The sequence below is a fragment of the Zingiber officinale genome, chromosome 5A, assembly GCF_018446385.1.
Source record: "Zingiber officinale cultivar Zhangliang chromosome 5A, Zo_v1.1, whole genome shotgun sequence".
NCBI classification, from domain to species: Eukaryota; Viridiplantae; Streptophyta; class Magnoliopsida; order Zingiberales; family Zingiberaceae; genus Zingiber; species Zingiber officinale.
This window is the reverse complement of record NC_055994.1, coordinates 130,333,507-130,405,595: the sequence shown is the minus strand read 5'-3', so window position 1 is coordinate 130,405,595 and position 72,089 is coordinate 130,333,507. Positions and strand designations below refer to the sequence as shown.

The 72,089-nt window shown below is 37.1% G+C and overlaps 1 protein-coding gene across 9 annotated transcripts; it reads left to right on the top strand.

The window, feature by feature from the left end:
* The first annotated feature begins 49,998 nt into the window (after positions 1-49,998).
* On the top strand, positions 49,999-71,595 carry LOC121981790. 9 transcript variants are annotated; one of them, XR_006111933.1, is made up of 20 exons: positions 50,001-50,514; positions 51,740-51,937; positions 52,511-52,594; positions 54,203-54,262; positions 55,297-55,341; positions 55,878-56,077; positions 56,226-56,714; positions 56,845-56,956; positions 57,046-57,240; positions 57,314-57,430; positions 57,950-58,012; positions 58,108-58,182; positions 59,738-59,788; positions 61,083-61,160; positions 63,624-63,758; positions 67,983-68,090; positions 68,245-68,310; positions 70,484-70,736; positions 71,200-71,274; positions 71,373-71,595. XR_006111933.1 is itself a non-coding variant. In XM_042534510.1 (18 exons), the coding sequence occupies exons 1-18, from the start codon at positions 50,179-50,181 to the stop codon at positions 70,550-70,552; spliced, it is 2,448 nt and encodes an 815-aa protein (XP_042390444.1). In that variant the 5' UTR covers positions 50,001-50,178; the 3' UTR covers positions 70,553-71,003. The 9 variants fall into 9 exon arrangements, 7 of the variants coding, with proteins under 7 accessions (XP_042390446.1, XP_042390444.1, XP_042390442.1 ...); XM_042534510.1 differs by lacking the exons at positions 71,200-71,274; positions 71,373-71,595 and having other exon boundaries at positions 57,341-57,424; positions 70,484-71,003; XM_042534508.1 differs by lacking the exons at positions 71,200-71,274; positions 71,373-71,595 and having other exon boundaries at positions 57,314-57,424; positions 70,484-71,003.
* The last annotated feature ends 494 nt before the right edge of the window (positions 71,596-72,089 follow it).

Below are 72,089 nucleotides of genomic sequence, written 5' to 3'. Positions count from 1 at the left end.
GATCAGGTTCATGTTCACTTGGGATCAAGTCCAAAAACTCTCCCAAAACATGAATCTTTTAGGTTGCCTCACAACCCTCCCACTACGACGAGGCACTGTCTGTAATCGTGTATCATTTGTGATACGTGTTGCAGTTTCTTGTAATATTTCATCTTGTACAGTTGGTAATAGATTAGACGTGTCCTTTATTATTTCCTTAAGAACAAATTTACTTATGGGCTTGAGGTTCATTACATAGTCTTGTTCTAAAAATCGGACATTGGTGTTTACAATGACCTTCTGATTTTTAAGGACTACTAAACTCCTTTCGTTTCTCTAGAATAACCCATAAACAAGTGAACTTTTGTCCAACTTCTCAGTGTCTCCCTTCAGCACATGTGCTGGCCTACCCCAAATCCGAATATGCTTCAGATTAGTCTTTCGCTTATTCTGCAATTCTATAGGAGTAGTGAGTTCTGACTTAGAAGGTACTATGTTTACTTTCGTTATAAGAGTGTATCCTTAAAACGAATTTGGTAATTTTCTGAATAACTCATCATCAATCTACTCATTTTCATAAGAGTCTTATACCTTCTTTCTTCTACACCATTCTGTTGTGGTGTACCAGGTGCAGTTTAGTTGGGATTGAGTCCCGACTTATGATAAATGACTCCTAAACTCTCCTAAGAGGCGCTCGCCACTACGATCTCACCGTAGTGTCTTGATACTTTTACCTTGACGTTACTCCACATCAGCCTAGTACTCTTTGAACTTATCAAAGCAATTAGACTTGCGGCACATCAAGTAGTTGTCTATAAAATAGACAAAATATTCAAAACCACCTCTTACCTGGATAGTCATAGATCCACACAAATCAAAATGAACCAATTCCAACACATCTTTGGCTCTTTACCCCTTAGAAAAAAAAACTTCTTGGTTATTTTTCCTTCCAAGTAAGACTCGCAGGTTGGAAAGATTTCCACTACCAATGAACCCAAAAGTTCTTCGGCTATTATCTTTTGAATCCTACTCAAGTTAATATAACCTAACCTTAAATGCCAAAGATATGATTGGTTCATTTCTGAAGGTTGCTTTCTCTTAAAGTTAGAAGATGTGTTATTAATTTCCATTTGTTGCATCGTGGGAGTTATTAGATTATAAATTGTCAAGCAACGTACCAAAATAGATATCTTCCCTCTTTTTCTTGATAACAACTTTGTTATCAAAAGAGATAGGATATTGTTGGAGCAATATCCCTTAGGTCAAGGTTGATCTGGTTGACCAAGCTTGAGTCTTGGTCATGATTTTGATGTTTGCCAATACATGCAGACAACACATGAATAATGCAAGTGCAGTTGTTCATGTGGGGAGATTGTTGATGCAATTCTCCACTGATCAGGGCTTGATCAGGTTTGGTTGTAGAAGAGTCAAGTAGGTCAAGGTTGACCAGATACTTGACTGGGAAGTCCTAACTGGGATGTTAGGCAGAAGGAAATCCTGGTGAGTGAAGTCAGGTGAAAGACCTAGTGAGTAAAGATAGGTGAAAGTCCTGGTGAGTGAAGCCAGACAGAAGAAAATCCTAGTGAGTGAAGCTAGGTGAAAGTCCTGGTGAGTGAAGCCAGGAAGAAGAAAATCCTAGTGAGTGAAGCTAGGTGAAAGTCCTGGTGAGTGAAGCCAGACAGAAGAAAATCCTAGTGAGTAAAACTAGGTGAAAGTCCTGGTGAGTGAAGCCAGACAGAAGAAAATCCTAGTGAGTGAAGCTAGGTGAAAGACCTGGTGAGTGAAGCCAGACAGAAGAGAAGTCCTAGTGAGTGAAACTAGGCAGAAAGGAAGTCCTGGTGAGTGAAGCCAGGCACGGGGAAATCCAGAAGGGTCAAGGTTGACCAGACATCTGCTGAAAGCCCAAGTAGGTCAAAGGGATTAACCGGATACTTGGCACGAGGAAGAAAAGTCCAAGTAGGTCAAGGGAGTGACCAGATACTTGGCATGATGAGAAAAAGTCCAAGTGGGTCAAAGGGATTGATTGGACACTTGGTGAGGGAGTTCTAGTAGGTCAAGGGTGACCGGATGCTAGGCACGATGAACCAACAGGTCATGGTTGACCGGATGTTGATTTAGGAGGCTTTAGACTTGATTTTAGGGAGAGATCATGAGCTGGATCGATCAGGCGATCGATTGGCTCATGCCCAATCGATCGCCCGATCGATTGGGCGAGTCTTCGCGACAACCTCCTCCCAATCGATCAGTGGATCGATTGGGACAAGTGCCCGATTCTTCACACTTCTTCTCCACTCTACCGCTAGTTCTTGAAGAGTTCTTGGAGCAAGGTTTGCTAGTGATCCAAGATCAAGAGGCGGGCAACAATAAGAAGTTAGGGTTAGGGTTTTCACTACATAACGTGTAAGCTTTTGCTTGTATTTTGTTTCCCTTTCCTTCTTCTTGTATTGAGAGTGTTGTAGGGCTTCTCCGCCTTTGGTAGTTACCATAAAGGAGTGTTTATTAGTGGAGGTGTGTGTGTGTGCGTGGATCCTTGGACTAGTCACCTCTTGTGAGGTGGATACCAAGTAAAATCCATTTGTTAGCATTGTTGTAGTTGTTTCTTTGTATTTCCGCTGCACATCTCTAAAGAAACAAGCAACGAAGCACACAAGCACGCGACGAGCTATTCACCCCCCCCTCTAGCTACTTTTCGGTCCCAACAGATATCAAGTTCTTTGACAGTTTAGAAATCGAAATCAAGTTCTTTCTAAACTTGGTATGTAAAGACAATTTCTCAAAATTCATATTTTATTCCTATCAGAGGATAAACATCTCCCACTGCAACAGCTGCTACATTTTGCAGCAGTGCCCATGGTGATTTTCTCTTCATATAGTTGTCGGATTTCCTGGAACTCCTGCAATGAATTGCATGTTATAGTGTATACTAAAAGCCTAGCTTTGTAAATATTAATTTTGAAATAAAAGAATCACATTGATCAAATATCTACATTTTATTTGTTAAGTGTAGTTGTTCAATTAATTTATATTGTAGATAACATGGTCTATGGTGTCACACACAGAAGATCATGTTATCAGTTCTTTATAAATTATAAACAGTTGCTCACGACTAAGATGGAAAGGAACAAACCATTGGAATAGTCATAGTGTAATTAGGTATTAGTTTATCTTGACTAATAAATTACACTAGTACACTCTGAGTGTATTGAGTAGGACCATTTTAGGTAAGTTCTTTTTATACTGACTTAATAAAAGAACTAGACCTTAGTTATTATGGAAGTGTGTGCTCTTAATCCTAATATAATAATAAGCATATATATTTAGTATTTATTTCTTTAACTTATCAAAGGGTGAGATTTAGCTTGATAAATCAATAGGCCCGATAAGTTGGGAAATGATATTACTTATAGTGTATATTGTTGATTATAGAAGGAAACTATGTCCTAGTTATCTAGGTTGAGAATGTCCCCAAGAGGAGCTCATAAGAATTGTCATATTAAACCCTGCAGGTGGACTTAGTCCGACATGACAATGAAGTTGAATGATACTACTCTTGGAGCTAGATATTAATTAAGTGAGTTGTCAGTAACTTACTTAATTAGTGGTCATTCGTTATCTTAAACACAGGGAGACTAACACACTCATGATAAGAAGGAGCCCATAATATAATTTGGGATTGGTGCGGTAGTGCAATAATAACTCTCTAGTGGAATGAGCTATTATTGATGAACTTGAGTTGTGTGTTCGGGGCAAACACGGGATAATAAAGCTCATCGGAAGGCCAAAACCAATTTCTCCTCTAGGTCCCTGTCGTAGCCTCATTAAAGCCTCAAGTCCATCCAAATAAAAGCCCTTCTTGGTGTCCAAGAGAGGGTCGGCCCAAGGCTTGGTGACCAAGTCAAGGGTCGGCCACCATCTTCTCTTAAGGGGTCGGCCCCTTGTTGTGCCCAAGCAAGAAGGGGACGACCATATTAATTCAAAAGTGAAGGGGTGTTTTGATTTTTTAAAATCTTCTCTTTGTAAAAACTATAAGTTTTAAAAGAGAAATTTTAAAATGAAAAACTTTCCTTATTTGAATTAGGCCACATGGTTTAATAGAGAGTTTTAAAAGTTTTAAAACTTTCCTTTTTTAACCATCCTCATGGTTTTAGAAAAAAAAGGAAGAGAAGTTTTAAAATTAAAATTTTCTATTTTTTGTAACCATGTTAAACAAAGGAAATTTTTAGAAGAGAAGTTTTAAATTTTAAAACATGGTTTTAATTTTTAAAACTTTCTTTTTTTTTAACATCCACTTTATTAAAAGAGAACTTGTAAAATTTTATAAGAGTTTTTTTTCCTTTGCTTATAAAATTTTTACAAGGATTATTTCTTTCCTTTTAATTGTGGTCGGCCACCCTTGCTTGGTGCCCAAGCAAGGGGTCGGCCAATCATCCTTTAAAAGATTCAATCAATTAAACCAATCAATGATTGGTGATTGAATCAATCAAGAGAAAAGAAAAGGAAAAACAAAAGGAAGATTTTAATTTTTTGTAAAAAGTCTTTCCTTATTTGCCTTGGGCAAGTAATATAAAAGAAGGGGAGAGGAGACCTCATGAGATAACAATTCTTATTCTCTTGTTGGTGATCCTCTTGTGGTCGGCCCTCTCTCCCTCTCTTTTCCCTTTGCTCTCTTTTGCTCCTTGGTGGTGGTGGTGGCCGAAACATAGAGAAGAAGGAGAAGCTCTTTGGGTGGTGTTCATCTTGGAGGTCCGTCGCCCACACGACGTCCAAGGCGAGGCGAGGAATACGACAGAAGATCTCGAGATCATTAGCATACAAAGAGAAGGTATAACTAGTAATTTTCTTCCGCATCATGCTAGTTATTTTTCTTTGTATGAATTCCAAACACAAGAGGCATTAGATTCTAGTTTTTCCGATTTGTTTCGAATTTGTGTTTTGTTTTATTTTTCAAATTTGTGATTCGATTGTTCCTTTTGGTTAAACCTAGAGTTATATAAGGAAATTAAATATTAGCTTTCCTTAAAAAGCTTTGTCTAGGAAGTGGTGGTTGCTTCTATATCCAAGAAAGTCTAGTGCCTCACCATGTTTAACCTGGAAGCCAATTTTGGAACTTAATATTTAATTGAATTTATAACATAGGTGGATTTGGATCAATGGTATTAAGTTCCGCTTGTGATCCAAGTCTAAACCATTAAGAACAGATAAGTTAAATTTGGAATCAATAATGTTAAGTTCCGTTTGCGATTCCTAATTTAACTTCTAAAGAACACAATAGGTTATTTAGGAAAGGTTCGACACTTGTATAAAATTTTTGTACAGTGGAGCCGGTACGCTCTTCCTAGGACTAACCAACATTGCTGACATGATCAGTGGCTCTCATATCTACACACCAGGTATCGGTAGATAACACCACTAAACATGTTTCAACAACTAATGAATAAAATACCCCTATATTGTTCTTGGTTCTGAGAGGACAGTCCATCTTAGAGTCCAAGTTTTTGTTTCCAATCTTAATTGGGACTACTAAGTCTATTCTATAGTATAACAACTAGGGGATTGACAAACATTTGAAATCCTAAGAATCACAAAAATATTTGATTGAGACCAACACCTCAAAATCCCCGTGAATTTTGTATGTCACGATAGTGTGGACGTATACAAAATCAAAGAGGAGATTTTATCCATTAATTTTATTATCTCATCAACCTAACTTTATGACAAATAAAATTAATAATTGGTCTATCTTTGATCAAATATTTGGTCAAAACTTTGAATTTGAAATAATATTGATTCCTCAAAACAATATCATTTAAATTCACTAACACCTCAAACACCGTGAATTTTGCATGCCACAATAGTGTGGACGTATACAAAATTGAACATTTGTAAGAGGAGGGTTATACCCATTAATAACCTTGTCAACCTATCTTCATGACAAATAAAATTTCCTCAAACATCGTGAATATTGTATGCCACAATAGTGTGGACGTATACAAATTCAAACATTTGTAAGAGGGGTTTTTACCCATTAATTTTATTATCTTGTCAACCTGACAAATAAAATTACCTCAAACACTGTGAATTTTGTATGCCACAATAGTGTGGACGAATATAAAATCTTAACATTTGTAAGAGGGGGTTTTAATTTTATTATCTTCTCAACCTATCTTTATGACAAATTAATAGTTGGTTTTTCTTTGGTCACACAAATAATAGCAGTGACTCCGATGGGGAGGATACTATTGAATGTGCCTAAGTGTATACCATTACTTGATACTTAGTCCATTAAATAAGATTATGCCCCTTCCGATGGGGAAGATCACACGCTCTTAATTAATTTCCTATAACCATCCAAAATGGAAGTTTGATCTAGTGATCCGTAAACAAACTCATCCAATGGGGAGGAAGACACTCAGAGCCAACACGCAAGTTTGTTGCATCACTTACAAAACAGTAATGGAGACCGTTGAATTTATCTAAAAACCCCTCTCCCACTTAGTTATTTAAGGTGAGGAATTTTAACTATGCAAGCATACATTACATGCATACACACATCACAGTAAATAAAAGCAATAAATATGGAAATTAATTTTCCAACTATTATGGCTTCTTCATCACTGTTCTCCGTGTGCTCCCACCCTCGGGTTCATGTCGTTGGGTCCATCGAGCTTCCTTTTCCGCTGTGCCTCTGGTCCTCCAATAACACCACGCCTCGCAAGGATACGATCCGCGACAAAAATAGAATTTTACATATATCGATCCTATATTCTACAAAGGAATGTACATGTAATCTAGATCGAAACAAAAATGTAAAATTCTAATAACTAATATAGCTCCTGCTGTATTTAATATTACAATCATGCACACACAATAAAATACCCTTGACATGTCCAAGGGTCCAATCACACACAACATCTATAAGTCATAATAGTTGGAGCCTGCAACCACAGAGTTAGCACATCCTACTATTATCCTGCCTAAATTATGTATGACATGTGCATAATCTATCTGAAAACTAAACACACAAAGGCAAACCCTAGCTCTGATACCAATTGTTGGTTAGTCCTAGGAAGATTTGCCGGTACCTACAACCAAAGTTATATCCTTTTCGACCGGGCATGCATTAATCTGCTCATGCAACTCGAATTCAGAGAATAACTCATCTAATTTAATACAAGAAAGGTCCTTAGAAACCTTGTAAGCATCTACCATGGATGCCCACAAGGTGTTTCTTGGAAAAGCGTTCAGAGAGTACCTGATTATGTCGCGGTTCTCCACTTTTTGTCCGATCGTATGATGCCCATTGAGAAGATCTTGGATCTGGGCATGGAGCTGGCTAGCCGTCTCACCTTCCTGTAATTTTATATTGTACAATTTATTGAGAATTAAATCTCTTTTGCTTACTTTGGTGTCGGACGTTCCTTCGTGAAGCTCGATCAACTTCTCCCACAGCTCCTTGGCGCTCGAGAATGGGTCAACGCGATTCATCTCCTCCTTCGTCAATCCACATTGGAGGGTGCAGGTCGCCATGGCGTTTGCTTCTACCTTTTTGATTAGCGTCGTGTCCCAGTCCTCGTATGGTAGTTGTTTACCGGCGCCGTCAGTTGGTAGTTGGAGTCCAGTTTTGACGATCATCCAGACTTCAAAATGAGTCTGGAGATACGCCTCCATCCGTCCCTTCTAGTACTCGAAATCGTCTTCGGTGAAGAGCGGTGGTCGAGCAATGCTATAACCTTCTTGAAGCGTCATTTTAAAACTTGCACACAAAGAAAGGAAGAAATCTGTTCCAATACTTGGTCTTGGATTAGCAGTGCGGGATGTATAATAAAAGAAAAGCGAACTTGAGTGGTGTTGCACCAAATTCGAGCAAAATCGATTCAAACGAAAAAAATAGATTGGAATGTAGCAATTGTGCTAATTCCAATCGACTCCAAAAAATTTAAAAGACACCACAAAAAATTGCTTGATTAGTCGTTGCACCAAATCGAAGCTACCCCGCTCTGATACCAATTGTTGGATCGAGAAGCGCTAGAGGGGGGTGAATAGCGCTCGTGACTTTCACGTGTCGTAATCAGAAAACTATCGAGTAATAAACGCAGCGAAAATGAAAGCAATCACACAGAAGACACCAATGGTTTACTTGGTTCGGGGCCTAGGGTGACTCCTACTTCAAGGTCCACGCTCTTTGAGTGTTTACTTTGGACAACAACTATATCGCGCAAAAGTTTACACAAGTATTATAACTTAATAGTAATTAAAAACTATACCGACAACAAAAGTAGTAGATTCTGAAGCTCCGGGTTGTCGGGGACTTATAACAGCACTTCTGGGCGTCTCTTGGGCAGCAAACAATGGCTAGATCACTTGTGAATTGATGTTCTAAGGCTGTTGTTCGAGACCCCTTATAAAGCCTGCTGGAGGCGCCTCAAACCCCTTCCATGGTGCCTCCATGCTACCGATGTTGGAGTGTATACTAAAAGTCTAGCTTTTGTATAAACATTTATAAGAATCACATTGGTCAAGTGTCTACATTTGTATATACCAAATGTAGATGTTCAATTAAGTTATATTGTAGATAACATAGTGTGTGGTGTCACACACAGAAGATCGTGTTATCGGTTCTTTATAAATTATAAATAGTAGCTCACGACCAAGATGGAAAGGAACAAACCATTGGAAGGTCGTAGTGTAATTAGATATTAATTTATCTTAACTATATAATTACACTAGTACACTCTAAGTGTATTGAGTAGGACCATTACAGGTCGTTTCTTTTTATACTGACTTTATAAAGGAACAAAGACCTCAGTTATTATGGAAGTGTGTGCTCTTAATCCTAATATAATAACAAACACATATATTTAATATTTATTTCTTTGACTTATCAAAGGGTGAGATTTAGCTCGATAAATCAAAATGCCCGATAAGTTGGGAAATGATGTTACTTATAGTGTGACTTGTTGATTATAGAAGGAAACTGTGTCCTATTAATCTAGGTTGATAATGTCTCCAAGAGGAGCTCATAAAGATTATCATGTTAAACCCTGCAGGTGAACTTAGTCCGACATGATGATAAGGTTGAGTGGTATTACTCTTGGACTAAGATATTAATTAAGTGAGTTGTCAGTAACTCATTTAAATAGTGGACATTCGACATCTTAAACACAGGGAGACTAACACACTCATAATAAGAAGGAGCCCAAAAATGTAATTTGGGATTGGTGCGGTAGTTCAATAATAATTCTTTAGTGGTATGAATTATTATTGATGAAGTTAAGTTGTGTGTTCGGGGCGAACACGGGAAGCTTAATTTCATCGGGAGACCAAAATCAATTCCTCCTCTCGGTCCCTATCATAGCCTCATGTATATAGAGATTTATACCCACCACATACCCACCTTCTTACCCATCCTAATGGGGTCGGCCAAGCTAGCTTGGAACCCAAGCTAGGGCCGGCCAAGACCAAGTGGATGAGCCAAGTTGGTGGCCGGCCAAAGCTTGGGTCCCAAGCTTAGGTGGCCGGCCACTAGAAAATTAAAAGGAATTTTTATTAAAATTATTTCTTATGTGGATATCATGGTTTTAAAAGAGAGTTTAAAATTTAAATATTTCCTTTTATAGCTTTCTACAAAAGATTTGAAATCTTTCCTTATTTGTAGATTGAAAGGAGATTTTAATTTTGAGAAAACTTTCCTTTTTAACCATGTTCATGATTTAAAAAAAGTTTAAAAATTAAATATTCTCTTTTATTAGTTTCTACAAAAGATTAAGAAAAGATTTGATATCTTTCCTTATTTGTAGATTGAAAAGAGATTTTAATTTTTAGAGATAACTTTCCTTTTTGGAAATTATCCACATGTTTAAAAGAAAGATTTTAATTTATAAAATTTCCTTTTTACTAACCAATCATGAAGGGATTAAAATTATTGGAGAAATTTTTATAAATTTCCGGAAACAAATTAGGAAGTTTTAATTTTTGTTTTAATTAAAACTTTCCTTGTTTTGAAGAGAAAGTGGCCGGCCAAGAAAATTGGAAAAAGAAAATTGATTTTTAATTAATTAATTTTTATTTTTCATGGCAAAAGAATTAAGGAAGTTTTTATTAAAATTTTCTTATTTGCCAAGACCAAGGATTATAAAAGAAGGGATAGAGGTGCCTTCATGACTAACGACTCTATTCTTTTCTGTTGGACCCCGTGGTAGTTTTGATGTGATCAACCAAGTTGGTTAGGTCCTGCGTTGTATTTGATCCATGTGTCTGAGTGTGCAGGAGCTTAGGAACACAGGAAGTCAAGCGGAAGACGCAGCTAGCGAGAAGGACGGCACGGGAAGGGAGCCGACGGGCTCGGTGCGTCCGAAGGACGAGAAAGCTGCGGAAGAGTACTCCGGTGGGCGTGAAGAGCGTGCGCGACGTTCGAGGGACATTAAGCCGGGACGGAAGGCTGCTCGAGGAAGGCCGGAAATCGGGTTCGGGTGAGCCCTATTTCGGTTGGCCACAATCACCCAAAAGATCGGAGCATCGGAAGTCGCAACAAGCTGGAAACGAAGTCAAAGGAGCTGAGCTGCCAGCTTGGAGGCGCCTCCAACCTGACTGGAGGCGCCTTCAGCCTGATTGTAGGCGCCTTCAACAGGTCAGATTTGACCGTTTACGTTGCGGATAAAGTTTTATCCGCTGACCGAGCTGGAGGCGCCTTGAACCTTGTTGGAGGTGCCTTGGACCCTCGGGATAGACTTTCCAGGAGCTATATAAAGGCCCCTGGAGCTAGGAATGAATTAACAACTTAAGCAATCAATCTGTTAGCAATTCCTAAGCAATTAGTGAGCTACAAAAGTGTAAAAGGCTTCTCCGCCTTCAGAGAAGGAGAATTTTCTTACTGTGCTCTTTTCTACTGTCCTGGATTAACAACCTCCTTGGTTGTAACCAGGTTAAATCCCTGAGTCTATTTTCTGTTCCTGTTTCTTTTTCTATTTCATTAATTTAGTTGCTATTCTTATTGTTGTTTTAAATTCTGAGTTAAAATTCGAGGAGGGTATAGTTTGTTTTTGTTTTCAGCAATTCACCCCCCTCTTGCCGGTCTCCGCTGCACCAACAAGTGGTATCAGAGCCTGATCGCCTCAGAAGGACTAACCGCCAATTGAACCACTACGATCAAGACGATGGCCGGAGCTAACATCCATCCCCCGAAGTTCGACGGAGACTTCGCCACATGGAAGCGCAAAATGGAGGTATTTTTTAAAACGGATTTTGATATTCTTATTACAATGAAATATGGTTTTGCAGCACCGAAAGACAAAGAAGAAAACACATGGAGCAAGAAGGAGCAAGCCGATTTCGTCGCCAACGGAAAGGCGGAGTTCCACCTGCTTAGTGTGCTGCCACCACAAGAAGTAAATCGGATCGGAAGCTACGACTCAGCGAAAGATATCTGGGAAAAATTCTTGGAGCTACACGAAGGTACTTCCGAAGCGAAGCATGACATCCTCCGGAACCAGTTAACGAACCTCCGGATGAACCAAGGCGAGAAGGTAGCACAACTCCAAGCGAGAATCAAGGAGCTGATAACGCAACTAACGAACCTTAGAGAAGAGGTAACCAACCGGGACTCTATCCGGTACGCACTCAACGCCTTCCCTAGAACTCCAGAGTGGGCCTCCTTAGTAGATGCGTATTACATCTCTAAGGACCTCGAGGTAAGTACTTTAGAACAATTATTTTCCACTTTTGAACTTCACGAATCTCGAGTTTCAGAACTCAACGGAGCAGAGAAGACAAGTCAGAACATTGCCTTAAAGGCAAAGATGAACAATTCTGACTCCGAAGCCTCAGTCGACGCTTCAATAAATTTTTTAGTACTAACAAATTTAAATCGCAGAGGCATCATCGAAAGAAGAGGACTGTTCGCTATTACAACTGCAACGAAGAGGGGCACATCAAAGATGACTGCCCAAAGCTAAAGAGAAAGGAGAAAGAAAGGGAAAAGCCAAAATACAAGAAGCCAGAACCCTCCAAACACAAGAACCTAAAGGCAACGTGGGATGATTCGTCATCCTCCGAATCGGAAGTCGAAGAATTCTCGGGACTAGCACTGATGGCCAACCATCAGAAAGAAGAAATGTCCAGCTCAGAGATGAGCATCGATGAAGGGGGAGGAACATCAGAAGAAGAAAGCAGCAGTGAAGGGGGAGCGTCACCAGACTAGGTAAGTAAGGTACGCAACCTAACCCCAACTCAATCTTTCAAATTTATCAAGTCTCTTTCTAAAGAGTTAGATCAATTAGAAAAAGAGAATGTTGAACTAAAGTTGAACTTAGCAAGAGCATGCCCGTTAGAAATGTATGATCATCTAAAATCAGAAAATGAAAATTTAAAATTAGAAATTGAAAAATTGAAAAATGATGCATGCTTAAAGAAATTTCCAAAGTCAAAAATTAGAACTTATGGTAAATTAAATTGGTATATAAGGAAGCATCAAGGTCAACTTAGAAAAATACCAAGAAACTATGTACCCCCTAGATTTTTGAATAATTCTGTAGGAAGGAACCTCTATTGGGTTCCAAAATATGTGCTTAATTAATTTTTCAAAAATTAAAAGCTTAAAGTGAGAGAATTAAACATTGAAATTCTTTATGGAAGCTTTGTCTAAGGAAGTGGTTGTTACTCCAATAACCAAGAAGGCCTAGTGTAAAATACCGGAAAATAGGCGAATATTAATAAGGGAATTTTTCGAAATTTTTAGAAATTTTTCGGGAATTTTTCGGAGCTCGTACGGACGAGTTCACGGGGATAAAAACGGGGCCCCGAGAAAGCCTGTTTGGGCTACCCATTTAAGAGAGGAAAAGATTTATTTATTTATCTCTTTTTCCTTTTCTTATTTATTATCTTATTTTCTTTTATTTCCTCTCATTCTCGCCGTTCTCTCTTTTCTCCCCGACGCCGCCCGAGCCTTCTCCTCCTCTCTGCCCTAATCGCCGGCCGGCGGTTTCTCTCTTCCGAGCGCCGGCCGCCTCCTCTGTGCCGGCCACCCCATGCCCTTGCCGAGTTTCCTTCTGTCGTTTCTCCTCTCCCTGCTCTAATCGGCGCCGCAACAGCCGCCGCTGAGGCCTTAATCCCTCTGCTGTCGAAGCCCTAGCCGCCGGCGACTCTGCCACCGTCGACCACCCGGAGCCCGGACCTTGCCGACGCCGCCGGTTTTTCCCCCTTCTCTGCGCCCTAGCTCCCTGGTTTGAGGTCCTCTGCCATGCCTTAGATCGCCGGGAGCCGAGAGCCGCCGTCGCACAGAGTAGTGCCGGCCACCAGATCTGTTACGTGACCCCCTCACTCTCGATCACCCCTGCGCCAACAACTGAGCCCTATCACTGCTTTGCGGCCTCTTCCGTGCCCTAGTTCCGGCCGTTGTAGCCACCAACAGCTACCTCTGATCCAGAATTGGTGAGTTTGTTAATTAAGCTGTGATTGATATCAGATTTGGAGGAATTGGGTAGCATTTGTTTTTGTATAGGTTTGTAGAGGTTGAGATTTGATTTTTTGTTACTAACGGGAAGTGATGGGTTCTGGCAGTGAGATCTGTTCTCGATAGCAAGTTGTCTCTGCTGTGGATCTATTGGGCTATCAAGAATTTCTGCTGTAGATAGGAGAAGGGAAGGTAAGAAGTTAAGCATTTTATATATGCTATGAATCATTGTTTGATTTAATTATGTTAGATAGTTGTTCATGTGCAGATGGATTTAGGTTTATGTGTTGTTTCGGGTTTTTGCTCTAATTTAGGGTTGGAGAGTTTATTTAACTAATTATAAGAATTTAGTTAAGTAAAAGTATATCTATTGGTATTACAGGACTTTGATTCGAGACGAGTATCTCGATTGTCGGATTGGACCATTTCGATTGGAGGCGGGTACTTTTGACTTTTTGTCTTTGATATGCTTAGTAATAAAATTAACATGTTGCATTAATTGTGTTTCTTATCTGTTTCGGTAAATCACTACCCAAATCTTGGTTCATGCTTGATTGATTGATTGGTTTGCATCTCATGTATATTTTACCTGTTTATACATGCTTATAGGGGGTAGTGATATACCATGCTTCACCATGTTCAGGACCTAGGTTTTTATACCTTCTGTGTACCTTTGATTCAATATGATTCGTTGACCTAGGGTGCACTTTTCTATATATATGGATTAGGTCAGGATGTTTATATGGTTATTGCCATGCACCATATGCATGATTGCATGCTGTGCGATAGTCCGCTCCATTATTGTTGAGCACATTGCCAGTTACATGGATCTGCACACACCACCACTCATGGGTTAGTGGTCGATTCAGGCAGAGTGTGTTGCAGCAGGGACTCTGTTAGGCACCGTTGGTCCGCTCATGGGTAGTGTGACACAACGTGTTATCCGGCAGGGATTCCTCCTGTACCGGGAGTTGAGAGCATTACGCTCCCCCATTTATGATTTGGGGTAGGAGGATAGGTGTACTCCGACAGCATCCCGTCCACTCGGTCACTCATCAGGAGTAGTGACGACAGAGTGCACGGTTGTCACAGCCCTACCCACTCGGCCTCACTATTGTGTGTGAGATGATCGACTGGCGTCAGGGGTGACCAGGACGCATCATTGGCATCATATGCATGATGCATTTATTGCTTGTGTTTGTGTTTGCTGCATTTATATGCTGCATATTGTTTGGATACCTATGTTTGACATGCATACAGGATTTCCTTATCCCTCGGACTGTTTGACCTTATACTCAGGACCTGGTTAGTACAGTATTCTCCTGTTTACTTCAGATGCATTTTTTTTATCTTTCTTATCAGGAGACTGTACGCATGATTAGTGCTAGGTGTTGTTTCTTTACTTTGCATATCAATTGTACCTGCTGAGTGTTGGACTCACCCCGCCTCCATTGTTGTTATTTTCATGTTGATGCTGTCCGGAGGAAGTTCTAGTCGCTAGTCCTCACTGCACGTAGTGCTGGTCCCTGCAGACCTCCAGGATATGTTTGGTTTTCTTTGGTTTTCTTTTCTGTTCTAGACTGTTTTGAACATGATATGTTTTGGATTATTTCTGCTTATAGATATTGCATGGATTTTATTATTGCGATGGATTTGGATTTGGATTTTATTCTACTACATGCCTGCCTGGATGGCAGAAGAGGTGAGTTCGTCGGATTTGAGCTTTACGAGTGTAGTGGAGTAGGGTGGATTTCGAGTCAGAGTATTATTTTACTGTTTAATTATCTTAACTGCGTGGTTGTGACAGCCAGAGGCTGAATAGATTATATATAACTGCGTGGTGATGTTTTATTTTGTTGTTATTAATCCAGCCGCCTATGGCTGAGGTATTTGTGAGATGTAGAAAAGTTTCAGATTGTCCACCGTACAGGGGAGATGCTGCCGAAATTTTCTCGGACAAGGACTCCTCTGGGGCGTGACACCTAGTGCCTCGCCACGACCTGGAAGCTAAAATATTGGAAGAAAATGTTTAATTAACTTTTTAAAAAAGCATTAAACTATAATCAAATATTGCTTTAAAAGTTTTTAAATCTTTTTAAATTTCTAAAAAGTCAGATTGTGAAAATAAAAAAAAAAATTGACTTAGAAATTTTATTTTTTTTACTTAGAAAATTTTTTTTCTGAAAATTCAAAAAAGTTGACTTAGAAATTTTGTTTGGAAAAATTCGTTTTGTCTTAATTTTGACTTAGAAGATTATTTTTTCTTGAATAACTTAGAAATTTTTTTTGAAATTCATTTTTTTTACTTAGAATTTTTTTAAAATTCTATACATTTCACTTAACTTAAGTTATTTGTTTCATATTTTCTTAACCCCATTTTTGCTGAGATCAAAGGGGGAGAGAAAAGTACAAGTTTAGGGGGAGTTAGAAAAAATTTAAAATTTCTGTTATTATTTTTTATAAAAAGAGTTGCAATTTTACTAATTGCAAAAATTATGTTTAATTTGTCAATTTAGTAATTTACCTTTAAAATTACTATTTATGTCTATGTTGTCCCTAACTTGAACTTGGGTTGATGCACATCAAAAAGGGGGAGATTGTTGGACCCCGTGGTAGTTTTGATGTGATCAACCAAGTTGGTTAGGTCCTGCGTTGTATTTGATCCCTGTGTCTGAGTGTGCAGGAGCTTAGGAACACAGGAAGTCGAGCGGAAGACACAGCTAGTGAGAAGGACGGCACGGGAAGGGAGTCGACGGGCTCGGTACGTTCGAAGGACGAGAGAGCTGCGGAAGAGTACTCCGGTGGGCGTGAAGAGCGTGCGCGACGTTCGAGGGACATTAAGCCGGGACGGAAGGCTGCTCGAGGAAGGCCGGAAATCGGGTTCGGGTGAGCCCTATTTCGGTTGGCCACAATCACCCAAAAGATCGGAGCATCGGAAGTCGCAACAAGCTGAAAACGAAGTCAAAGGAGCTGAGCTGCCAGCTTGAAGGCACCTTCAGCCAGGCTGGAGGCGCCTTCAGCCAAGCTGGAGGCGCCTTCAGCCTGATTGGAGGCGCCTTCAACAGGTCAGATTTGACCGTTTACGTTGCGGATAAAGTTTTATCCGCTGACCGAGCTGGAGGCGCCTTGAACCTTGTTGGAGGCGCCTTGGACCCTCGGGATAGACTTTCCAGGGGCTATATAAAGGCCCCTGGAGCTAGGAATGAATTAACAACTTAAGCAATCAATCTGTTAGCAATTCCTAAGCAACTAGTGAGCTACAAAAGTGTAAAAGGCTTCTCCGCCTTCAGAGAAGGAGAATTTTCTTACTGTGCTCTTTTCTACTGTCCTGGATTAACAACCTCCTTGGTTGTAACCAGGTTAAATCCCTGAGTCTATTTTCTGTTCCTGTTTCTTTTTCTGTTTCATTAATTTAGTTGCTATTCTTATTGTTGTTTTAAATTCTGAGTTAAAATTCGAGGAGGGTATAGTTTGTTTTTGTTTTCAACAATTCACCCCCCTCTTGCCGGTCTCCGCTGCACCAACATTTTCTTCCTCTCTTTTCCTCCTTGGTGTGGCCGGCCCTAGGGTCTCCTCTTCTCCTTCTTTTCTCTTCCTCCTTTGTGGCCAGCGACATCAACTTAAGGGAAGTCCATGGTGGCCGGTTCTAGCTAGGAGAAGAATGAGAGAAAGAAGGTTTCGTTTCTAGCATCCCTTGGAGCTTGGTGGTGGTGGCCGGACCTTTACTTCTCATGGAGAATTAATGGTGGCCGAATCTAGCTTGGAGAAGAAGGAGCTTGGTGGTTCTCGTCTCGGAAGATCGTTGCCCACACAACATCCGAGATTAGAAGAGGAATACGGTAGAAGATCAAGAGGTTATTTTACTTACAAAGAAAGGTATAACTAGTACTTATTTTTCGCATCATACTAGTTTTCTTTGTATAGTTATTTATGGAAATACCAAACACAAGAGGCATATGATTCTAGGGTTTTCGGATTTGTTTCGAAGTTGTGTTTCTTTTATTTTATTTTTTTGAATTTGTGATTCGATTGTTCTTTTTGGTCAACCTAGAGTTATTTAAGGAAATAAATATTAGTTTTCAGCATCAAGATTTGTTATTTAAGGAAATAAATAGGAAATGGGTAAAAGCAGATGAGATGGCGCGGTGTTACAATTTGGCTTCAATGTCAAATGTATTGCAACATCAGCATCAAGATTTACCAACAACCTATGATATTATGAACAATCTCAAGGAACTCTTTGGTCATCAGGATAGGGCTTCTAGACAAGAAACCATGAGAAAGATAATGACAGCCACCATGCAAGAGGGTACTCCTGTGAGGGATCATATCCTAAAGATGATGGCTTATCTGAACGAGATACAGATCCTTGGAGGAGAAATTGATGGGGAAACCCAGATCGATATGATCCTCCAAACACTACCTAGAAGTTTTGAGCAATTCCGCCTGAATTACAATATGAACAAAAGGGTATATTCATTGGCGGAACTTCAGGCAGCAGAAGGATTGTTTCGTCACAACTCTCATATTCACTATGTTGAAAATGGTTCTACTTCTAAGCCGAAAGGAAAGAAGAAGAAGAAACACGTTGGTTCAGCAAAGAAAGTGAATAAATCTCAGAGTACAGGACCTAAAGCTGGAATGAAGAAGCCGAAGGGCAAATGCTTCATCTGCAAGCAGTCAGGGCATTGGAAGGCGGACTGTCCTCATAGGAATCAGAACAACAAAGGTATATCTCATGCTCTAGTTGTTGAAACATGTTTAGCGGTGTTATCTACCAGCACCTGGTGTATAGATACGGGAGCCACTGATCATGTCTGTAATTCCTTGCAGGGGTTCCAGGAAACCCGACGACTATCTGAAGGAGAGATTACCGTCTACATGGGCAATGCTACTAAGGTGGCAGCTGTTGCAGTGGGAGACGTCTACTTATTTTTTAGTAGAAATAAAAATTTGGTTTTAAGAAATTGTCTTTATGTACCCAGTTTTAGAAAGAATTTAATTTCAGTTTCTAAACTGGTTTTAGATGAATATTCAGTTTCCTTTAGTAACGATGTAGTTATTAAGAGAAATAAAGTGATTATCTGTTCTGGTACATTAGTTGGCAATTTATATATTTTAAATCCAATTTCTCCCACAAAGTAAAACATGGAAATTTATAACTCATCTTCTAATTCAAATAAGAGAAAAGAACCTTCGGAAATGAACCAAGCATATCTTTGACATCTAAGGCTTGGTCATATTAACTTAAGTAGGATTCAGAGGCTAATAGCCGATGGACTTTTGGGTTCATTAGAGTTGGAAAATTTTCCAACTTGTGAATCTTGCTTGGAAGGTAAAAAGACCAAGAGGTCGTTCAAGGCCAAGGGGTATAGAGCCAAAGAAGTGTTAGAATTGGTTCATTCTGATTTGTGTGGTCCTATGTCTGTCCAGGCAAGAGGTGGTTTTGAATATTTTGTCTCTTTTATAGATGATTATTTAAGATACAGATACATTTACCTAATGCGCCGCAAGTCCGAGTGCTTTGATAAGTTCAAAGAATAGAAGGCTGATGTGGAGAAACGACTAGGTAAAAGTATCAAGACACTACGATCTGATCGTGGTGGCGAATACCTCTTAGGAGAGTTTAGGAATTACTTATCAGAGGTCGGGATTCAATCCCAATTGTGACACCCCAATAGAATGGTGTAGCAGAGCGAAGGAATATGACTCTTATGGAGATGGTTAGATCGATAATGAGTTATTGAATTACCAAATTCGTTTGGGGATGCTCTAGAAACAGCAGAGTATGTTCCGAACTTAGTACCTTCTAAATCGGTTTCTTCTACTCCCACAATTGTGGAATGGGCGAAAACTCGGTCTAAGACATATTCGGATTTGGGGTAGTCCGGCATATGTGCTGAAGATCTTGATAAGTTAGAATCTCGATAGAAGTTCGAGTGTTTGTGGGATATCTCAAAGGAACGAAAGGAGGTTTGTTTTATAGTCCTAAAGACTAGAAGGTCATTGTTAGCACCAATGCCCGTTTTAGAAGAAGACTATATAATGGATCACAAGCCCAGAGTAAAGTTGTTTTAGAAGAACTAAGAGGACACGTCTACTTTAGTACCAACACTACAAGAATTACCACAAGAAACCGCAACACGTGTCACACATGATACACAACCACGCATGGTGCCTCGTCGTAGTGGGAGGATTGTAAGGCGACTGAGAGATTCATGTTTTTGGGAGAGTCTTGGACTTGATCCGTGGTGAACTGATCCCGGACATATGACGAAGCACTCCAAGATATAGATGCAGCATCTTGGCAAAAGGCGATGAATTCTGAAATAGAGTCTATGTACTCTAATAAGGTCTGGGAGCTTGTAGAACTACCTGATGGTGTAAAAGCCGTTGGATGAAAGTGGATTTACAAAAGGAAAAGAGGGACGGACGGGAAGGTAGAAACCTTCAAAGCTAGGCTTGTTGCGAAAGGGTACACTCAGAAAGAGGGAATTGATTATGAGGAAACCTTTTCGCCGGTAGCTATGCTTAAGTCTATCCGGATACTCTTATCCATTGCTGCTCATATGGATTATGAGATTTGGCAAATGGATGTCAAGACAGCTTTCCTTAATGGAAGTCTTGAAGAGAACATCCATATGAAGCAACCAGAAGGGTTCATTGAAAAAGGCAAAGAGCATCTAGTGTGCAAGCTCAATCGGTCCATTTATGAACTGAAGCAAACTTCAAGATCTTGGAACATCTGGTTTAATGAAGTAATCCAGTCATTTAGATTTATTCAATGTCCGGATGAATCTTGTGTATATAAGAAGTGTAACGGAAACGTGGTGGTATTTCTTGTACTATACGTAGATGATATTTTGTTAATTGGCAACAATGTCAAGGTATTATCAAACGTAAGGGTATGGTTGTCCAAACAATTTGATATGAAGGACTTAGGAGAGTGTGCACACATTCTTGGGATCAAAGTAATAATGAATCGCAAGAAAAGAATGTTGTGTCTGTCCCAAGCTTCATATATAGATACAATCCTTGCTCGTTTATCATGCAGGATTCCAAGAAAGGTTTCTTACCTTTTAGGCATGGAATAACTCTATCTAAAGAGATGTCTCCTAAGACATCAAAGGAGATAGAAGACATGAAAGCAGTTCCTTATGCTTCGGCTGTAGGAAGCCTAATGTATGCAATGCTATGTACGAGACCTGATATCTGTTTTGCCGTGGGCATGGTCAGCAGATATCAGAGTAACCCTGGACAAGGTCATTAGACTACGGTAAAGCATATATTAAAGTACCTGAGAAGGACTAGAGATTATATGCTAGTTTACCAAGCAGACGATTTGCTCCCTGTGGGTTACACGGATTCAGATTTCCAATCAGATAGGGACAACAGTAAGTTTACATCAGGCTATGTGTTTACTTTAAGAGGTGGAGCCATTTCATGGAGGAGTGTTAAGCAGAAATGTGTTTCGGACTCAACCATGGAAGCTGAGTATGTAGCAGCCTCTGAGGCAGCTAAAGAAGCAGTATGGCTCATGAACTTTCTAATGGACTTAGATGTGATTCCTGGTTTGCCCAAAATCATCACAATTTATTGTGATAATAGCGGTGCAGTTGCAAACTCGAAGGAACCACGAGCTCATAAGGCAAGTAAACATATAGAGCACAAGTACCACCTGATACGAGATATCGTGAAGCGAGGAGAAGTTGTCATCGCCAAGATTGCATCAGCGGATAACCTGGCAGATCCTTTCACTAAGGCCCTTCCGGCGAAAGCTTTCGATCGGCATGTGGAGGGAATGGGAATCAGATGTATGGTAGAAGATATGGCAGCTTAGTCATTAGTATAAGTGGGAGATTGTTGGAGTGTATACTGAAAGCCTAAGCTTTATAAACATTCATTTTGAATAAAGAATCACATTTGGTCAAATTGTCTACATTTAGTTGTAGTTGTTCAATTAATTTATACAGTAGATAACATAGTATGTGGTGTCACATACAGAAGATAATGTTATCAGTACCTTATAAATTATAAACAGTAGCTCACGACCAAAATGGAAAGGAACAAACCATTAGAAGGTCGTAGTGTAATTAGGTATCAGTTTATCTTGACTGTATAATTACACTAGTACACTTAGAGTGTATTGAGTAGGACCATTTGAGGTCGTTTCTTTTATACTGACTTTATAAAGAAACAAAGACCTCGGTTATTATGGAAGCGTGTGCTCTTAATCCTGATATAATAACAAGCACATATATTTGATATTTATTTCTTTAATTTATTAATGGGTGAGATTTAGTTCGATGAATCAATAAGCCCGATAAGTTAGGAAATGGTATCACTTATAGTGTGTGTTGTTGATTATAGAAGGAAACTGTGTCCTAGAGATACTAGGTTGATAATGTCCCCAAGAGGAGCTCATAAGGATTGTCATGTTAAACCCTGCAGGTGGACTTAGTCCGACATGACGATAAGGTTGAGTGGTACTACTCTTGGACTTAGATATTAATTAAATGAGTTGTCGAACTCACTTAATTAGTGGACATTCGATATCTTAAACACGGAGACTAACACACTCATAATAAGAAGGATCCCAAAATTGTAAGTTGGGATTGGTGCGGTAGTTTAATGATAGTTCTCTAGTGGAATGAATTATCATTGATAAAATTAAGTTGTGTGTTCGGGGCGAACACGGGATGCTTAATTTTATCGGGAGACCAAAACCAATTCCTCCTCTCGGTCCCTATCGTAGCCTCTTATTTATAGAGTTCTATACCCACCTATACCCACCTTATATACCCACCCAATAGGGGCCGGCCAAGCTAGCTTGGGAACAAGCTAGGGCCGGCCTAGGTATGAATTTGGGTGGCCGGCCCTAGCTTGAACCCAAGCTAGAGGGGCCGACCATAATTAAATTAAAAAGAATTTTAATTTTAATTTTTATTATGTGGAAGATATAATTTATTAAAGAGAATTAAAATTAAAATATCTCTTTTGAAAAGAATCTACAAAAGATTAAAGAAAAAGATTAGATCTCTTTCCTTATTTGTAGATTGGAAAGATATTTTATTTTCTCTTTAAAAATTATTCACATGTTGAAAAATTAAAATTATAGAAATTTCTTTTTATCAATCATGAAGGGATTTTTGAAGAGAAATTTTATTTTTTAAAATTTCCGGAAACAAATTAGGAAGTTTTAATTTGTTGATTGAAACTTGTCTAATTTGCCTCTCTTGGTGTGGCCGACCATTAAGAGTTTAATTGGGAAATTTTATTTTATTTTTCTCAATTAAATCATGTCAAGGAAATTAAGGAAATTTTATTGTAATTAAATTTCCTAATTTACCAAGGCTAAGGAATATAAAAGAAGGGATGGGGGTGCCTTCATGGTGTACAACCTCTATTATTTTCCTTCCTCTCTTATTCCTTGGTGTGGCCAGCCAACATCCTCTCCCTCTCTTCCTCTTTGTGGTGGCCGAATCATCCCTATTGCTTGGAGATCTTATGGAGGCCGGATACTACTTGGAGAAGAAGAAGAAGAAGAAGAGAAAGCTTGCATCCCTTGGAGCTTGGTTGGTGATTTGTTCTTCATCCTTGGTAAAGCTTCCTTGTTGTGGCCGAACTTAGCTAGGAGGAGAAGAAGGTGGTTGGTGGTTTCTCATCTCGGAAGATCGTTGCCCACACAACGTCCGAGGTTTGAAGAGGAATACGGTAGAAGATCAAGAGGTCTTTCTAGAAGGTATAACTAGTAATTTTTCTTTTCCGCATCATACTAGTTATTTATGGAAATAATACCAAATACAAGAGGCTTACGATTCTAGTATTTCGAATATGTTTTTCGATGTTGTGTTCTTTTGTTTTATTTTTCCGTGTGATTTGATTGTTCTTTTTGGTTAACCTAAAGTTATTTTAGGAAATTAAATATTAGCTTTCCATAAAAGGTTTTGTCTAGTCGGTGGTGGTTACTCCCATATCCAAGAAGGCCGTGTGCCTCGCCACGTTAGTACTGGGAACCAATTATAGAAATTAATATTTAATGGAATTAATAACTTAAGGTGATTTGGGTCGAACGTGTTAAGTTCCGCAGGAGACCCAAGTCAAAACCTAAAAGAACGAATAGATTAAGTTTTGGATCAAACGTATTAAGTTCCGCAGGCGATCCAAAATTTAATTTAAAAGAACACATGGTAACTAGGAAAAGGTTCAGACCTTTGTACAAAATTTTTGTACAGTGGAACCTCTAGGTTTTCCGAGTAGCAACCAACACAAGAAGGCCATGTGCCTCGCCATGCAGTCCTGGAAGCCGATTTTGGAAATTAATATTTATGGAATTAATAACTTAGGTAGATTTGAATTAATAGTGTTAAGTTCTGCTTGCGATTCAAATCTAAACCATTAAGAACATATAAGTTAAATTTGGAATCAATGATGTTAAGTTCCATCTGTGATTCCTAATTTAACTTCTAAAGAACACAATAGGTTATTTAAGGAAAGGTTCGACACTTGTACAAAAAAAATTTGTACAGTGGAACCGGTACAATTTTCTTAGGACTGACCAACAACCGAGTCAGCCGCGTGGATCAGCGCTGAAAACTTCTCCTCTGATCCACTTGAAGGCGCCTCCATGCTAGTCCAAGGCGCCTCCAATCTACGGTCCAAGGCGCCTCTAGATCAGTCCGAGGCGCCTCCTACCTTGCCTCGCGCAAGCTCTACTCCTTTGCACCCGAGGCACCTCTAAGCTCCATAGAGGCGCCTCGGATACTATTCATCCGAGGCTTAAGGTTACTCCTTTGTACCTGCAAGATACGTTAGTCCAAAAAAATACCCTGCAACACAAGGTTAGCACATAATATCATAAATATAAAGTCTGACAGTCATCGGACTGTCCGGTTCTGACTTCGGATTTCCTGCCGGAAACCCTAGGTCGAACCGACGTCTACTGTTCCCTCTTTCGGGAACCCTAAGGTTACCCCCCCCCCTTAGGATTTCTCCTCCACCTAGGGTTACCACCCCTAGGACCTAGGGTTACCACCCCCTAGGATTTTTCTCTTGCCTAACCGCAGTTAGGACTTTCCTGTAAACTTGTTTAGGCTCATTAGATAACAATTAAACTTAACTTTGAATCTCTTTTGCCATTATCAAAACTAAGGTTTGATCGTAGGATGCTTCCCACACCAACACAAAGTGCAAACAAATTGAAAGATAGCAGTACGACAATCTCCAAGCTTTGTTTCAGGTAAGATTTTTTACTTACCTTTCCTAATTTCCTTCTATTTCCCACTACTGTCGTAGTCCCTACTCGGCTACTCCCTAATGTTTAGCATTTGTTATGCAATACCCATACCAAAGGTCCAGATTACCCGTTCTCTCTTTTGATGCACAACGTATGACATATCTTATGTGTTTTGACTTTTGATTGATTTGTTCTGCAGTGAGTCAATAGGGCTAATATAAAAAATAAATTTAGGTTATTCTGCTATTGGCATTTAGAGTTCTTATTTGATTGATTTTATCATAAACTAATTTTTATTTATTTATTTATTGTATTTCAGATTTATTTTGAAATGGACTCTAGTTCTCAAAAGCAAACTATTATTTTAGATGATGAATTAGAAAGTGTTAAGCATGATGACAAGGGGTCAATTAAAAGGTCCAAAGAAACTTCTAATATTTGGGTGCATTTTAAGAAAATCAAAGGAATTGATAGTATAGATAAAGCTTAATGTATTGGATGTAAAAAACAATATAAGTGTGGGGGCAAACAATATGGAACTTTTACATTGTGACGTCATCTTAAAATTTGCGACAAATTAAAGTTTCATGATGTTGGACAAATGGTTCTTGATCAAGATGGGAAGATGAGGTCTAAGAAAATAAATCAAAAGTTTTCATGTGAGCTACTAGCTTGTGCAATCATCAGACATGATTTATCATTTTCATTTGTTGTGTATGATGGTATTAGAGCTTGGATGAAGTACATAAATCTGATGTTGCTTGCATTTCTAGAAATACTATTTTGATATTAACCGAATTTACTTGAAGGAGAAAGAGAAACTTAAGTATAAGTTGACTGAGATTCATAATAGAGTTTGTTTAACTTCATATTTATAGACGGTGTACACTAGTGAGAATTATATTTGCTTGACTGCCCATTTTGTTGATAATGACTGTAAATTGAATAGTAAAATACTTAGTTTTTCTTATATACCCCCTCTGTTGGTTGGTCCTAGGAAGATCGTACTGATTCCACTGTACAAAAATTTATACAAGTGTCGAACCTTTCCTAAACAACCTATTGTGTTCTTTAGAAGTTAAATTAGGAATCCCAAATGGAACTTAACATTATTGATTCCAAATTTAACTTATCTGTTCTTAATGGTTTAGAATTGGATCGCAAGCGGAACTTAACACTATTGATCCAAATCAACCAATGTTACAAATTCAATTAAATATCTATTTTGGAAATTGGTTTCCAGGACATACATGGCGAGACACATGACCTTCTTGGGTATGGGAGCATCCACCACTGCCTCGACAAAACCTCTTAACGAAATTCAATATTTAATTTCCTAAAATAACATTAGGTTTAACAAAAAAAAATAATTGAATCACAAATTCAAAAAATAAAACAAAAGAAACACAAATTCGAAACAAATCCGAAAACTCTAGAATCATATGCCTCTTGTGTTTGGTATTTCCAAAAATAACTATACAAAGAAAACTAGTATCATGCGGAAAACAATTACTAGTTATACTTTTCTTTGTAAGCAAATAACCTCTTGATCTTCTACCGTATTCCTCTTCTAATCTCGGACGTTGTGTGGGCAACGATCTTCTGAGATGAGAACCACCCAAGCCACCTGTTGGAGCAATCCCAATGGTCCGCGGGACTATGTGTTTTGGTGTTTGGGCAAAGGGTTTAAGTTAGGTTTACCTTCGTTATTTGATATGTGTACTTGAGTTGTGCAGGACTGCAGGTGACACATGTGACTCAGGTTGACGGCTTCGGGTCCGATGAAGGATGGCATTGAGGACAAGCCGCGGGCTTGAATGCATCTGAGGGATCGTGGACAAGGCAGCAAGGACAAGGGCCGAGGGAAGTGACTTCGAGGCATACGCGAAGGATGGCATTGGAGACAAGCCGCGGGCTTGGATGCATCCGAGGGACGAGAGCCAAAGGAAGTAGGCTTGAAGGCAAGAGGTCAAGGCTGCAAAGAAGAGTCAAGTGAGTCGTGAGGGTCTGAGTGCGAGTGAAATGTACTCGGGATGGGAAACCCTAAGTTTAGGGTTGTACCAGTCGACTGGTGGTTTCATCAGTCGACTGGTGCACTGTAGCTTGACTAGTAGAGAGCCGTTGAGAGAGCCGTTGGGCTGGCACCATCGACTGGTGCATGGACCATCGACTGGTAACGGGAAAATCAGCTTATGATTTCCCAAGCTCTATAAGAAGGAGCTTGGGATGGCCGGCCAACTTGACGAAATTAGACTTGGTTAAAGCCTAATTAGTAGTCACCAAAGTGCTCAAGGTCTCTTGTGTCCAAGTGTTCTTGGTTGGTGTTGTGGTGAGGTTTCTCCACCCACAAGGAGTTGCTTGAGTAGCCGGAGTTTGCCGGGGGCTAATCCACCGAAGGATCGGGATCGTCCACCTTACGGACAGCCGTGGAGTAGGAGCATCATCTCCGAACCACGTTACATCGACGTGCATTGGTTTTCCATTTCCTTTCTTTGTCTTGTATTTAGTTTAGCTTGTTTGTTTTTATTTGTATTCCGCTTGCGCACTAACGAATACGTAGGAAGCGAGTATTTGGGGGTGCCGTCTATCCAACCCCCCTTCAAGCCGGCCACCGATCCTCCAACAAGTGGTATCAGAGCGAGGCCGCTCTCCATTGGACTAACCGCCAAGGAAGCAAAGATGACCGGCTTGATTGAACCGCCAAACCTTGAAGGTAGAAGCTTATGGGACATCACATATTGGATGATGAAGATGGAGGTCTTCTTCAACACGGATTGGAACACCATGATTGTGGTCAAAGAGCCGTTTGAAGTCCCGAAGGACAAGAAAGGGAAGAAGCTCCGACCACGACATTGGACGGAGGAGCAAACCTCTCGGTCAAAGGCAAACGACAAGGTAATATCTATATTAATTGATATTTTGCCTTATGACGTAATGAGCCTTGTAGGTAAATACGAGAATGCTCACGATTTGTGGAGCAAGATAAAGAAGGCTCAATGGGAAGAACCTATGCATACACAAGAAGAAGAAAAATCCGAAGAAACGGATGAAGAAGCTCAAGTAGAGGAGGAGCAATCGGAAGGTGAAGAGCACTCAACTTCCGAGGAGAAAGAGGAGAAGGATGAAGAAATGCCATCCACTAGTGTGGATGAGGAGACATCCTCAAAGGTTGAAGAACAATCCAAGACAAGCGAAGAAGAAGAAGTCTTGGAAATCAACCTCGCAAGCACCTCCACCGGAGTGAAGTCAAAAGACCATATAATATGCTTCGGGTGCAATGAGAAGGGGCACTACAAAAGTAGATGTCCATTGGGTAAGAAGAAGGTAAATCTAAACCCAATCAAGTTATTTTGAATACTAACATGGGTTGTAGGAATAAAGAAGCCCAAAAGAAGGAGAAGAAATGGCACATAGTGTGCTTCACGTGTGGTGAGCGGGGTCATTACCACACCAAATGCCCAAAGAAGAAAGAAATCAAGAAGTTGGCGCATTTAAAGAAATGGGAGAAGACGAGAAGCAAGAGTCAAGGGGGAGCTTCAAGGGTAAGGGAGGTATACCCTAACTTGATTCGTAATTCAAGTTCTTATTGTTGGTTGCTACTCGGAAAACCTATAGGTTCCACTGTACAAAAATTTTGTACAAAGGTCTGAATATTTTCCTAGCTACCATGTGTTCTTTTAAATTAAATTTTGGATCGCCTGCGGAACTTAACACGTTTGATCCAAAACTTAATCTATTTGTTCTTTTAGGTTTTGACTTGGATCTCCTACGGAACTTTACACGTTCAACCCAAGTCTCCTTAAGTTATTAATTCCATTAAATATTAATTTCCATAATTGGTTCCCAGTACTGACGTGGCGAGGCACATGGCCTTCTTGGATATGGGAGCAACCACCACCGACTAGACAAAACCTTTTATAGAAATCTAATATTTAATTTCCTAAAATAATTTTAGGTTAACCAAAGAGAACAATCAAATCACAAGGAAAAGAAAAACAAAAGAACACAGCATCGAAAAAACATATTCGAAATTCTAGAATGTAAGCCTCTTGTATTTGGTATTATTTCCATAAATAACTAGCATGATGCGGAAATAAAAATTACTAGTTATACCTTGTAGAAAAACCTCTTGATCTTCTACCGTATTCCTCTTCTAACCTCGGACGTTGTGTGGGCAACGATCTATCGAGATGAGAAACCACCAACCACCTTCTTCTCCTCCAAGCAAGGTTCGGCCACAAAGGAAAAACTTCACCAAAGAAGAAAACCAAAATACTAACCAAGCTCCAAGAGATGCTAGCTTTCTCTCCTTCTTCTTCTTCTTCTAAGTAGTATCCGGTCACTACAAGAACTCTAAGAGGGATGAAGTATTCGGCCACCACAAGAGGAAGAGAGGGAGAGGATGATGGCCGGCCACAACACCAAGGAAAAGAGGGAGAGAAAACAATAGAGGTTGTATCTCATGAAGGCACCCTCACCTCTTCTTTTATATTCCTTGGCCTAGGCAAATTAGGAAATTTAATTACAATAAAATTTCCTCAATTTCCTTGACATGATTTAATTTGAGAAAAATAAAATAAAATTTCCCAAATAAACCAATGGCAGGCCACATCAATGAAGGAAAAAATTAGACAAGTTTTAATCAACAATTAAAACTTCCTAATTTGTTTCCGGAAATTTTAAAAAATAAAATTTCTCTTTAAAATCTCTTCATGGTTGATAAAAGGAAATTTCTATAATTTTAATTTTATCAACATGTGAATAATTTTTAAAGAGAAAATAAAACATCTCTCCAATCTACAAATAAAGAAAGAGATCTAATCTCTTTCTTTAATCTTTTGTAGATCTTTTACAAGAGAGATATTTTAATTTTAATTCTCTTTAAATTATATCTTCCACATAATAAAAATTAAAATTAAAATTCCTTTTTAATTTAATTTGGCCGACCCCGACTAGCTTAGGTTCAAGCTAGGGCCGGCCACCCAAATTCATACCTAGGCCGGCCCTAGCTTGTTCCCAAGCTAGCTTGGCCGGCCCCTATTGGGTGGGTATATAAGGTGGGTATAGGTGGGTATAGAACTCTATAAATAAGAGGCTACGATAGGGACCGAGAGGAGGAATTGGTTTTGGTCTCCCGATAAAATTAAGCATCCCGTGTTCGCCCCGAACACACAACTTAATTTTATCAATGATAATTCATTCCACTAGAGAACTATCATTGAACTACCGCACCAATCCCAAATTACATTTTTGGGCTCCTTCTTATTATGAGTGTGTTAGTCTCCCTGTGTTTAAGATATCGAATGTCCACTAATTAAGTGAGTTACTGACAACTCATTTAATTAATATCTAAGTCCAAGAGTAGTACCACTCAACCTTATCGCCGTCGGACTAAGTCCACCTGCAGGGTTTAACATGACAATCCTTATGAGCTCCTCTTGGGGACATTATCAACCTAGTATCTCTAGGACACAGTTTCCTTCTATAATCAACAACACACACTATAAGTGATACCATTTCCCAACTTATCGGGCTTATTGATTCATCGAACTAAATCTCACCCATTGATAAATTAAAGAAATAAATATCAAATATATGTGCTTGTTATTATATCAGGATTAAGAGCACACACTTCCATAATAACCGAGGTCTTTGTTTCTTTATAAAGTCAGTATAAAAGAAACGACCTCAAATGGTCCTACTCAATACACTCTAAGTGTACTAGTGTAATTATACAGTCAAGATAAACTGATACCTAATTACACTACGACCTTCTAATGGTTTGTTCCTTTCCATTTTGGTCGTGAGCTACTGTTTATAATTTATAAGGTACTGATAACATTATCTTCTGTATGTGACACCACATACTATGTTATCTACTGTATAAATTAATTGAACAACTACAACTAAATGTAGACAATTTGACCAAATGTGATTCTTTATTCAAAATGAATGTTTACAAAGCTTAGGCTTTCAGTATACACTCCAACAATCTCCCACTTATACTAATGACTAAGTCGCCATATCTTCTACCATACATCCGATTCCCATTCCTCCACATGCCGATCGAAAGCTTGTAGGAAGGGCCTTAGTGAAAGGATCGCCAGGTTATCATGCAATCTTCGCGATGACAACTTCTCCTCGCTCACGATATCTCGTATCAAGTGGTACTTGCGCCTATATGTTTACTTGCCTTATGAGCTCGTGGTTCCTTCGAGTTTGCAATCACGCTATTATCACAATAAATTGTGATGATTTTGGGCAAACCAGAATCACATCTAAGTCCATTAGAAAGTTCCCGAGCCATACGCTTCTTTAGCCGCCTCAAAGGTTGCATACTCGACTTCCATGGTTGAGTCCGAAACGCTTAACACACCTCCATGAAATGGCTCCACCTCCTAAAGTAAATCAGCCTCATCATTTCCTTATCTTTTCCATCATAAATATCATTTCATAGGAAGATGACATGTGTCCGACTGATGTCCTTTGATATAATGCTTACGCACACTTTGCGCACGGGACTTGATAGCGCCTCCCTTCTAGCGATCTGACGGTTATCTTCGTAGTGTTGTATCGATTGTCTGGCATTGCATCTGTTGGAACCCCAAGGTTGTTTGGTGTGATCAACAAGTTGTTAGTTCTGCGTTGTTTCTAACCTTGTGTCTAAGTGCAGGAGCTTAGGAGCATAGGTACTCGAGCGGAAGACGAAGACGACGAGCTTGAGGCGTCCGAGGGACGAGGTACGGAAGAGTACACCGGACGAGAAGGAAGTGCGCGGTGGTTCCGAGGTGGAGCGGAAGATTGCTCGGGAGCAAGAGACGCAGCTAGCGCGAAGGTCGGCACGGGTGCGACCGAGGGACGAAGTCTGCGGATGAGTACTGGTGGACGAGAAGGACACGCGGTAATTCCGAGGGACGAAGCCGGGGAAGCACGCCCGAGAAGACCGGAAGATGGGTTCGTGTGAGCCCTTCGGATGTCGAGATCACCCAAGCAAGCGGAGCCGAGCAGAAGACCCGGGGCGAGGGAACCGGAGAAGAGAGCCCGGACCAAAAGTCAACTGGTTGACTTTTGGCCCGGCTTCGGTCCGGGCGCCCGGCGCCGGAACCAGGGCGCCTGGAATGGACTTTTTCACAGGATCGAGTTTGACTCGATCCGACCGCTGGGGATAAAATTTTCCTCTAGTGCCTGGAACCCTTCCAGGCGCCTGCACCAAGACTATAAATATAGCCTTGGTCCGGAAGCTATAAACAACACCGATTGTAAATCCAATGCTTGCACACTCTCTTTAGTCTAAGCTTCTGTTTTCCGTTGTATGAGGCTTCTCCGCCAGAAGGAGTTTTATTGAGCTTAATCTTCCTTGGATTAACAACCACATCGGTTGTAACCAAGTAAATCTTTTGTGCCTCGCTTTTTCTTTATGCTTTTAATTTACTGCTTAGTTTATTTATGCAAGTGTTAGCCTAAATAGTTCGAGGAGGGTTTGTTTTCCTTTTTGTGTTAGCAGGATATCCAACAACCCCCTCCTAGTCGGCCCAACGGTCCTACACATACATTAGGCTTCCTACAGCCGAAGCATAAGGAACTGCTTTCATGTCTTCTATCTCCTTTGATGTCTTCGGAGACATCTCTTTAGATAGAGCTATTCCATGCCTAAAAGGTAAGAAACCTTTCTTGGAATCCTACATACTAAAACGAGCAAGGATTGTGTCTATATATGAAGCTTGGGACAGACACAACATTCTTTTCTTGCGATCCCTTATAACTTTGATACCAAGAATGTGTGCACAATCTCCTAAGTCCTTCATATCAAATTGTTTGGACAACCATACCCTTACGTCTGATAATACCTTTACATTGTTGCCAATTAACAAAATATCATCTACGTATAGTACAAGAAATACCACCACGTTTCCGTTACACTTCTTATATACACAAGACTCATCCGGACTCTGAATAAATCCATATGACTGGATTACTTCATTAAACCGGATGTTCCAAGACCTTGAAGCTTGCTTCAGTCCATAAATGGACCGATTGAGCTTGCACATAGATGCTCTTTGCCTTTTTCAATGAACCCTTATGGTTGCTTCATATGGATGTTCTCTTCAAGACTTCCATTAAGGAAAGCTGTCTTGACATCCATTTGCCAAATCTCATAATCCATATGAGCAAAGAATGGATAAGAGTATCCGATAGACTTAAGCATGGCTACCGTGAAAAGGTTTCCTCATAATCGATTCCTCTTTCTGAGTACCCTTTCGCAACAAGCCTAGCTTTGAAGGTTTCTACCTTCCCATCATCCCTCTTTTCCTTTGTAGATCCACTTACATCCAACGCTTTTACACCATCGGTGGTTCTACAAGCTCCTGACACCTTATTAGAGTACATAGACTCTATTTTAATTCATCGCCTTTTGCCAAGATGCGATCTATATCTTGGAGTGCTTCATAATATCGGGGATCAGGTTCATGTTTACCCGGGATCAATCCAAGACTCTCCCAAAACATGAATCTCTCAGTGCCTCACAACCCTCCCACTACGACGAGGCGTGGTTGTGTATCATGTGTGACACGTGTTGCAGTCTCTTGTGGTACTTCATCTTGTATCGTTGGTACTAAAGTAGACGTGTCCTCTTAGTTCTTCTAAAACAACTTTACTCGGGCTTGTGATCCATTATATAGTCTTCTTCTAAAAACCGGGCATTGGTGCTAACAATGACCTTCCGTATTTAGGACTATAAAATAAACCACCTTTCGCTCCTTTGGGATATCCTACAAACACGCGAACTTCTGCGAGATTCTAACTTATCAAGATCTCGTTTCAAGACATGTGTCGGACTACCCCAAATCTGAATATGTCTTAGACGGGTTTTCGCCATTCCACAATTCTATGGGAGTAGAAGAACCCGATTTAGAAGGTACTAAGTTCAAAACGATACTTCTTGTTTCCGAGCATATCCCCAAAATGAATTTGTAATTCAATAACTCATCATCGATCTAACCATCTCCATAAGAGTCCTATTCCTTCGCTCGCCACACCATTCTGCTGGTGTGTTCTACGGATAATTGGGATTGAATCCGCCTCGATAAGTAATTCCTAAACTCTCCTAAGAGGTATTCGCCACCACGATCTGATCAGTAGTGTCTTGATACTTTTACCTAGTCGTTTTCCACATCACCTTGTATTCTTTGAACTTATCAAAGCACTCGGACTAAGCATTAGGTAAATGTATCCATATCTTGAATAATCGTCATGAAAGAGACAAAATATTCAAAACCTCCTCTTGCATGGACAGAGACCACACAAATCGAGTGAACCAACTCTAACACTTCTTTGGCTCTATACCCTTGGCCTCGAACGGCCTCTTGGTCATTTTACCTTCCAAGGGATTCACAAGTTGAAAATTTTCCAACTCTAATGAACCTAAAAGTCCATCGGCTATAAGCCTCAATCCTTCTTAAGTTAATACGACCAAGCCTTAGATGCCAAAGATATGCTTGGTTCATATCCGAAGGTTCTTTTCCTTATTAGAGTTAGAAGATGAGTTATAAATTTCCATGTTTTGCTTTGTGGAAGAAATTGATTTAAAGTATATAAATTGCCAACTAATGCACCGAGCAGATAATCACTTTATTTCTTTTAATAACTACATCGTATCTGAAAGAAACTGAATATCCATCTAAAAACAGTTTAGAAACTGAAATTAAATTCTTTCTAAAACTGGGTACATAAAGACAATTTCTTAAAATCAAATTTCTATTTCTACTAAAAGATAAGTAGACGTCTCCCGCAACAGTTGTCACCTTAGTAGCATTGCCCATGTAGACGGTAATTTCTCCTTCAGATAGTCGTCGGTTTCCTGGAACCCCTGCAAGGAATTGCAGACATGATCAGACCAGGTACTGGTAGATAACACCGCTAAACATGTTTCAACAACTAGAGTATGAGATATACCTTTGTTTTGGTTCTTACGAGGACATGCCTTCCAATGTCCCTGCTACGGATGAAGCACTTGCCCTTGACTTCTTCATGCCTTTAAATCCGTGACTGAGATTTATTCACTTTCTTTTGAACCAACTTGTTTCTTCTTCTTCTTTCCTTCGGTTTAGAAGTATAGCCATTTTCAGATAGTGAATTTGAGCATTGTGACGAAATAATCCTTCTGCAGTTCAGTAGTTCCGCTAATGAATAAACCCTCTTATTCATATTATAGTTCAAACGGAAAAAACTTAGGTAGCGTTTGGAGGATCATATCGATCCGGGTTTCCCCATCAATTTCTCCTCCAGGATCCGTATCTCGTTCGGATAAGCCATCATCTTTAGGATATGATCCTTACGAGTACCCTCTTGCATGGTGGTCATTATCTTTCTCATGGCTTCTTGCCTAGAAGCCCTATCTCGTGACAAAGAGTTCTTTGAGATTGTTCATAATATCATAGGCTGTTGGTAAATCTTGATGCTGATGTTGCAATACATTTGACATTGAAGTCAAAATATAACACCGCGCCATCTCATCTACTTTTACCCATTTCCTATGATATTCAATCTCCTCTTGGGTAGATTCACCAGTAGGTGCATCAGGGCACTGCTCAGTCAGTACATATTTATAGCTTTCAGCAGTAAGAACAATGTCCAGGTTTCTTTTCCAATCTATGTAGTTTGGTCCAGTAAGTCTATTCTGTTGAAGTATGATGGACAGTGGGTTGAAAGACATCCTAAGAATCACAAATAACTTTTGGTCAGAACTCTAAATTTAGAATAATATTGATTCCTCAAACAATACTATTTTAAATTAACCAACACCTCATAACACCGTGAATTTTGTATGCCACGTTAGTGTGGACGTATACAAATTCAACATTTGTAAAAGGAGGGTTTTAACCCATTAATTTTATTATCTTGTCAACCTAACTTTTTGACAAATAAAATTAATAGTTGGTATCATTTGGTCACACAAATAATAGCAGTGACTCCATTGGGGAGGATACTATTAGATGTGTCTAAGTGTATACCATTACTTGACACTAAGTCCATTAATAAGATTATGCCCCTTCCGTTGGGGAAGATCACACGCTCTTAATTAACTTCCTATAGTCATCCAAAAATGGAAGTCTGTTCTAGTGATCCGCAAACAAGCTCATCCGTTATGGAGGAAGGCACTCAGAGCCAACGCGCAAGCTTGTTTGCATCACTTACAAACCAGTAATGGAGACCATGGGATTTATTTAAAAATCCCTCTCCCACTTAGTTATTTATAAATGAGGAATTTTAACTATGCTAGCCTACTTTACTTGTAAACTAACATGCACACACAGCATAATATAAAAGCAATAGAGAAACTAATTTTCAACTATTATGGCTTTTATCTCTAGTTGTCCTCCGTGTGTTGTCATCCCAAGCTGCTGCCATATTTGGCCACCGCCACCGGGTCTAGCTGTCGCATCCATCTTGCTCCTTGTTCCACTGCGCCTCTGGTCCTTAGAAGGTTCCACGCTTTGCAAGATTCGATCCGCGACATAAATAGAATTTTACATTTTGATCCTATATTCCATAAAAGGAATGTACATGTATCTAGATCAAAAATAAAATCCTAATAAAACTAAATACAGCTCCTGCTGTATTTGAATACAATCATGCACACACATTTAAATGCCCTTGACATGTCCAAGGGTCCAATCACACACATAATAACTAAAAGCCATAATAGTTGGATCCTACATCCACAAAGTTAGCACATCCTACTATTAACCTGCCTAAATTATGTATGACATGTGCATAATTAAACTAAATACCAAATACACAGAGGCAAAACCCTAGCTCTGATACCAATTGTTGGTTGCTACTCGGAAAACCTATAGGTTCCACTGTACAAAAATTTGTACAAAGGTCTAACATTTTCCTAGCTACCATGTGTTCTTTTAAATTAAATTTTGGATCGCCTGCGGAACTTAACACGTTTGATCCAAAACTTAATCTATTTGTTCTTTTAGGTTTTGACTTGGATCTCCTACGGAACTTTACACGCTCAACCCAAGTCTCCTTAAGTTATTAATTCCATTAAATATTAATTTCCATAATTGGTTCGACGTGGCGAGGCACATGGCCTTCTTGGATATGGGAGCAACCACCACCGACTAGACAAAACCTTTTATAGAAAGCTAATATTTAATTTCCTAAAATAACTTTAGGTTAACCAAAGAGAACAATCAAATCACAAGGAAAAGAAAACAAAAGAACACAATATCGAAAAACATATTCGAAATTCTAGAACGTAAGCCTCTTGTATTTAGTATTATTTCCATAAATAACTAGCATGATGCGGAAATAAAAATTACTAGTTATACCTTGTAGAAAAACCTCTTGATCTTCTACCGTATTCCTCTTCTAACCTCGGACGTTGTGTGGGCAACGATCTACCGAGATGAGAAACCACCAACCACCTTCTTCTCCTCCAAGCAAGGTTTGGCCACAAAGGAAGAACTTCACCAAAGAAGAAAACCAAAATACTAACCAAGCTCCAAGAGATGCTAGCTTTCTCTCCTTCTTCTTCTTCTTCTAAGTAGTATCCGGCCACCACAAGAACTCCAAGAGGGATGAAGTATTCGGCCACCACAAGAGGAAGAGAGGGAGAGGATGATGGCCGGCCACAACACCAAGGAAAAGAGGGAGAGAAAACAATAGAGGTTGTATCTCATGAAGGCACCCTCACCCCTTCTTTTATATTCCTTGGCCTAGGCAAATTAGGAAATTTAATTACAATAAAATTTCCTCAATTTCCTTGACATGATTTAATTTGAGAAAAATAAAATAAAATTTCCCAAATAAACCAATGGCCGGCCACATCAATGAAGGAAAAAATTAGACAAGTTTTAATCAACAATTAAAACTTCCTAATTTGTTTCCGGAAATTTTAAAAAATAAAATTTCTCTTTAAAATCTCTTCATGGTTGATAAAAGGAAATTTCTATAATTTTAATTTTATCAACATGTGAATAATTTTTAAAGAGAAAATAAAACATCTCTCCAATCTACAAATAAGGAAAGAGATCTAATCTCTTTCTTTAATCTTTTGTAGATCTTTTACAAGAGAGATATTTTAATTTTAATTCTCTTTAAATTATATCTTCCACATAATAAAAATTAAAATTAAAATTCCTTTTTAATTTAATTTGGCCGGCCCCCACTAGCTTGGGTTCAAGCTAGGGCCGGCCACCCACTTAGGCCGGCCCTAGCTTGTTCCCAAGCTAGCTTGGCCGGCCCCTATTGGGTGGGTATATAAGGTGGGTATAGAACTCTATAAATAAGAGGCTACGATAGGGACCGAGAGGAGGAATTGGTTTTGGTCTCCCGATAAAATTAAGCATCCCGCCGAACACATAACTTAATTTTATCAATGATAATTCATTCCACTAGAGAACTATCATTGAACTACCGCACCAATCCCAAATTACATTTTTGGGCTCCTTCTTATTATGAGTGTGTTAGTCTCCCTGTGTTTAAGATATCGAATGTCCACTAATTAAGTGAGTTACTGACAACTCATTTAATTAATATCTAAGTCCAAGAGTAGTACCACTCAACCTTATCGTCATGTCGGACTAAGTCCACCTGCAGGGTTTAACATGACAATCCTTATGAGCTCCTCTTGGGGACATTATCAACCTAGTATCTCTAGGACACAGTTTCTTTCTATAATCAACAACACACACTATAAGTGATACCATTTCCCAACTTATCGATTTATTGATTCATCGAACTAAATCTCACCCATTGATAAATTAAAGAAATAAATATCAAATATATGTGCTTGTTATTATATCAGGATTAAGAGCACACGCTTCCATAATAACTGAGGTCTTTGTTTCTTTATAAAGTCAGTATAAAAGAAACGACCTCAAATGGTCCTACTCAATACACTCTAAGTGTACTAGTGTAATTATACAGTCAAGATAAACTGATACCTAATTACACTACGACCTTCTAATGGTTTATTCCTTTCCATTTTGGTCGTGAGCTATTGTTTATAATTTATAAGGTACTGATAACATTATCTTCTGTATGTGACACCACATACTATGTTATCTACTGTATAAATTAATTGAACAACTACAACTAAATGTAGACAATTTGACCAAATGTGATTCTTTATTCAAAATGAATGTTTACAAAGCTTAGGCTTTCAGTATACACTCCAACACTTATGTTCCCATGCATGCTAGGAAAAATAATGATTATCATTATGTAGCAATGAAAAATTTTGGATTTAAATATCATGATAGGAATAGGGTAAATATCGATCATAACCCTAGGAAATCTATACATGATAAATTTAGAAATGGTAGACCTAAGGAGACCCAAGGCATTAATCCCAAGAAGGGGAGACATATGCCTAGAAAGGGTAGGTCTAGGAATGTCCAAGGTGGACATGTTGACTCTAGGGTTAGAAACCTAGAAAGGGAGAATCAAGCTTTGAAGGCAAAGCTTGATGGTTTAGAGAAATTCCTTAAGAAATTCAATGTTGGATCTAAGGAATTAAGGATGGTGTTGGGTAGCCAAAGACCCAACAATGACAGATCGGGCTTGGGATACCGATCTAGTTCCTCCAAGGCCAATGAGAGTTCATATGCTAGGGTGGCATATGACTATGGCAAGGAGAAACCAATAAATGGCAAGGTAAAGTCATTTAATGGTAAGAAGAAATTAACCAAGGACAAGGTGTCCAAGGTTAAGAAAGTTACGTTTGTAGGCCAAGTGTCACCAGGGGTGGACCGATATGGCCTAGCCATTGTGGATGAGTCACCTAGGGAGGTGACTAAGGCAAAGAGCTCTAGGGGGAGATCTAAGAGTCAATTTGGGATCCATGGCCAATGGATCTCAGGTGGGTACTACTTGGGAGTCTAGAGGAGCCATGGAGTGTGCCAAATGGGTGTGAGACGGACTTGAGTCTCAAACCTAGGGATTTGACACACATGGTTTGTGTTTCATGCAAGAAATATGACATTTGGGGGTCATATAACATGAAAATTGGTTTTGGATGTATAGATGCCATATAAACCAATGCTAGGGATGCATTATGGGTTGGTATGGGCAAATACATCAAGAGGAAGCCAAAACTAGGACTTTAGGTCAAGGTTCAATTGAACCATTTAGCTAGTTTTGGATTTTGTGTCAATCTTGGGATTGGTAATAGACACATTTTATAATGTATTTTTCCCAAGTAGACAAGGGTACAATAGACCTCTCCACAAAATTTAGGAATTTTTGGAGGTCTAGGGAATTTCTAGTGCATTTCTGAAGTTGGCCTGAAAAGGCTGATTTTTTCAGAAATAAGGTACCAGTCGACTGGTGCAGATACCAGTCGACTGATAACAATGTTTTTGAGCACAGAATGGTTCTGTAAGCTCATTTTGACGAGGGCAGTCGACTGGTGTCGATACCAGTCGACTGGTAACAGTGTTTTTCGACCACAGAATGCTTCTGTAAGGTTCTGTCGAAGGGGGCAGTCGACTGGCACTTGGGGCAGTCGACTGATACCAGTCTGAAACTGTTTTCAGCATTGGTTTGTGACCATGTCAACTCACCTAGATGTATGGGATCCAAGGGGATTAATACATGAGTTTAGGGTCAGTTAGATGATAAGTTTTCAACAATTGGGATATTGTTGGAGAACTTTTTGGATGTTAGGCAAAGGGGGAGAAGTAAGGTTTAAATTGGGAAAACCTTAAGTGCCTTTGTATAGGGGGAGCCTTGGGATAGGTTCTTAAAAAGCCCATGGTAAAATCCTAGCTCAATGGGGAGCGTAGGTGTAGGGGGAGCCTTGTGATAGGTCCCAATACTTGTTTCGGCGGTTGCCAAGTGTGTAGCCTTGGCAACGTAAGTCCATTCGGCGGTTGTCAAGTGTGTAGCCTTGGCAATGTAAGTCCATTCGGCATTATAAGTCCAAGTGTGTAGCCTTGGCATCGTAAGTCCATTCGGCGGAGTAAGTCCAAGTGTGTAGCCTTGGCATCGTAAGTCCATTGTTTTAGCATGTTTATTTGCTATTTGTTTTCCCTAACTTAAACGTATTGCCAAACACCAAAAAGGGGGAGATTGTTGGAGCAATCTCAATGGTCCGCGGGACCATGTGTTTTGGTGTTTGGGCAAAGGGTTTAAGTTAGGTTTACCCTCGTTATTTGATATGTGTACTTGAGTTGTGCAGGACTGCAGGTGACACATGTGACTCAGGTTGACGGCTTCGGGTCCGATGAAGGATGGCATTGAGGACAAGCCGCGGGCTTGAATGCATCTGAGGGATCGTGGACAAGGCAGCAAGGACAAGGGCCGAGGGAAGTGACTTTGAGGCATACGCGAAGGATGACATTGGAGACAAGCCGCGGGCTTGGATGCATCCGAGGGACGAGAGCCAAAGGAAGTAGGCTTGAAGGCAAGAGGTCAAGGCTGCAAAGAAGAGTCAAGTGAGTCGTGAGGGTCTGAGTGCGAGTGAAATGTACTCGGGATGGGAAACCCTAAGTTTAGGGTTGTACCAGTCGACTGGTACTGGGACCAGTCGATTGGTGGTGAGCACAGAAGCATTCTGTGCCCGAAATGGCTGGGATCAGTCGACTGGTCATGAGACCAGTCGACTGATAGATAGCCGTTGGAGTGCCGTTGGGCTGGCACCAGTCGACTGGTGCATGGACCAGTCGACTGGTAACGGGCAAATCAGCAAGGCTGATTTCCCCAAGCTCTATAAGAAGGAGCTTGGGATGGCCGGCCAACTTGACGAAATTAGACTTGGTTAAAGCCTAATTAGTAGTCACCAAAGTGCTCAAGGTCTCTTGTGTCCAAGTGTTCTTGGTTGGTGTTGTGGTGAGGTTTCTCCACCCACAAGGAGTTGCTTGAGTAGCCGGAGTTTGCCGGGGGCTAATCCACCGAAGGATCGGGATCGTCCACCTTACGGACAGCCGTGGAGTAGGAGCATCATCTCCGAACCACGTTACATCGACGTGCATTGGTTTGCCATTTCCTTTCTTTGTCTTGTATTTAGTTTAGCTTGTTTGTTTTTATTTGTATTCCGCTTGCGCACTAACGAATACGTAGGAAGCGAGTATTTGGGGGTGCCGTCTATCCAACCCCCCTTCAAGCCGGCCACCGATCCTCCAACACCACCTTCTTCTCCAAGTAAGATTCAGCCACCACAATAACTCCATGAAAGGATGAGGTTCGGCCACCACCAAGCTCCAAGGGATGTTTCCTTTCTCTCCTTCTTCCCCAAGCTAGAATCCGGCCACCTTCAAGCTCCATGAGATGATGAGGTTCGGCCAATGAAGAAGAAAGAAAAGGAAGAAGAGAAAACTTCTAGGGTCGGCCACACCAAGGAAGAGAGGGAGAGAAAAAGAATAGAGTTATTTTTTATGAAGGCGCCTTTATCATTCTTTTATAATCCTTGGTCTTGACAAATAAGGAAATTTAAATAAAAACTTCCTTAATTCTTTTGCCATGAAAAAGAAAATTTATTTAATTAAAAATAATTTCCTCTTCTCAATTGTAATGGCCGGCCACCTCTAATTTTCCATCGAGGAAAGTTTTTATTCACAAGAATTAAAACTTCCTAATTTATTTCTGGAAATTTATAAAAAAAAATTCTCCAATAAATTTTCCCTTCGTGGTGGTTTGTAAAAAGGAAATTTTATAAATTAAAATCTTTCTTTTAAACATGTGGATGATTTCTAAAAAGAAAAGTTATCTAAAAATTAAAATATCCTTTCAATCTACAAATAAGGAAAGATATCAAATCTTTTCTTAATCTTTTGTAGAAACTTATAAAAATAAATATTTAATTTTTAAACTATCTTTTAAATCATGAACATGGTTGCAAAAAAGGAAAGTTTTCTTAAAATTAAAATCCACCTTTCAATCTACAAATAAGGAAAGATTTCAAATCTTTTCTTAATCTTTTGTAGAAAGCTATAAAAGGAAAGATTTAAATTTCAAACTTCTTTTAAAACCATGATATCCACATAAGAAATCCTTTTTTATTTTCTAGTGGTCGGCCACCTAAGCTTGGGACCCAAGCTTTGCCTGGCCACCTAAAATTGGCTCCACCATTAGCTTTGGCCGGCCCTAGCTTGGGCTCCAAGCTAGCTTGGCCGACCACCTTAAGGTGGGTAGAAAGGTGGGTATAGGTGGGTATAATTCTCTATATACAAGAGGCTACGATAGGGACTAAGAGGAGGAATTGGTTTTGGTCTCCCGATGAAATTAAGCTTCCTGTGTTCGCCCCGAACACCCAACTTAATTTCATCAATAATAATTCATACAACTAAAGAATTATTATTGAACTACCGCACCAATCCCAAATTACATTTTGGGCTCCTTCTTATTATGAGTGTGTTAGTTTCCCTGTGTTTAAGATGTTGAATGTCCACTAATTAAATGAGTTACTGACAACTCACTTAATTAATATCTTTGTCCAAGAGTAGTACCACTCAACCTTATCGTCATGTCGGACTAAGTCCACCTGCAGAGTTTAACATGACAATCCTTATGAGCTCCTCTTGGGAACATTCTCAACCTAGATTACTAGGACACAGTTTCCTTCTATAATCAACAACACACACTATAAGTAATATCATTTCCCAACTTATCAGGTTTATTGATTTATCGAGCTAAATCTCACCCATTGATAAGTCAAAGAAATAAATACTAAATATATGTGTTTGTTATTATATTAAGATTAAGAGCACACACTTCCATAATAACTAAGGTCTAGTTCTTTGATCAAGTCAGTATAAAAAGAACTTACCTAAAATGGTCCTACTCAATACACTTAGAGTGTACTAGTGTAATTTATTAGTCAAGATAAACCAATACCTAATTACACTACGACTATTCTAATGGTTTGTTCCTTTCCATCTTAGTCGTGAGCAACTGTTTGTAATTTATATAGAACTGATAACATGATCTTCTGTGTGTGACACCACACACCATGTTATCTACAATATAAATTAATTGAACAACTACACTTAACAAATAAATGTAAGTATTTGACCATTGTGATTCTTTATTTCTAAATAAATGTTTATACAAAAGCTAGACTTTTAGTATACATTCTAACACCCTCCACACTCAGGAGTTGAATTAGCTGAAAAATTATTTGAATATTTGAAGGAATGGGGGATTGAGAAAAAGGTTTTCTCTTTGACATTGGATAATGCATCTAGTAACGATAACATGCAAGTTCATTTGAAAGAGCAACTCTCTTTGCATGATAGTTTATTGTGTGATGGTGAATTTTTTCATGTTCGTTGTTCTGCTCATTATTGAATCTCATTGTCCAAGAAGGTTTGAAAGTGACTACCATAGCTTTAAATAAAATTAGAGAGTCGGTCAAGTATGTTAAGGTTCAGAGGCTAGGATGAAGACGTTTGGAGAATGTGTACAAGCAGTTGGTAACATTGATACTAGTATTGACTTGCGATTAGATGTGTCTGCTGGTTGGAACTTAACATATTTAATGTTGGAAAGTGCCATCAAATATAAAAGAGATTTTACTTCTTTTCAATTCAATGATAAGAATTACAAATATTGTCCTTCAAGTGAAGAGTGGAAAAGATAAGAGAAGATTTGTGAGTTTCTTGAGCTATTTTATGACACTCCTAATTTAATCTTTGGTTCTTCTTATCCTACATCAAATTTGTATTTTATGCAAGCCTAGAAGAATAAAGTTTTGTTAAAGGAAAACTTATCAAATGAAGATGAGGTGATAAGTTGTATGTGTAAAAGAATGATGGAGAAATTTGACAAGTATTGGACTCAATATAGCATGGTGCTTGCATTTGGAGCTATTCTTGACCCACGAATAAAACTTTCAATGTTGGAGTTTTTTTATTCAAAGGTTGAAAGCGATTCTCTTGAATGCCACAAGAAGATGGATCTTGTGAAGACAAAATTGTATAAGCTTTTTGACCAATATTCTAATACTAACCAGATAAATTCTTCACTACCACACATACACTTTCTCAATTAAAGGAAAGAATAAAAGAATCTATGATGTAAGTACTTTAATATTTTTTTCTCATAGTCTCTAATTATTTTTTTTGTCACTACTATTCCAATTAATATAGGAAATGATGACATATGAGAGCCAAACAATTTCAAATGTTATAAAATCTCAATTGGATCTCTATTTGGAGGAGCCAAAATTTGAATTTGCATATTATCAAGATTTAGATATTTTGGAGCATTGGAAGAATAAAAAAACATCGATATTCAACTCTTACACTAATGGCATGTGATGTTTTAGCTATTCCAATAACTTCTGCTGCATCAAAATTAGCTTTTCCATTGGTGCTCATGTGCTTATCAAGTATAGAAATTGCACCCTTCATGAAAAAGTGCAAACTCTTATTTGCACTCATAATTGGTTATATGGTTATGCTATTGGTAATTTTATTTGTCTTAGTTATGTTCTTGACTTAGTTGATATATTAATTTATTGTTAATTTATTTTTTTTAACTATCTTCATCTTTGTATATTTTATATGCATATAACGATAATGAAGATAATGTAAATATCAAAACATCATTATCTAAGCAAGAATCAAATATCAGAAGGGGATATTGATGAAGAGAAAGGAGATAAAAGAGGATCAGAATATTTTAATATAGATGATGTTATTGATAAAATTTAAAAAATATTATATTATTTGTTTAGGTTCATCCGTATGTTTTTAATTGCTGTGTAGTGACTGGTGTCTTAATGCCTTTAGTATTTTGGTTATTGTTGTGTAATATCTAAGTTTTGTAGTCACGGTAAGTGTAGATTTAGATTCTGGTCCAAATGGAAGGTTTTTATTGGGAGATTGTTATTTGTTCCAACTAACTTCACTATGCTTGTATAGATTGGAGCAAATAGGATCTAACTTCAATCATACCAGTCAAATAGAATCATAATTTTATTTATTCGGTGATGGACTGTTTGTTTATTTGTTTTATTTTTTTTTTATAGGTTCATGGATTGACTCGTTAACGAATTGGATCGGATTAAAGATTTTGTAGTCCTTTGAGATAGTGGGTGGGTCCATCCTATTTCGTCATATGTTGAATTTTTGATAGATTGACCCATCTTATCACAGATTGATGCGTTTGACTATTCTAATTTCAAGAATGTCATAGTTAGACAAATTAAGGAATAGATTCTTAATTACTTAAACAAAATATGAGAAAGATGATCCGATGACAAATAAAATCATCATGCAAAGAATTGTTGGTGCTCGAATTGTATATGTTACCAAGATGCGATCAAAATTAATACGCATAGCAGGATTAACTTTTTCAGATAAAAGCAAAACATCAATAGGCAAAGCAACAATTTACTTTTATAAGTTGTGGTTGTCGAAGATGATCTTGATGTTAAGCTTGTATAAAAATTCGAGCAAAACTCGTGCTGATCATGTAAAATAAAATATCGAGAAAACAGAAAGAATTTAAACAGAATATAGAGAAGAATAATTTTATTTCTCTCTTTAATATCTCAAAGATTACAAAAATATCTATTTATAGATTGATACAGTGATAGAAATGACCTTCAAAGGTGGGTCAAAGTCAAATGATCAAAATTATAGGTCAGGTGAACTACGAGATCACAGAGTGCAAATCAGGCAAAGATGATCAAGCGGGTCGTTAGAGTCAGTCAAATGTAAAAGGCCGATCGAACCGTCCGAGCGACCGTCGTCAGCACTTGCAGCCGAGATTAAGAGTCAAACACTAAATTATCCGATCCACTATCTTAGCCAATCGGACCTTCGGTCTGATCAGATGCAATACACCTCTCCGACAATAGTAAGGTCGAGTGAAGAATAGGCCTACAGCTCCATTCAGTATGATCGAACTGATGATGTCCTGCCCGAGTGGTTCTCGGTCGGTCTACAGCGGGACTCACATACATGTCTTATCGTACTTTTTTAGAAATTTGTGTCGTCAATAACAGAGAATTCCCAGCAAACAAATAGTATTTTAGAAGCTTCTAGCCTATTATATCAGAGATTTACGTGTTCATTTAAGGAAAGATGTTAAAAACACTTTTTTACTTGTTTTTTTCTAGAATGTTTTGGAAAACATGCATATGCTTTGAGATTCATACACAAACACTACAGTGAGGGGATCTACATTCACAGGCGAAAATATGTGATACTTCATATTTGAACATGCTCGTTGCTATAGTACTGTTCTTCTTCTTTTCATACACGAATCACTAACTTGAGCGTCAGAGGATGAACGTCAAAAACCTTTTCCTTAACCCGACATTAACACTCCTATTTTATAGGACAATGAGAAATCTTCTTCAAATCAACCATAAAATTATATTTTTAATCAATCATTTTTTCAAATTTCAGACAGGATTACGAGTCTTTGAAAAGTAACGACAACACACCTCTATTTAATTTGGTAATCCAAACTTTAACCATCGTAAATGTACTCAAAAGCCAAAAGTTGACGTATCATGAAAGATTAATTCAAAAGTTAATGGTCGCTTTTAAATGTGCCATTCAAAAGTTAACATCCACAATAAATACATATCATTTATAACAATCTTAATATAGTTTGTTATTGAACTTTTAATTTATATTTATTTGATTATTTAAACTTTTTATATTTCTAATTTTATCTAATTGGTATTTTTAATTATTGAAAGTCTAGTTGTTTATTTTGAAAACTTATTTACAAGTATATTTATAAATTTGATAAAAATTTATTTATAAATATAGCTCTTGTGTGTTATCTTAAATATTAATTTTGAAAATTATATTTATCAACAAGTTAATGTATTTAAAGTTATTTATTTAATCTAACGAGTTATTTAATTTTTTTAAACAATACTAATGTTACCAAACTCCTCCTAATTGACCATAAAAGCCTGCTATTTATGGGTAAAATATTAATAAATGCACCTTTGAAATTCTTGGTATGATATAAGCATGTGGACTCGGTCAAGAAATCAAAACTCTCCGTATTTAATTAATTCGGTCAAATTCAAATTGTAAAACGTTCAGAACGATAGAAACGTTATTAAAGATAACGCTTTATTTATTCCCTCTGAACAAATATTAGGCAAGGATTTTCAATCATTTTTTTATGTTGACCAGCACATTTCATTATTTTTTTAACCAACTGTTTACCGGCCCGTAGATAAATTTTTAAAATATTTAAATTACATATCATAATTTTAAAATTACTAAATTAGTATTCTCATCCTCTAAGTAATTCGATAATTAATTGGAAAATTTTTCCAGTTAGAATTGATTTTCTTTTTTTATATATGTATTTAAAAAAATTTATCATCCAATTTCAACCAAATCATCAAAATCGACTAATAGAGATAGAGACCTCAAAATGACATGAAATCAATTTCTATGTATTCGTCTAATTATCCTAGTTATAAAAATACTATTAAACATTAATTTGACCCAATATATTGAGAATAATGATTTTTTAAATATAAATATAGAAAAACTAATTAATGTTTTAAAAATTATTACTCTCAATATATTCGGTCAAATTGATGTTTGATAGTATTTTTACAATCGGAAGAACTAAACGAACACATATGAACTAACTTCATATCATTTTCAGGTCTCTATGTCCATCAGCCGATTTTAGTCGAAACTGACTGATGAACTTAGAGACCTCGAAATGACATGAAACCAATTTCTATATGTTAGTCTAGTTATCCTGATTGTAAAAATATTATCAAATATCAATTTGATCCAATATATTAAGAGCAATGATTTTTTAAATATCAATATATTTAAAAAAATAATTTGTGTTAAAAAAATCACCGCTCTCACTACATTGGGTTAAATTAATGTTTGAGAGAATTGATATAATCATAAACTCATAGGATTTGTTTCACTTCATTTTGAGCTCTCTACATCAACCATTTTTGGTCGAATGAACCAACATTGATTGTATTTGGGTTAATTCGGTCAGGTCACAGTTTAAAAAAAAAATCATTGATCTCAATATATTATGTCAAATTGATATTTGATAGTATTTTACAATTAGAAGAATTAGACGAACATATAGAAACTGATTTTATGTCATTTTAAGGTCTCTAGGTCTATCAGTCAATTTCGACCGAAATCGGCTGATGGACATAGAGACCTTGAAATAACATGAAACCTGCCCCCAGGGCGTAGCACAGACGATGGGCGCATGGTATCTCTAGCGTAATGGTCAGGAGTTGATTCTCAGGAACTGACGACCTGGGGTTTACCTCGCCATGCGCCTATGACATGTGTACCTGCATGAACCTCCCTCCATATTCGTGGGGCTGACACTAAGGGGTCGTTAAGGTAGCGGATCTACCTTTTTGAAATAACATGAACCCAGTTTCTATGTATTCGTCGAAATCGGCTGATAGACCTAGAGATCTTAAAATGACATTAAACCAGTTTTTATGTGTTCATCTAGTTCTTCTATTTGTTAAAATACTATTAAATATCAATTTGACGTAATATATTGAGAGCAGTAATTTTTTGAACACGAATGTATCCGAAAAATTAATTTATGTTTAAAAAATTACTGCTCTTAATATATTGGATCAAATTGATGTTTGATAATATTTTTATAATCAGGGAAACTATACGAATATATAGAGATTGATTTCATATCATTTTGAGGTCTTTAAGTCCATCAATCAATTTTGATCGAAACTGACTGATAGATTTTTTAAAACAGAATGAAATCGATTCAACTGATTTATTTTTCCAATCAAATTGATTTGAATATGAGAATAAAATGAGAAGTGGGTACGTGATTTGATAATTTTAAAACTATGATACGTTAATTTAGATATTTTAAAAATTTATATACTAGGTTAGGTAAAAACCTATTTTTAAAATAAAATCAGATATTCAATTTAACTAATTCTGAGATTTTTCAATTATTTTTTATTTCATTGAAAAGTATTCATGATTCATTGTATCAACCACTTATTATGGAAAATTTATTTATTAATTTATTAAAATTAAAATTCTCCTCAGTTTGAATAATTAAATATTTAATATCAAAGAGGATGTAATCCTTCACTAAATTACGATGAAAAACAGAGAAAGAAAATTAATGAATAAATTAGGGCGGATCGAAGCGCTGACCTCTATTCATCAAAAACAAAAAATAAAAATATATATATATATATTGTAAGCAGCGCGGCGATTCCCCAAATTGACGCCGCCACGCAATTACCAGCGACCAAAATAGGTGGTTTACCAGTGTGGGCCCCATTTTCAGCTGTCCGACCACGTGCGTCGACGCCGTTACGCCCCCCACCACCACCATCTCGTCCCCCCACAAAGGTCTGGTTAGTTTTATTGAATTTTCCCCACCAACAGCTTCGATCTCTCTCCTCCTTCTTCGGTTCTAATTTTCGCCCCTCTCGCTCGATCTGGCGATTCGGCGATCCGGCGAGTGCTCTGCATGAGATCATCCCTGTCGGTCGGAGGATCTCCGAGGTGAGAAGACCCTCGAGGCCGCCATGGAGGAGACCGAGCCCCTCGAGGCGGCCGAGGCCGAGGTCGCGGCTGCTTCGGACGGGCCACCGGCGGGCGCGTCCACGGCGGCGGGGACCGCGCCGCTGCCGCCCTCGGACGGCTCCTCCACGATGCCGCAGATTCGGCAGGTGCGGCACGCGCGGAGCAGCAGCTTCCAGAGGTGGCGCTCGCAGATGCTGCGGGCGTGGAAGTGGGGCCCAGGCAACGGCGGGAGCGGGCTCGCTGGCGGCGGCAGGGAGCAGAGCCTGAAGGCGATGGTCAATTTTGAGATGATGGTGAATCAGAAGCGGCAGTGGTATCAAATCAAAGCCAAAGCTAGGGTATTACACGTTCTACTGCTCCTTTTCTTCTATTTTGATATATGTTAATGCTTATGATATTTGGATCGTAAACATGAAAGGAAACGAACACGATGCTATCAAATCAATCACGCTCACTTATTGCGTAAAGCCAAGAGACGGTGTTGACAGATTGACCTTCTTCTTTTCTTTCTTGTTTTTTTGGTTTATAGCAAGTCTTCACTTTAGTTTGAGTAATACACCGCAAAAAAAGAAAAGTTATGGATGGATTTCTCTTTATCAAGAGAATGGGTTTATGCATGAGAAACTAGTCCCTAGCAATTAGAAAATGACCAAATTTTCCATATATGGGAATCAAGGGAGATGGGACAAGGACTCTGGTCTCTAGCTGTTGTATATGTACCAACTGGTAACCAATCAGTAAATAGCCATGTAGTGTTCGATTCATGCAATTCACATTGTGTATCCTTCAATATGCATGCAAACCACCTGAAGACATGTGACCCACCAACTGGTCCATTGCCAGCCTAGTACGCACAGCTCCTACCAGGCTGGGATACATGATTCTGAACCATGTAGCATGGTCTTTATTCTAATCAAATATTTGCGCCAGTGACTCAATGACTTATGCTCCTTGTAAACTATCAAATCTGATTTTTTGACAATTGCAATATTAATATGTGACAGCTTCCCCTCGTTGAATAAAACCTGGCTTTGAAACTTGTGTTTCAAGTTTCAAAAGGGTTTTAATTTTATTGCGTGGAACTTTTATTAAAATGCCCAACTTCCAACAGTTGCAGTATAAATAATTACTTGGATCTCAATGGTACCGGATAGTTAAAATGTTATGCCTTTCCCAGTCTCATATGAGAAATAAGACAAGTAGTCAACAGTCAAAACTTTGGTAAGCTGCATGGGATCAGTAAAAACTGTTACCAAATGGAATTCAGGCACTTCAATAGGCCAGTATACCATAATTTTCTGCCATGATGAGATCCACAAATCAGCAACCTTATTCAGATCTGTTTATAACACATTCATCCAAACATGTAATTCAGTGAATGCAATGAACACATTATTTTTTCTGATCTTGCACTTCCTTGTTTTGACTTAACTAATAGCTTATTCATAGTCAACCATTAATTGGTAGGGATCTGTTTTTCACCTTTGCCGATGACTTTTTTTGTTTGAATTGCTATTTCAGATGTCTAGTCTTTGCTTTTTGAAATGAACAATCTTAGTGCAGGATCATAGTCAAAATAAAGAACCCATGTCGTTATATGAACACTTTTTCATTGTTGGTCTTCATTCAAATGCAAATGTTGAAGCTGTTGAAGCTGCTTTTGCTAAAAGAAAAATCTGGGAGTCAGAGGTTGCAAAATCTGAAATCTTGGATCTTAGAAAACATCAGTATCATGGGTGTATGCCTACTTTGGAACCTCAGGTCTGCTTTATTCACTATGGCGTTGTTTACTTTTTATTTCTGAGAAGCATTTATAGTAGCCTGTATTTCTAGTTTCATTATAGTAGCTTTGTTCACTTTCATTATGTTGTACTTCATTTTTGAACACATGTGTTTTCTTATTAATTGGTTAAGTTCCTGATATACATATTTTTACTTGTCTGTTAGAACCCAATATACAATCAAAGTGTCAGATCAAGGATAGATGCAATAAGTTATCTTCTATCTCTTTAAGATGTGTTAGTATTTCAGTTCTAAATCCTTTGATATTCCTGTTGGAAATAGTTGAACTTATATTTCAAGTGATTGCAAACTTGCAACCCTCTTTTAGTTTCCCACTGTAGGATTTACGCCCTATTAGTTTCACTTGGTATTTATTACCCCCCAAATTTTTGTCGACATAGTTTGCACACGCTCAATTTTTATCTCTTCGGTAAAATTTGATTTTTAGATACTCTTTCCTTAATTCCGTTTGTGCGATTTTGACTCTTAATACTTTTTATATGCCTATGGAATACTACTGGTCTTACATGCTTTTTCAAATTGGAATTGCAGATTCTTTTCAAGTATCCTCCTGGAAAGAGAGCCACAATGAGAGAGTATGAGGTCCCTACTTTCTGCTTTCCCGAAGGTGTTAAGGTTTGCACACAAACAAGTTGAATTACTATATCATTGACCAAAGAAACCTAAGTGGTGAAAATATAATATTAAAGGCAGAGTATGTAGTCACGTGACAATGTGGATGAATGAAGCACTGATTGTGTGTTGCATTATGCATTTCAACAGATATTACTTGATCTGGGCCAATTACAAGTTTGATAGAGGATCAATGTAGAAACCATTCAAGTCTGACAAAATATACTTATCTCGATGCATGAAATTACCCTTGACTTACCTGTAGGGTGGCATAGGTATCTCACCCAGACTACACTGTGCGTTGTGATCCCTATATCTAGTGATCATCAGAACAACTACTCATTGATAGATAAGATAAACATAGAACTAAAGAAGAGAATACAATCTCATTGATGTTCCATCAAATTGTCAAGTTTTCTATCAAAATATGATCTCTTCTTATTTTAGATAATTGCATTCAATTTTCTTGTATGATATGCAAAATCTTTGATAGACAAATTTCACAATCAATTCTACAATTATCTGTTTGTCTCTCTGTTTTGAAATAATGTGTTCATCACTTCTAGTAAATATCTAAAGCTTTTACTTCTCTAGGTCCTGTACCAAATCATTATCTAAATTTAAATATGAAATAATCTAGTTCGAATTCCCCTTTATCTAGATTATAAGTAAACTGGGAAGAATTACGTGTATTATGTCTCTAGGTAGGGTATTAGGCAGTTTAATCTGCAGGTGATAGACATCTATTAATAAATTATGATACAGATGTTGTTCTTATAGAAAATAAAAAATATGGGATACACTCAAATCAAATAAGAAATTACATCTGACCTGTGTTGATATGGTTCAACACCATTACCATTCCATTCTAGTTTGTGATGGTAATTGGTATTGAAAATTTTAAACCTTGATTGGAAATCTGGAACTCTGATGCTGTGGTTCAGAGCAATAAATCATGGTTTATGTTGATATGACGAGCTATTCTTGGCATTCCATTGTTTTAGACATTGTTTGAACATGTTATTTTCACTAGCATTTGCTAGGAATCTGAAAATTAGAGTAATCTGAGGTGAAGAATGATGATAATATTTTACTATTCGATTTTTTATCACTATAGTTTCGCTTCACATATATATATTTTCAACTCACATATATTCTCTACTTTCATAAGTTAGCTGATGGGGATCAAGACTATCTCCCAATTTAGGCTAACACGTGAACTTCAAGAATTTTCTTAAATAACTGGAACTGATTCTTTAAATTTTGTAAAGCTCTAAACTTCATCTTAGTTTCACATGAAAATTTATTCAAATATTAACCTAAGAATTTGTGTATTTAAAATATTGTCTAAATTTTGTCTCTAATATAAGGTTGAAGCTATGGAGTAGAGATAATTTCTTCTTCTTTCTTATGTTGTTTACAATTCTGTTATTAGTTATATTCTTGTTTTTCGTGCTCTAAGTACTTGACTTTTAGCATGTTGATAGATTTTGGTCACGGTAACTAAAGAATGAATGAGTACCATGTATTATTCTTGTGTTACATGACTAATTTATATAGAATATCAGCTCATGGATCCGGTTACTAATTTTATAATATGATGCAATGCAGGCTCGCTTGATTCAGAGAACACCTTCTATGAGTGATCTCAATGAGATTGTGTTTGGCCAGGTATGCTAGAAATGCCATTTTGCTTACATATATTTTAAATTTAGAAGTAGATCATTGTTTCTTCATTTATCTGAACTTAGGAAAATATAAAATATTATTTAACTTTTTCTGCATTAGATATATTCTAAGATATCATTTTCCACAGCTTTTCTTCAAAATCAATGTGTTAAAAGTGCCAACAAGAATGCTCTTCATTCGTTAGTTGTTCACTCTTAGTAGCACATTAAATTTCACAATCAATTTCATTCTTATGGGTTGTTAAGATCAATTCCAGGTGTGCCCCTAAGATTCCAACTACTGGCAGTTTAGTAATGCAGAATTTTGTTATTTTATAGATTTGTTTTCGATCCAGTATTGGTATCGTTCCATGTTCACAAAGATATGTACCATGTACCACATCATTTCCTCCTTATGTGGTATATACAGAACAGCCTTGTCCAGTCCTTGTCAGGCATCCCAAATTGGATAATTTACTTGCAAAAACAATGAAATGTTTTATCTAAAAAAACTCATCTGACTTGTTCCATTAACTTATATGAAAGCAGGAGTCCTTTGCGCTTGTGCTCACACTCAAAACCACACACATACAAATACACACTGGTGGAATTGGTTTACTGCCTTCAATGTGCCCATTGATCTGGTGCCAGGAGCCAATTGGTTTAATGTGTTCAACCATTGATTTTGTGCCAGAAGCTATAACTTACCCATGAATGCTCAAAGCAGAGAGAACATTGAACCTTGATAAGTGCTGCTGTGATGATTAATATATTGAATTGGAGAGGGGCCATTGACCTCATATGTCATCAAGTCATTGCTGTGAGGACGAGAAGCTAATATTATTGGTTGATCTCACACATTCATGACTTCTTTTCATGTGTTTTTAATATCTTTGTCTAGTTCAACTTGATGTTTAACATGTTGGGTAAATTTGTTGTGCTTGTGTTGTCCTTGTGGTTTCTTTTGTTTAACCATTGAAAAAACATGGCTTTATATTTCTACTTCTCATTTATCATCCACTTCTATCTTATCTGCAGGAACATCTTTCAAGCGACGATTTTGCATTTGTCTTCTGCTTGAAGGTCTTCTTCTTATTCATGGATTTTCATTACTTAGATTCCCATTATTTGACTTGCTCTGCTGTGATTTTATCTTTTGCTTGTGTGCCTGTTTTGTAATACTTGAAATCATCACTCATCCTTTTGTCTATGTAGCATGATTTCAAATGCCTTATTTGGCTTCCTCATAAGCCCCTTCCATTTTGGTGCTGGACATCGACTCTGCATTTTGATACCTAACAGCCTGACTGACCATATGTAAAGTTTTTTAAAACAGACGTATTGGTGTAGATCTACAGTGGATTCTAATATCCAAGTTTTAACTTTTAAGTAACTTAGTAAATTGCTACATCCAGTTAATCCAGCATAAATATTTGTAATGTTTTGGGAACTAATTTGGTGTTTTTATGTTTGATATTGTGTATGTGTTTTCTCACATTCTTCTGCGTAACTTAAAAGTAAGGTTTGAATGTGTACAATTATGTATGGTTTGTTTTCTCCTATGTTCTGTTATCTGCAGCATTTTTTCTATGTTCTGATTGTATCATTGTGCCGCTCAGTCCTCGGACAATGCACCATTATATGGTGTTTGCCTCCATATTCAGGAGATAGTTCAGCGGGCACCGGGTATTTTAGGTGCTGTTTCACCCCTCCCCCATTCTTCTTGCAAATCCAGCCGGTTCTTGGTAGCTGCACCACGCTGTTATTGTCTTCTCACAAGGGTTCCATTTTTTGAGCTCCACTATGAGATGCTCAACAGGTATACCTCTCATTTCCATTAGCTAATTTTATATTTTGAATTATTTATATACAGGCATACTATTTAGGCTATCTATATATTGCTATGTATCTGCAACCATTGTCTTCAATTATTATCTGATATTTATCCAAAATTGCATTTTTGACAGCATAATTGCACAGGAGCGCCTTGACAGGATAACACATTATGTAAGTGAAATGGCTCTTACGGAGTCTATTTCACATGGGGTCTCCTGTTTTGAGCAACTATCTGAGAATTCTGAGCAGTTGTTTTCTACTTGGATGGATTATGCTATACCAGTTGATACTGTCTCTGGTCTTGTTTCTTCTTCAGTTATTCCAGTTGAAAGGGAGGTTTCATCATCTCCTTATAGGAGTTTGGAACCACAGTCCCCTGAAAGTGTTTCTGCTAGTGACGCATCAGATTTTAGTCATCTGAGAGAGCTAGACCGGGAAACAAGAAGGACTGGGCCAATCTATGATGACAATACGTCGGAGACATCAGGATCACGCTCTGATAGTTTTGAAAGATTAAATGGATGCTTTGAGAATGGGCATGCATCACCTGACATTGGCATGTCATACGCTTGTGCCAGTGGTAAACTGCAACGCGTGGAAAGTTTGGAGTCTGTGTACAGGTAAAAAAGTCCTTATTACTTCTTTATGTTGTTTTTATTTTTATGGCAAGCAAGTTTCATCTTTTAACTCTATTGTTTTACATTTCTTTCAAAGGCCTTATAAGATTTCGTTGTTTGCATACTTTTTAAGTGGTTTGGACAGTTCATTTAGAAGTGTGGGGTCTGATGATGATGAGGAAGAAGAGTTAAACTCCAAAAATGAAACCAATGTTGCCGATGAAAAAGTGATGGAGTGGGCTAAGGTTTATTGTTCTACCTTGACGTTGGAAAGATACTAATGTTCATGCCTATATGTTTTTTTGGACATCATCTATTGCTTCTTGTGCTGCAGGCAAATAACAATGAACCATTACAGATTGTTTGTGGCTATCATGCTCTTCCTCTTCCCCCACGTGGAGGTGAAATAATTTTTCATCCTCTAGATCATTTACAGCCAATCAAGTATTGCCGACCTGGGATGTCATCTCTTGGGTTGGATGCTGCATTTGCTGATGTAGTTCCTTTGTCACCAAAAGAAGTTAACGAGGTAAAGTCTTCCATCAGTATATCTACTCTGACTTGGTTTGTTCATTTCCTTTCAATTCTTTTACGAAGCTTAGATTCTAAAGCCAAGATTGTTCAACAAGGTTAATGCACGGTTGGCAGCTGCAGAAGAAGCTCTGGCTCTATCGATCTGGACTACTGCTACAATTTGCCGTGCTTTATCACTTGAAAGTGTTGGTACTCTGTATTTTTTTTATAGTTTTAAATGTTCCTGCTGGGGATTTCTGCACAACTTTAACTAGGATTACATACACATGGAGGTTCACAATGGTGTGACAAATAGCATTAACAATGTGATTCATTTTGCCACATATTGAAATGACAATTTGGACGTTTCAAATTAGACAGAGCCACCAGAAAATCGTATCTGTTTGGCAAGTGTCCTACAAGTCCCTGTCCTACACTAACGAAGTGAGTGAAAGAGGTAAAACCTTAAAGAGTCTATCCTATACCTTCCTAGTGCTTTTCGTGCGCCTAGTTGAGGAAGAGAACAATTTGCCCAAGGGCAGTAAGCTTAAAATATTTGAGTTTCTTTAGTCAAAGATTCAAGAACTTTTGTTGAAATAGGCAAATGGTGAAACATGAAGCCATTGTAGATTGCATGCATATAGATTGTTGTTTTATTTTTTTATTTCCTATTAGTTGTTGGGTAATTATTTACTCAGCAGGAAATCTAACAACTTCTCTTCCAGATTTTGGCACTCTTAGCTGGAGCTTTATTGGAAAAACAAGTTGCTGTCATATGCCCAAATTTGGTTAGTCTGTTTTCCTTAAACCCTCTACTTTTCATATTAGGTAACTTAGTTCACTTCATAATGACATTTTTTTAGTTTTGTTAAAACAACTGCAGGGTATGCTATCAGCTATAGTGTTATCCATCATACCCATGATTCGTCCATTTCAGTGGCATAGCTTATTTCTTCCAGTGAGTTTATTTACCAAATCCCTTCTCATGGACCTATGCAATTTTGTATTAAATGTGTAAGTTGTATTGAATGTTATCATTTTCTGTTATTAATCATTAGAGATATTTTTTCTTATCATGCAGAAGACACTCATTATATTAATGATCTGTAGCATTCACTACTAACTAGCATATCCTTTAAAACAATTAATTTGGCTATTCCTCCAAAAACTGGAATTCTCAAGTCAAAAAATTATTTTACTCGACTCAACTCATCCTAAACATTTTAAACTACTATAGTTTGCAAACAAATATTTATGAGTACATTAAGTACATGCTTGCTATCTTCACTTGAGTTGTAAATACAACGATCATTTAAAATTTTGGTCCATTGCCAATCTCTGTAACTTGTCAAACTTGTATGGATCAATTATTGTATTATATTGACACACACTATAGTCTGGCATGATGATGATTGTTGTCTCTTACATTTCCTTCCAATTGGAATTCAAAAATCATCTCAAGCTTTTAATTAAAAAAAATGTAGGCATATCTACATTAATGGAAATAAGCATTCACATTAAAAAAATGTAAATGTGAAATGTCAAACTGCAAACTGAATTTCTCTTTCAATTGGAGGTCATCTCAAAATTGCCCACCACATGGAAATCATCCAAACTCCCTGCAAATCATCCTACATTTTGAAATTATCTAAGTACCCTGTTTGTTGATTTCTTGTTGTCATCTTCTTAGAAGGTAGCTAACTGTAGGAATTTTACTTTGCTCATTATCATAGCTGGATCCTTTCTTGTTTATTTTCGGTTATGATGTAGGATGCTTATGTGGTTAGGAACAATGTTAAGAACTAGAACATAGCAATTGGGACAGAGGGAAGGCAGACTGTCAGGAGAGGCCTAAAGAATGATGTTGCGCGTGTGATTGTCATACCTTTTTAATGAGTATCACTAACTTGTTCTTTATTTTGATTTATCCATCATCCTATCCATTGGTGGATGATTTACCTTAGATCCTCACTGCTTATCTGTCACCAGCTCCTCACCGCTACTTTGGGCATCCTTTGAAAGAATGAAAATAGCAACCACTTGTTATAATAGAGGTGTCTTTTCTTCTCTAAGAGCTTGTGGCAAGTCAGTTGTGCACTTCTGTATGAATCAATTCTCAAATTGATCAATTATGTCTGTAGCTGCTTGAGGAAGTTGCTTGCTTAAATCTTAACGGTGTGTTTCTTATGATCCCATGCGAGAAAGGAGGAGAGAAATGGGAGGTAAGGAAAGTTGAGGTGTGCCACATTTTTAACTGTGTTAACTTACGAGGCTACATGAGAAGGGAAATAAAGCTTGCAATGTTTATAAAATTGACTTATTAATGGTGTAAGTTGATTGATAGACTTAACCTGAATATTTAATTGGATGCTTGAAATTCTAACAAATGTTTCTATTTTGAAGTGAGCAATTGTGTTTTAATATTCTTGCAGTTCTCCATCAATCCCTAGGTGATTGTAGGCTTTTGGAGCAACTGTGATATGCCCATTTAATCATTTAAAACATATTTTCAGATACTACCAAGAAAAATGCTGGACTTTGTGGATGCTCCAGTTCCCTATATTGTAAGTTCTGCTTATTCAATTCTTATTCCTTTTCATATTCCAATGCCATATGGTGGTTTATATACTATGTTCTCAAAATCTGCAGAAAGTGCTATGTAATTGTGCAGGAAGTTTTACCTTCAATAACTTGAATAAAAGGAATACATTTATTAGACTGGGAAAATTATTTAGTCATTGGCCTAGGTGGTCCATCTCTACCTCAATATAGATTACCATCATTATTCTTTTACAATTGCATCCTTCAAGTTGACATATATATTATTGAATCATATTGTATTTACAATTTGATCCTCAACTGTCCCACTCAAGCTAGTTTGGAGATATTATAAAGCCCCACTTATTACAAATATACTTAATCCTAAGAACTCTCAAAGAATAAAGAGCTAATTCCCTAGATGATCATTTAAACTAATAAAAGAGGCGAAGGTTTCTTTGACTCACTTTTTTTTTTGATGAAGTTATAGTCAATTTCAATGTGTTTTAACATAGAATTAGAAGTAATATGCATAACAACTTGATTGTCAATAATGTAATTCATTGGCTCGCTGGGAAATTACCTGAATCAGGGGCATTAATTGCTTAAACTATGATACATTTAGTAACACACACAAGTCTACACTTGTCTAAGATGGTGCATTCTAAGATCGAGTAGTTTATCAGTGGAGGAAGCGTCTATATTCTTTAATTGGTATGTCAACAGTGTGGCTAGTACTAGGAGGCCTGCCATGGAGAAGGCCATTATGAAATAGTTGTAAATACAAACCATGTCAACAAAATTGAACTTGATATCTTCTGTTTAATGATTTTGTGTTTTATTAGAGGTTGATTCCTAATCCTCGGTAAGAAAATCTAAGAAACCACTTGAATCTTGATTTTTGATTTACACGCCAAGAGCTTCACCAGGAACAGCAAAAACCAGATGCAAAACAATTGCAAATATTCTAAGCTGATTATTAACTTATGGTGAACACCAGAAATTCGATGCTCAAAGATTTGTAGCAAAATATTACCTTTTCTTTGTTGTTAATATGGGAACACAAATTATTTTTATTAAGCATATACATTTGTGGTGAACACCAGAAATTTGATGCTCCAAGATTTGTAGCAAAATATTACCTTTTCTTTGTTGTTAATATGGGAACACAAATTATTTTTATTAAGCATATACATTTATGTTTTGTTGGCTGACCCTTAGGGCTTTGTACTTAATACCAATGAGCTTTCCACTCTCTCCCTTGTCTTACTAGCTCCGATGTGTAATTCTTGAAACTTACAATATGATTCTTTTTCACAGGTAGGACTAATGCACAAACCCACTGATATTCAGATGAAAATATCCAATCTTGTACAGATTAATGTTTACAAGGATAAGGTTGGTGACTAAGCTCAGGTGTTTTACTGTTATATCATATACTTTAACTCTAGAACTTAGATTATACTTTTACTCCAGAACTTAGTTTTAGCTACGTTTGTTCTATAAAGTTGTCATTTGCTTTGTTGATCACTTTTCATACATTGTTCTACTTTCAGTAAATCAATGTTCAAACTAGTCATATAATAAAGTTAGACACATAACAAATGCTAACATATCTCAAGTTGCACAAACATAGTTGGTGGATAAAAGGAAATGAAAAGTGAGTGAAAGACTATGGTAGAGAAGAGCAAGCTTAGAAATAGATTCAAGTTCAATAAAGATATAAGAAGATTTTTCAAAGAAAATTTGCTGGGTGCATGATCACTAATGATTCACAACTTTATTTTTATATAAGTTAGAAGTCAAATCAAAGAAAGGGATATAACTTCTTGAGTAGTTTAATGAGCATTTTTTCATTCAAATTTGATGTTTATCTTGTGCATACTTAGAGTTTATGAAATAATCAAGGTTTAAAGTCTCGATCGGTGCCGAGGTTTTGATCCTAGATTAGAATGATACGATTTCAGTATCGTATCATGCCATGTTGATGCGGTTTCGGTGTTTTTTTATTTATATATAGTAATTATTAGATAAATATGTTTATTGTGTATAATTTAAAAATATGTTGTATATTAATTTTATATAAGTTATTTGAATAACCTAATATGGTTAGAAAAAATAATTAAATATAATTTTATTTGAAGATGTATTAATAACTCGAATTAAAATTCCTAAATCATAATTATATAAATTAATTGTTTATTCATTTAATTAATTATTAGTTTAAATAATATATGTTATTTAGTAAAAAATATCAAAATATCAATTAAATAGTAAATATAAAAAAATGATAATAATAAATTATCAGAATATAAATATGATTTATTAGATTTTTTTATTTTTTTTAGAATTTTCAAATAAAATTTAAAATAGTAAAAAAAAAGAATTTTTATAATATCAATTAATATATTTTTTTTAATTTTTTCAATTTTAAATAGATTTTATAGGGATAATTTAACTAGGTTTTATGAAAGCCTATTCAAAATATCATATCTCAGTTGAGAATTGTTTAAATTAATTTTTTTTTTCTTTTCTTAGTAGTACGCACGTACGCATGCTTGCACTAGGCAGAAGTGTCCACGACACTACAGGCGGCGGTGGAGGCATTGCGAGACTCTTCCGGCACCGGCGAAGGTGTCACGCGACGCTTCTAGCGCCATCGAAAGCGTCCCATGGCGCCAGAAGTGTCCTGCGACGCTTTCGGCGGCGCGAAGGCATCTCGCGATCATCAATCGCGCACAGTTGACGCACACCAAATTTATTCGTGTGGGGTGCCAGTTTCGCTTCTGCATTGGAACGGTAAATTCCATCGGTTTCGAGCAGTGCGACTCGGCACTTCAAACACTAGAAATAATTAAACAAGTTCCATAACTATTTAGAATACACATTTTTGAATGAGATGCTAAGTTAATCTTCTAGTGGAAATCTATCCCATACTTTGAAATCTCGTACCGTGCTAGGCAACACGGTTGAAATGTATTCTTTTGACATAAAATGTCAATCATGCCATAAACATCATACTTTATTGATGTTCGACTCTCCTTGACATGCAACAAATGTGTCAAGCTAAATTGAAATAGTGTGTATTATTTTTTAGCTTATATCCATATAATACAATATCAAAGTTGTATCATTTTAAATGTGACATGAAGGTTGATATATAATTGTTCTCTTACTTTTCTTCTTTTTCATATCCTTTCCCCTTCCTCTCCCTCTTCCAATTCTTCACCGGCACTGCATATCAAATCACGGGCACTAGCATCATACCGAAAGAATATCATTTCCATCAAAATAGATTTTGAACCTTGATATATCCTAAAACAAAAGGCATAGAAAATAAGATTTCTAGAATCAGCTAGCCTTGACTTGAAGATTTAGTGCAACCATACACCTTTCTTGATGATTGAAAAGATGTTAGATGGCTGCTATAAATACATAAATAATTTCATAAAATAGTTGAAGTTTGAACATTTTCATGCTGTATATCCTATTATTAGTTTGTGGATGCATTCTGCTTGGTCATAACAAACTGTACATGCATTATGATATATGATTATATTGTTTATTTGCATAATATCATGTCGCAAGATTGCATACTATGTTATGGCTAATCATGTGGTAATAAAGTTCTCTCCTAGAATGGTAATAGAGGTACATAGTGTATCTGTGGGTAGGTTCTAGGTTGACACCATCTAAAGCTGTGAAACTAGCATGTCAAGACTAATTAGTTGATCATAGTTGTTAAAGGCATAAAACAAACTGTATATCCAATTAATTCCTGTGCTGTTGTGACCTTTTATTTTGAGTTTTAAAGTGACTATTCCTGCTAAATGATAGGACATTATGTTTCAAATTGTGCAGGTTAAATCATGCTCACTGCCTCAACTCCCACGATACAAAGAACTAATATCTGACCTAGGGCCTATTCATGCTAGATTCTCATCAGAGAATCCTATAGCTAAGCGACATCCAGTTTACAAATGCAGTGAAGTCCAGGTTTACGTGTCTCTTGTTGTTTAGCTTATCCCTGTTTCTTTTTTAATGAGGTACTTGGGCACCAAAACATGAATCATTTCTTAGATATACTTTTCTTTAAACAAAATGACTCAAATCTTCAAACACATGAAATTGAGTTCTAGATATTTAAGCTAGGGACTTTGCTATGCATATTACAAAAAGTAGAGAACACTGACACAAAGTTTCATGTAAATACTGTAAACTTTACTTCCATTGCTTCTGCGGCCAAAAGGTCATCCTAGATTGAAACTTATGTATCCATGTCACAGTGGCAAGCATCCTTACCTACTATTCTAACATCACAAAAAAAAAAAAGGGAAAAATAGATGTATGCATTGTTTTGCCTGCTTCTCTTGTGCTGGAAGTGGCAAACTATGCTGAACCAGTCTTTGCTTGAAAAAACATGAACTTATGGCTTCCATGTTCAATCTGGCACTCTATACAATAGGGTATCAGGATGGGTTACTCAACTATAACCCCACCTCGATGTTACATGTGCTTATCTTGCATTGCAATTTGTGCTAGAGTATTATTTCTAAACTCTTTATTCGGTCTCAGCATGAAAATTCCATGACGACTTTATCTCTATGAATTATGTCCCCTTCAAAAGGCAAGATCTTGTTGACTTTTGATGGCATCATTTTGTCTGAATGTTTTCATGAATTCATTGAAATTACTGGACTTCAAAGATGTTCTAGTCTAATCTGATGGGTCTTATGGACATGGTAGCTAATTCCTCATTTATGTAAAATGTCATCCCTGTCTTATGTATGTAGAAATTAGATAAGTACATTTACACAACAACAACAACAATCAAGCCTTATCCCACTAGGTGGGGTCGGCTATATGGATCCTTTTATGCCATTGGGCTCTATCTCCTACTTTATCATCATCTATACGTAAATAAATTTTATCTTGTTTTATTATTGTTAACCAAGTCTTTTTTGGTCTTTTTTTTCCTTGTTTGATGTGTGTTTGTCATAGTTTCACCTCGTCTAACTGGAGCATTTATTGGTTGTCTAAGTATATACTCATACCATCTTAAACGTATCTCTCGGAGTTTTTCCTCAATAGATGCAACTATAATTTTCTTTCTAATATTCTCATTTCTTATTCTGTCCATCCTTATATGCACATACATTCACCTTAACATCCTCATCTTTACAACTCTTATCTTCTGCTCATGTGCTCGAGTCATAGCCCAACTCCATATAATATAGCAAGTCTAATTGCGGTTTTATAGAACTTTCCTTTAACTTTTAGAGGTATTTTATGATCAGATAAAACACTCAAAGCTCTCCTCCATTTCATCCATCCAGTTTGTATTCTATATAAGACATTTAACTCAATCATTCCATCGTTTTACAAAAATGATCCTAAATATTTGAAACTCTAAGTTATAGGCAACTCGTCATCTTCTATCTTAACAATTGTCTTATTACGTCTAATATTGCTAATCTTAAATTCCATATATTCTGCCTTTCTTTTACTAAGCCTAAAACTTTTCCCTTCTAGTGTTTCCGCCGAGATTCTAGTTTAACATTTACTCCTTCACGTATTTCATCTACTAAATTAATATCATATGTAAACAACATGCACCACGGTACTGTGAGTTTGCCCATAATTAATATAAAAAGATAGGGACTTAGAGCTGCTACTTGATGTAACTTTATCTTTATTGGAAATGCTTCAGTTACTCCGCTTGAATTCTTCATTCTGGTCATTACATCCTCATACATATCCTTAATTAGTCTAATATATGTTGCGCTAATATTTTTTTTTAGAATTCTCTGTATAATTTCTTTTAGACTCTATCATAAATATTTTCTAAGTCAATGAATAATTGTGTAGATCTTGTTTTTGTTTTCAATATTTTTCAATTAGTTGTCTAGGAAGATGTATATATTCTATTGTCGACCTTCCAAACATGAACTCAAATTAATTTTCGGTCATTGTAGTTTCCTTAATTCATTTTCTATTGCTCTTTCCCAAAGTTTCATGGTATGACTCATTAGTTTAATACCCCTATAGTTTGCACGAACTATAGTACTTACCCTTGATTGATCAAATATTTTTTTCGTTTTAAATAATTTTATAAGTCATTCAATACCTTGTTTCCCTAGACACTTCCATACCTCTATCGAAATATCATCTTCTCTAACAATTTTTCTATTATGCATCCCATTTAAAACTTATTCTATTTTTGAAGTTTGACTTAAATTATCTAAGTTAAGTTGGTCATTAAAACTTTCATTAAAATATTGATGAACTAATACCGTATTGCATTCATCTTTGATACATTTTATTTGGATATGATCTCTTGTCTTTCTTTCTCTTACTTTAGCTATTCTATAAATATCTTTGTCCCCTTCTTTTGTATTCAATTTTTGATATAATCATTTAAAAGTTTTATTCTTTGTTTCATTTATTACTTTCTTAGCATCTTTATGGGCTATGATATATTTTTTAAAGTTTTCCTCGTTTTTATAAATATATAATTCTTTATAAGTTGTTCATTTTTTCTTCACTTTCTCTTATACTTTCTCATTTAACCACCAAGATTCCTTACTTGTGCATGTCTCTTTGACTTATTGAGTACACTCTTAGTTACTATTTTCAACTATGATATCATTTTATCCCAATATCGTATTAGAGTTATCGTATATTTCACCTAATGCTTCTACTCCTTAAATATATTTTGCTTTTTATCCTTTAACTCCCACCACTTAATTCTAGGAGTTGTATATATTTTCTTTCTATTGATACAACTTGAGGTGTATATCCAATACTACTAACCTATGCTGAGTAGTTAAGCTTTCTTCAGGCCTTAAAATTTTTATAAATCTTTCTATCCCTTTTCTTAATTATAAGAAAGTTATTTTATAATTTATTATTCCCACTTTTGAACGTGACCAAGTGTTCTTTTTTCTTAAAAAAATGTATTAGCTAATATAAGATCATATGTTATCGCAAAATCCAATATAGTTTTGCCTTCTTTATTTTTCGTTTCAAACACATAACTCTCATGTACCCTTTCATATTTTTAATTTTTCATGCCCATTTAGATCACCTATTAAAATCATTTCATTGGGCGGAATGTTTTGTACTACTGCATCTAGATCGTCCCAAAATTTTAATTTGGTAGCTTTATCTAATCTTAATTATGGTACATATATATTAATTACGTTGATAGTTTCTTTTACTACTATTATTTTAAGGGTTATAATTCTATATCCTTTTCTAACTACTTTTACAACTTCATCCTTTAACGAACTATCTATAATACCCTCTCAATTTCTTATTTTATTCTTTCTTGTGTACTATAACTTAAAATCCGGATTCTCTATCATCTTTGCCTTCTCGCCTACCCATTTTGTCTTTTGTACATACAAAATCCAAATTCTTCTCCTAATCATCGCATCTACTATCTCCATTAATTTACCATGAAGATTCGAACATATTCTAAATCTTAAATTATTAATTTTCCTATAATATTTATTTTTATCCAACCTATGACGTGATAACTCTTGCTTATTTAACACTATACCCAAGTTTTCATGGAGATGTAGCGGTCCTTACCGATACGTTAGATTCTGTTATGTAAACTCTTGCATATTTAACACTACACCCGAGTTGTAGAGATGTAGCGGTCCTTGCCAAGACATTACAGTCAGACCCTGCAACGCGTTCCTTCCGGGGAACAACCTAATATTAGCATAATAGTTTAATGGATCTATTCATTGAACATTTGCCATAGTTTAATGCTGGCTGACAACCTAATGTAGCCCTCCTTCTTTATCCAGGCTTGGGACCAGCCATGATTGGTTCGTTGGATGGAGTTGATAAGTACATTTACACATCAAACAAAAAAAGAAAAGAAAAAAAAACAGTAGGTGGTTAGTATTTGCTCGTATAAAGCATCAAATAGATGAATTTAACTTCACGTATCATGAACGGGAATCATGTATCTGTTGGAGGCTTGGATGCATTAGACTTCAACTGCCAAGTTGACTAGGGGTGGAAGGGATTTTTTTTTTCCTTGAGGGCATGTGCTCATCGGGAATTGATCTCTTGCCCCATTGTAGCAGGGTTGCCACCCTCTAGCCAACTGGACATCTCATGGGGGCGTTTGCAACTCATTATTAGTTCATCGCTTTGTAAGCTCACATTGTTGCTGAATATTTTTCATTGGTTTGTTTGCAGGCTGAAGCTGCTAGACAGTTCTTGGATGCAATGGCAAGTTACTTGGAATCATTTTGTTCTAATTTGCGCTCTCATACAATAACTAATGTGCAATCAAATAATGACAAGGTATTCAGATTTAGGCTTTATGCTGGTATTTATTAGTACATTTGTGAATGCGTTCTTACATATTACATATTATTTGTGAGACTTACTGGGCTAGTTCTAGAGAGTTACCTGTTAATCTTTGAGGAAGTATTTCAATGGTATCTGTTACCTACAGGTGTCACTTCTGCTTAAAGACAGTTTTGTTGACTCCTTTCCAGCCAAGGATCGACCATTCATTAAGGTACACTTTATATTACCTTGCACAGAGCATGATTAAAATTATAAATAGTCTTTTAGGTTATGTTTGTCATAAAGATTCCATATAATGCTATTATCTCTTGCTGCTTTATCTTTTTAATTCTTTTTAGTGGGAATGTTTTTGATGCAATTAAGTAAAGTGAGAAAGGGAAGTGTAATAACTGGGGCTGGAGGCTAGGTAGAGCTCACTAGAGATACAGAAAGCAATGGAAGTTGGTACATGATGACTGCGCTTGTTTTTTTAGCTCTTTTGAAGAGAGTGATAGCAATATTTATGTGTTTTCAAAAGACAAGTTAATGATCCATTTGATTCAACTTTTTTTTCACTTAGTTCCAATTTCATCCATGCTCCACCTCAGCCACATACTGATGGCACAACAAAAGGGGGGAATTAAATCATGTGATAAGAATGTTATATCATGGTGCATTCAACTCTGTGGAAGCTATTGTTGAGGAAGAGGTAATTGAAGAGAATTCATCTGTCCCATTATGTGATTATCAGAATCCACCTGGGTTTGAATTGAATTTTTGTTTTATAGTACTATGGTATGACTAGTCATACTTCGTAGTTTAAAGTAGCTGGTTGGTGGGGACTAATTAGTATAGCATCATGTGATAAGAATGTTATATCATGGTGCATTCAACTCTGTGGAAGCTATTGTTGAGGAAGAGGTAATTGAAGAGAATTCATCTGTCCCATTATGTGATTATCAGAATCCACCTGGGCTTGAATTGAATTTTTGTTTTATAGTACTATGGTATGACTAGTCATACTTCGTAGTTTAAAGTTGCTGGTTGATGGGGACTAATTAGTATAGCAGAGATTATAATTACTGAGATAGATGTTGAGTTACCAGAAATTTCAGAAATAACAATTACTATTCCAAGAGCTGTAGTAAAATATGGTTAATGAATTTTATAAATAGAAAAAATAATAGCGTTGAAGGTGCCAGAGAAAAGAGACAGTATATTGTAGTGTGTAAACTTAGAAGTGACAAACTATTTGAATAGAAATAGTGATAAGCCTTACATGGAGTTCAATTATTGGATAATACTAATGTCAACCAACATTAGTGGCCCTCAGAAGGGAGGGGGCCGAAAGAAAGAAATGCCCTGTAGAAGCAATTAAATATCCCATTATCTATTTTTAAAGAACTTTTTTGGATTGATCCAGTGGGGGATCCACACAAAATTTCTTTTGCCACAATTTCTCTTTATCCAAATTTGGCGGAAGATGAGGGAATAGTTTTATTAGTCTTCCCTTCCCTCATCTCTCCCTTCTCTTTCTTTCAGTACGAGTAGTGTAAGTGAATAGACGACATCCAATTCTTTTCGATTCTTACACAACAAATCTCTAACACAATGTTAAATTGCAAGCACGGTGTGTGATCAATTAAAACAATAGTATATTGCTAAAATTAATAAAATAAATTAGACACTAACAACACACTGACAAGATATACCATGGCTTAAAAACTCTGCTTCTACTCTATATGGTTTATTACACGTGATGTGTCACTCCAAGCTCAAGTGATCCATTTTTTAAAATGAGACAATATGAATGATCTCTATAATAGTATGATACATTGTTAGGTTGCCTTGCAACAACGAGCATCATGGCACTAAGTGAAACTCTCAACTACATTTCTCCCTAGTTGAGTCAATCCTTGACCTTGGCTTCTCCCTAAATCAAGAAAATTTCATGATATAATCTCTACCCACGTAGACCTTGTTCACCTTTTGTGACTTGCGTCAGTGTCCTGGGTGAGCTTTCGTCATTGTTAAAGACCTACGTTTACTTCCAAAGCACTTTGGTATTTCCTTTGACACTATAGAAGTTTAATAAACAGGGCTCCAAGGACTCTTCTCATTACTTAAGTTTACTAATTTTGAACTTGTATTAATCCAATTACCAAATATGAGCGTTGGAGACCTAAACATTTAATTTTTGTTCAATTTAATGATCACTCTTAAAACTTGATTGATACATTTCTAAATATAAGTAAAACTTGTTTGACACAACTTAAAACTTGGTTGATACTTAAAACTTAGTCTTGTGAGCTGTGCATACGATGTCTGGCATCCTTTTTTCCAGCTTTGTGAATGAAATGTGTACAGTTAGCTGTGTTTCTAACCTTTTAATCACTTTGATGCAGCTACTGGTAGACACACAATTATTCTCTGTCCTCTCAGATTCTCGGCTTTCTAGATACGAGAACGAATAGAATTTCTGTGAAGCTCCCAACTTGGATACCATGAGCTTTGAGATGGCAATCAAGATAAAATTAAAATTCACATGAGTGGGCCACATGGTATAATATCATCGAAGCCTGTACTACAATGCAAATTCTTGTCATTCTGTGCGATTCTCCAAGCAATGTGCCAACCTTGATAAAGAGCTGCATCAATGTAAGTTATTATTATTTTTGTGTATTATACCCTCATTTGTGAAAAAAAAAACAAAGAAAGGCCCAAAGTTAATAAGAATGCATCCCAATCTTTTTTTTTTTTTGAAAAAAATGGGATCCCTCTGGTGTATGCGAGGCCTATTGTTCCCATTCTTGTATATCCATTACTATTTCATTAAGCCACTTTTGGTGGATATACCAATTCTTTCAGTTACTTGTATATAATTATATTCTAAATGTTCAAACATGTTTTTCTTTTTACAGAGTATACAGTGAATTCCCACTGTATGCCCCAGGAACCTTTTTTAGTTTTATCATATGTAATTATAGCCTAATCAATTAAACTTGTTTTTTTCCATTATTTTTTTTTCCTTTGCAACAGGATACATGTTTTTCCATCTTTCAATTATGGTGTTGCTTTGGAGCACGCTGCTAATTTGATTGGTCTTGCTTTATTGTTTCAGTTGAAGCTTAGACATTTCATCCAACAACACTATGATTCACAGCTTTATTCTCTCTTGTTTTTTCCTCCCAATAATGTGAGCTGTCGTGGGGGTGCCGTCAGGTCTCCCTTGCTTTAGTAACTTATATTCGAAGTAATCTCTATCTCAACTTGCCTAAAGAAACCTTGTTATAGGTGAATTGCGGCCACTTCCACTCGTCAAAGCCAACGACAATGTTACTCCATTCTTTCCCTCTAGCTGTTTAAGTGGTGCGCCTCAAGTCAAAAATGGTGCATCTATGCAAGCACGAATATAAATCTTGCACTTTGGAATACACTAATATTTGTAGTAAATATGAATAAAGTGATGTTCTAGATCATAAATTCTAGACCTTAAAGTAATGCACCTGAGTATATAATTGAGTATATAAAAATGTTTAGGATTGAGTAATCGCTTCACAACTGAATCGATTATATTGTAATCGGATAAATAATTTCTTTTAACTAACTAAACTGACTGAACTCTTTAACAAAAATTGAACAAATTGAATCATGTTATTCAGTTTAATCGAATTAGGAATTTTAAAATTGAATTACTTGTAATAATTATTTTTTAAAAAAATGAATTAATTAGATTTAATTAAACTTTTGCTTATCCCCAAAGATGTTGCATCTTGAGTTTGCTAATGTTGATGCCAACAAATTGGATGCTCTCGAAGGCAAAACTAGTGCACCTTGGGTTGATAATGTTTTCCGTCTCAATTTTTATCGAATCAAATTGATACATTTGAAGCATTTTGAATTTACCGAAAGGTAGTAAGGTTATGGAAGTATTTTACGAGACAGATACAATTTTAAACATGACGACAAAGGCTTATAAATCCAAAATAAACTGTTGCACCTAAAGCTTTT

Coding starts and splice junctions, on each gene's coding strand:
- LOC121981790 (XM_042534507.1), top strand. CDS start 50,179: ATGGAGGAGACCGAGCCCCTCGAGGCGGCCGAGGCCGAGGTCGCGGCT. Junction 56,715..56,844: donor AGTTTGGAGTCTGTGTACAG/GTAAAAAAGTCC, acceptor ATACTTTTTAAG/TGGTTTGGACAGTTCATTTA. Junction 56,957..57,045: donor AAGTGATGGAGTGGGCTAAG/GTTTATTGTTCT, acceptor CTTGTGCTGCAG/GCAAATAACAATGAACCATT.